Here is a 72,077-nt window from a genome sequence, read left to right as displayed (position 1 = left end):
AACACAAAAACCAACATTGTTGCTCACCGTAGAGACTATTTTTCTTAATATGCTTACCAGACAAACAGATGTGACATCATCACAATCCGCACAAAAAAGCTGCAGATTTTTGCTTTTTGGGGTAATGTGGATCAATTCCATCTGGTGCCATCAAAAATGTTAGTTGATGTAAGAATTGCAACTCATCGCAAACTAAATTTCTGGAAAAAAAAATTCCATGCCAATTTGTGGGGCGTCAATGTACACAATGATGCACACATACTGCGGAACTGTGTCGATCAAAAGAAATATTTTGTACAAAGCATTTTTTGATCTGTTCAATACTACTGACAATCAAGTTTTACCAACTGATTGAACTTTCTAAGCGTCAATTAACTTGTCCTTTGGTAATTTGTTGTCACGAATCATTTATCGAGTCGATCTTTTTGCTTTGTATCATTTGTTATCCTCTAAAAAAGCAAAAAAAACTGCAGCTTTTCACAAAAAGTCAATTGAATAACTAAATTTATCACAGATGTGTTAACAATGCTTTATAACGGTTTCAAATATAGATTACCGTAGTAAACAATGTTTGCCATGCAACCGAGACACAAATGGGCGACTTCAAATTAAAAGATATATACTGAGCTTTTGTTGTGGTAGTACAAATAGGATTTCCAGTTGTATTTCAACCAACCATACAAAGAATTTTTATTTTGCCAGCTAGACAGCCTGTAAACACAAAAACCAACATTGTTGCTCACCGTAGAGACTATTTTTCTTCATATGCTTACCAGACAAACAGATGTGACATCATCACAATCCGCACAAAAAAGCTGCAGATTTTTGCTTTTTGGGGTAATGTGGATCAATTCCATCTGGTGCCATCAAAAATGTTAGTTGATGTAAGAATTTCAACTCATCACAAACTAAATTTCTGAAAAAAAAACTCCATGCCAATTTGTGGGGCGTCAATGTACACAATGATGCACACATACTGCGGAACTGTGTCGATCAAAAGAAATATTTTGTACAAAGCATTTTTTGATCTGTTCAATACTACTGACAATCAAGTTTTACCAACTGATTGAACTTTCTAAGCGTCAATTAATTTGTCCTTTGTTAATTTGTCGTCATGAATCATTTATCGAGTCGATCTTTTTGCTTTGTATCATTTGTTATCCTCTAAAAAAGCAAAAAAACTGCAGCTTTTCACAAAAAGTCAATTGAATAGCTCAATTGATCACAGATGTGTTAACAATGCTTTATAACGGTTTCAATTATAGATTACCGTAGTAAACAATGTTTGCCGTGCACCCGAGACACAAATGGGCGACTTCAAATTAAAAGATATATACTGAGCTTTTCTCGTGGTAGTACAAATAGGATTTCCAGTTGTATTTCAACCAACCATACAAAGAATTTATATTTTGCTACCTAGACAGCCATATAACACAAAAACCAACATTTTTGATCAACGTAAAGACTATTTTTCCTAATATACTTACCTACAAATAGATATGACGTCATGACTTTCCGCACAAGAAAGCTGCAGATTTTTGCATTTGGGGGTAATGTGGATCAATTCCACCTGGTGTCATCAAAAATGTAAATTGGAGCAGGAACTTGTACTCATCGCAAACTAGGTATCTGACAAAAGTTTTTCATGCCATTTTGTGTGGCGTCAAGATGCAAAACGATACACATATACTGCGGAACTGTGTTGATCAAAAGAAAAATTATGTACAAAGCATCATTTGATCTGTTCAATACTACTGACAATCAAATTTTACCAACTGATTGAACTGTCTAACCGTCAATTAACTTGTCTTTTGGTAATGTGTTGTCATGAATCATTTATCGAGTCGATCTTTTTGCTTTGTATCATTTGTTATCCTCTAGAAAAGCACAAAAACTGCAGCTTTTCACAAAAAGTCAATTGAATAGCTAAATTCATCACAGATGTGTTAACAATGCTTTATAACGGTTTCAAATATAGATTACCGTAGTAAACAATGTTTGCCGTGCACCCGAGACACAAATGGGCGACTTCAAATTAAAAGATATATACTGAGCTTTTGTCGTGGTAGTACAAATAGGATTTCCAGTTGTATTTCAACCAACCATACAAAGAATTTATATTTTGCTACCTAGACAGCCATATAACACAAAAACCAACATTTTTGATCAACGTAAAGACTATTTTTCCTAATATACTTACCTACAAATAGATATGACGTCATGACTTTCCGCACAAGAAAGCTGCAGATTTTTGCTTTTGGGGGTAATGTGGATCAATTCCACCTGGTGTCATCAAAAATGTAAATTGGAGCAGGAACTTGTACTCATCGCAAACTAGGTATCTGACAAAAGTTTTTCATGCCATTTTGTGTGGCGTCAAGATGCAAAACGATACACATATACTGCGGAACTGTGTTGATCAAAAGAAAAATTATGTACAAAGCATCATTTGATCTGTTCAATACTACTGACAATCAAATTTTACCAACTGATTGAACTGTCTAACCGTCAATTAACTTGTCTTTTGGTAATGTGTTGTCATGAATCATTTATCGAGTCGATCTTTTTGCTTTGTATCATTTGTTATCCTCTAGAAAAGCACAAAAACTGCAGCTTTTCTCAAAAAGTCAATTGAATAGCAAAATTCATCAAAGATGTTTTATCAATGCTTTATGATGGTTTTTAAAATAGATTACAGTAAAAACAATGTTTACCGGGCACCCGGGACAAAAATGGGTGACTTCAAATCATAAGGTATATACCGACTTTTTGTTGTGGTAGTACAAATAGGATTTCCAGTTGTATTTCAACCAACCATACAAGGAATTTTTATTTTGCCAGCTAGACAGCCTGTAAACACAAAAACCAACATTGTTGCTCACCGTAGAGACTATTTTTCTTAATATGCTTACCAGACAAACTGATGTGACATCATCACAATCCGCACAAAAAAGCTGCAGATTTTTGCTTTTTGGGGTAATGTGGATCAATTCCATCTGGTGCCATCAAAAATGTTAGTTGATGTAAGAATTTCAACTCATCACAAACTAAATTTCTGAAAAAAAAATTCCATGCCAATTTGTGGGGCGTCAATGTACACAATGATGCACACATACTGCGGAACTGTGTCGATCAAAAAAAATATTTTGTACAAAGCATTTTTTGATCTGTTCAATACTACTGACAATCAAGTTTTACCAACTGATTGAATTTTCTAAGCGTCAATTAATTTGTCCTTTGTTAATTTGTCGTCATGAATCATTTATCGAGTCGATCTTTTTGCTTTGTATCATTTGTTATCCTCTAAAAAAGCAAAAAAACTGCAGCTTTTCACAAAAAAGTCAATTGAATAGCTAAATTCATCACAGATGTGTTAACAATATTTTATAACGGTTTCAAATATAGATTACCGTAGTAAACAATGTTTGCCGTGCACCCGAGACACAAATGGGCGACTTCAAATTAAAAGATATATACTGAGCTTTTGTCGTGGTAGTACAAATAGGATTTCCAGTTGTATTTCAACCAACCATACAAAGAATTTATATTTTGCTACCTAGACAGCCATATAACACAAAAACCAACATTTTTGATCAACGTAAAGACTATTTTTCCTAATATACTTACCTACAAATAGATATGACGTCATGACTTTCCGCACAAGAAAGCTGCAGATTTTTGCTTTTGGGGGTAATGTGGATCAATTCCACCTGGTGTCATCAAAAATGTAAATTGGAGCAGGAACTTGTACTCATCGCAAACTAGGTATCTGACAAAAGTTTTTCATGCCATTTTGTGTGGCGTCAAGATGCAAAACGATACACATATACTGCGGAACTGTGTTGATCAAAAGAAAAATTATGTACAAAGCATCATTTGATCTGTTCAATACTACTGACAATCAAGTTTTACCAACTGATTGAACTGTCTAACCGTCAATTAACTTGTCTTTTGGTAATGTGTTGTCATGAATCATTTATCGAGTCGATCTTTTTGCTTTGTATCATTTGTTATCCTCTAGAAAAGCACAAAAACTGCAGCTTTTCTCAAAAAGTCAATTGAATAGCAAAATTCATCAAAGATGTTTTATCAATGCTTTATGATGGTTTTTAAAATAGATTACAGTAAAAACAATGTTTACCGGGCACCCGGGACAAAAATGGGTGACTTCAAATCATAAGGTATATACCGACTTTTTGTTGTGGTAGTACAAATAGGATTTCCAGTTGTATTTCAACCAACCATACAAGGCATTTTTATTTTGCTATCTAGACAGCCTGTAAACACCAAAACCAACAATTTTGGTCACCGTGAAGACTATTTTTTTAATATACACACCAAATAAACAGATATGAATTCATGACTTTCCGCACAAGAAAGCTGCAGATTTTGTCTTTTGGGGGTAATGTGGATCAATTCCATCTGGTGCCATCAAAAATGTTAGTTGAAGTAAGAGTTTGTACCCGTCGCAAACTAGCTTTTTATCACAGTTTTCCATGCCAATTTGTCGGGCGCCAAGATACACAAATATACACACATAATGCGGAACTGTGTCTATCAAAAGAAATAGTTTGTACAAATTATTTTTTGATCTGTTCAATACTGCTGAGAATCAAGTTCTCCCAACTTATTGAACTTTATAACCATCAAAAATTTATTCTTGGGTAGTCTGTTGTCATGAATCAGTTATCGCGTCAATCTTTTAATTTTGTATCATTTGTTATCCTATAAAAAAGCAAAAAAACTGCAGCTTTTCACAAAAAGTCAATTGAATAGCTAAATTCATCACAGATGTGTTAACAAAGCTTTATAACGGTTTCAAATATAGATTACCGTAGTAAGCAATGGTTGCCGTGCACCCGAGACACAAATGGGCGACTTCAAATTAAAAGATATATACTGACCTTTTGTTGTGGTAGTACAAATAGGATTTCCAGTTGTACTTCAACCAACCATACAAAGAATTTATATTTTGCTACCTAGACAGCCATATAACACAAAAACCAAAATTTTTGATCAATTTAAAGACTTTTTTCTTAATATACTTACCTACAAACAAATATGACGTCATGACTTTCCGCACAAGAAAGCTGCTGATTTTTGCTTTTGGGGGTAATGTGGATCAATTCCACCTGGTGTCATCAAAAATGTTAGTTGATGTAAGAATTTCAACTCATCACAAACTAAATTTCTGAAAAAAAAATTCCATGCCAATTTGTGGGGCGTCAATGTACACAATGATGCACACATACTGCGGAACTGTGTCGATCAAAAAAAATATTTTGTACAAAGCATTTTTTGATCTGTTCAATACTACTGACAATCAAGTTTTACCAACTGATTGAATTTTCTAAGCGTCAATTAATTTGTCCTTTGTTAATTTGTCGTCATGAATCATTTATCGAGTCGATCTTTTTGCTTTGTATCATTTGTTATCCTCTAAAAAAGCAAAAAAACTGCAGCTTTTCACAAAAAAGTCAATTGAATAGCTAAATTCATCACAGATGTGTTAACAATATTTTATAACGGTTTCAAATATAGATTACCGTAGTAAACAATGTTTGCCGTGCACCCGAGACACAAATGGGCGACTTCAAATTAAAAGATATATACTGAGCTTTTGTCGTGGTAGTACAAATAGGATTTCCAGTTGTATTTCAACCAACCATACAAAGAATTTATATTTTGCTACCTAGACAGCCATATAACACAAAAACCAACATTTTTGATCAACGTAAAGACTATTTTTCCTAATATACTTACCTACAAATAGATATGACGTCATGACTTTCCGCACAAGAAAGCTGCAGATTTTTGCTTTTGGGGGTAATGTGGATCAATTCCACCTGGTGTCATCAAAAATGTAAATTGGAGCAGGAACTTGTACTCATCGCAAACTAGGTATCTGACAAAAGTTTTTCATGCCATTTTGTGTGGCGTCAAGATGCAAAACGATACACATATACTGCGGAACTGTGTTGATCAAAAGAAAAATTATGTACAAAGCATCATTTGATCTGTTCAATACTACTGACAATCAAGTTTTACCAACTGATTGAACTGTCTAACCGTCAATTAACTTGTCTTTTGGTAATGTGTTGTCATGAATCATTTATCGAGTCGATCTTTTTGCTTTGTATCATTTGTTATCCTCTAGAAAAGCACAAAAACTGCAGCTTTTCTCAAAAAGTCAATTGAATAGCAAAATTCATCAAAGATGTTTTATCAATGCTTTATGATGGTTTTTAAAATAGATTACAGTAAAAACAATGTTTACCGGGCACCCGGGACAAAAATGGGTGACTTCAAATCATAAGGTATATACCGACTTTTTGTTGTGGTAGTACAAATAGGATTTCCAGTTGTATTTCAACCAACCATACAAGGCATTTTTATTTTGCTATCTAGACAGCCTGTAAACACCAAAACCAACAATTTTGGTCACCGTGAAGACTATTTTTTTAATATACACACCAAATAAACAGATATGAATTCATGACTTTCCGCACAAGAAAGCTGCAGATTTTGTCTTTTGGGGGTAATGTGGATCAATTCCATCTGGTGCCATCAAAAATGTTAGTTGAAGTAAGAGTTTGTACCCGTCGCAAACTAGCTTTTTATCACAGTTTTCCATGCCAATTTGTCGGGCGCCAAGATACACAAATATACACACATAATGCGGAACTGTGTCTATCAAAAGAAATAGTTTGTACAAAGCATTTTTTGATCTGTTCAATACTGCTGAGAATCAAGTTCTCCCAACTTATTGAACTTTATAACCATCAAAAATTTATTCTTGGGTAGTCTGTTGTCATGAATCAGTTATCGCGTCAATCTTTTAATTTTGTATCATTTGTTATCCTATAAAAAAGCAAAAAAACTGCAGCTTTTCACAAAAAGTCAATTGAATAGCTAAATTCATCACAGATGTGTTAACAAAGCTTTATAACGGTTTCAAATATAGATTACCGTAGTAAGCAATGGTTGCCGTGCACCCGAGACACAAATGGGCGACTTCAAATTAAAAGATATATACTGACCTTTTGTTGTGGTAGTACAAATAGGATTTCCAGTTGTATTTCAACCAACCATACAAAGAATTTATATTTTGCTACCTAGACAGCCATATAACACAAAAACCAAAATTTTTGATCAATTTAAAGACTTTTTTCTTAATATACTTACCTACAAACAAATATGACGTCATGACTTTCCGCACAAGAAAGCTGCTGATTTTTGCTTTTGGGGGTAATGTGGATCAATTCCACCTGGTGTCATCAAAAATGTAAATTGGAGCAGGAACTTGCACTCATCGCAAACTAGGTATCTGACAAAGTTTTTCATGCCATTTTGTGTGGCGTCAAGATGCAAACCGATACACATATACTGCGGAACTGTGTTGATCAAGAGAAATATTATGTACAAAGCATAATTTGATCTGTTCAATACTACTGACAATCAAGTTTTACCAACTGATTGAACCTTCCAACCGTCAATTAACTTGTCCTTTGGTAATTTGTTGTCATGAATCATTTATCGCGTCGATCTTTTTGCTTTGTATCATTTGTTATCCTCTAGAAAAGCACAAAAACTGCAGCTTTTCTCAAAAAGTCAAATGAATAGCAAAATTCATCACAGATGTTTTATCAATGCTTTATGATGGTTTTTAAAATAGATTACAGTAAAAAACCTTGTTTACCGGGCAACCGAGACACAAATGGGTGACTTCAAAACAAAAGGTATATACCGACTTTTTGTTGTGGTAGTACAAATAGGATTTCCAGTTGTATTTCAACCAACCCTACAAAGAATTTTTATTTTGCCAGCTAGACAGCCTGTAAACACAAAAACCAACATTGTTGCTCACCGTAGAGACTTTTTTCTGAATATGTTTACCAAACAAACAGATATGACTTCATCACATTCCGCACAAAAAATTTGCAGATTTTTGCTTTTTGGGGTAATGCGGATCAATTCCATCTGGAGCCTTCAAAAATGTTATTTGAAGCAGGAACTTATACCCCTTAAAAACTCAGTTTCTGACAAAATTTTTCCATGCCAATTTGTGTGGCGTCAAGATACACAACGATACCTTCATACTGCGGAACTGTGTCTATCAAAAGAAGTATTATGTACTAAGCATTTTTTGATCTGTTCAATTCTACTGACAATCAAATTTTCCCAACTGATTGAACTTTCTAACCATCAGACAGCTTATTTTTTGGTAGTCTGTTGTCTTGAATCAGTTATCGGGTCAATCTTTCAGTTAGTTTACAGTAAATCAACAATTTTTCTTTTTTTTGAAATCATGAAATTTTGTTGATATTGATTTTTTGTCAAAGCACGCAAAGCACCCTGGCCTTTACGGCGAGGTGGGAAAAATTTTCCCACTTCGCGATAGAGGTCTTGGGTGTCCAGCAACTAGCCAGGAACTTCGAACTTGTCCAGAATGATTTCCGAGACGCACATTTTGGAAGAATTTGGGCCGTATTAATAGCCCAAAAATCAGGGTACACTTCATTTGTTTGACGATTTCTTTAAAACTACTGTACTAATTTCAACGGGAATGGTCTTGTTTTGTTGACACTGAACCCTTGTTGGTTGCAGTGTGTAGTTGATTTCTCAAATCGGCGTATTCAAAAAGTTATTAATGTTTAAATTCGAAAAATGTCGCTTTTTTGGTCATTTGGCAGGGTACCTATTTTTTGTTATAACTTTTTCTAGTTACAATTTCTCCCAAACTACTGTACCAAAATAGACGGGCAGTGTCGCAATTTTCCTCGTCTGAAACCCACCTTAATTGCCTTGTTGATTGGTTTCTCAAGTTGGCAATTGTTTCAAAAAGTTGGAGGAAAGATCTTGTTTTTTCACATTGAGAAACGAACTTAGTGTTTTGTACTTTTTCGAATTTCTCATTCATTTTTTGACCAAAACAAGTAGTTATTGGCTTGACCTGTTAATTTTAAGACGTTCTTCTCTGGAATGGCTAGTCACAGTCCTAAAAATATTCATTAGAACTGCTATTCAATGATGAATTGCGGAAAAATGCATCTGTTCTCAAACTTTGTGGTTGAGTGGTGTTTTGCGCAATTGAACAAGTTTTTCGGTGTGCGTTTTGTGTTTTCTAGACACTATTTAAGTAGTTGAAGCTAACTGTTTCGAATAATGGGGTTTATTCAACATTTTTTCTTTTTTCACGATTTCATCAAATTTCTGTGAATGTTGTTTTATGTCAAAACACACAAAACATCATAACCTTCATGGTGAGGTGGGAAATTTTTTCCCACCTCACCATGAAGGTTTGCCGTGACCTAGAACGTCAAAGTGGATCAGAATAACACCCACAAATACGCCGGAACGCTGTTTCACGTTGTATTACGTCGGTTCCTGAGATTTTGGGCTTCGCTGCTGGCCCGAAAAATGGGGTATAGAATAGTATTTTGTTAATAACTTCTAAAGTACTGAACCAAATTAAACGGGAGTGGTCGCATTTTGTTGACACTGAACCCCTCTTGCTTACAGTGTTTGGTTGGTTTCCCAAATCGGCCTAATCAAAAAGTTATTAATGATCAAAGTTGAAATAGGTCGAAATTTTGGGCTATTCGGGATGACCCAAATTTCGGTACAACAAAACAGCTGATTTGCCGAAAAAATGTTAGTGTTTTAGAATCCTCAGTTGGTGGGGAGTATCCCTATATATATTTTCCATAGCATTTTACGGAATTGAGATGGTCAAATTTGGCTCTGAAGTCAGGTCACCATGCTTTTTTGGTACCGTACCTTATAATTGCTATAACTCCTCAAAGAATGTACCGATCGGGCTCATTTTTAAATATGATGCGTATCTCAAGCAGTGCTACAAACTGTTCTAAGGGGGTTTATTTTTGTTCGGCCGTTTTAGAGAAATTGGCCAGTAAACTTGACCTCGATTTTAGCCCCAGAAGCGGTTGACACCATCCGACACCACCTTGACACCACCTTGAAGCTCTGCCACAAATCGATTTAAAGCTTGTTTATTGGTTCGTTAGCTTCCTTATATTATGACAAAGCTTTCTAGCTATTATTTGTAATTTGTTTGACACATTTTCATGTCAAATTTTAGCTCTGAAGTCAGGTCACCTCGCTTTTTGGTCATTTGGTACGGTACCTTATAATTGCTATAACTCCTCGAAGAACGGACCGATTGGGCTCATTTTTTAATATGATGCGTATCTCAAGCAGTGCTACCAACTGTACTAAGGGGGTTTATTTTTGTTCAGCCGTTTTAGAGAAATTGACCAGTAAACTTGACCTCAGTTTTAGCCCCAGAAGCGGTTGACACCAGCGGTTGACACCGTTGACACCTTGAAGCTTTGAACTGTATTGAAAAAAAATACTGTTTTGAATAGCCAGTTTAACGTAGATTCCGAGTATATATACTTTATATATCATTTTCTGTGGTTTAGGTGTTCAATTTTAGCTCTGAAGGTGGTGCATCTCTCCTCTAAGGTCATTTGGTACGGTACCTTCTTTTTGCTATAACTCCTCGAAGAGTGCACCGATTGGGCTCATTTTTTAATATGATGCGTATCTCAAGCAGTGCTACAAACGGTACCAAGGGTGTTTTTGTTTTTGTTCAGCCGTTTTTGAGAAATTGGCCGGGAAACTTGACCCAGTTTGACCCCCATGAGGAGAGAAGCACTATATTGATGACCATGTTTAACTTCTATATGACTGCATTCGCCCCGAGAATTGGTTGTGCAGACTGCACCGACAGCGTGTGGCTTGTGTGGTTATAAATCACTGGTTATAATGAGTGGTTATAATGTGGTTATAATGTGGTTTTAGTACAGAAACAGGACCGAAAATGGGTCAATTTGGTCATTTGGTACGGTACCTTGATGTTGGAATATCTCCTCGTAGAGTCAACCGATTTTCGATCTGTTTGTTGATTTGAACTCAGCTTGAGCCGTACTTGAATCCCTGTAAATGGCGTTTTGTTTTCTTCAGCCGTTTTCGAGAAATTGGCCAAGACACATGCGGTCATTTTGACCTTTTAGTGACTGGTACGTTTCACGTTTCTACATGCAAAATGTTGAAGTTAATGACTTTGACTGCACGAATAGGCTCGTTGAACTCCATTTGTAATGGGGAAGCTCCCCATATATAGTTTATATACCGTTTTCAGAGTTTCAGGGGGTCAATTTTGGGTCTGCAGATGACCCCCCCCCCAAACCCCCTGATTACATGCTCACAATTTCATAAAAAGTGACTTTAAATCTAGTCAAGGACTTGTTCAAATGATTTGAGGGTCTATGTAGGAGTGTCATAGTCCTATTAGGTTCTACTGGAGGGCTAATTGTTGATCTAGGTGGTCTGAGGAAAAAGTACTTAATACGTTGTCAAATTTCGAGCTCAAAATTTATTCTTGTGCGTTTTCATAAAAAGTGATTTTCAATATAGCCGAGGACTTGTTCAAATGATTTGAGGGTCTATGTAGGAGTGTCTTAGTCCTAGTAGGTTCTACTGGAGGGCTAATTGTTGGTCTAGGTGGTTTGAGAAAAAAGTACTTAATACGTTGTCAAATTTCGAGCTCAAAAGTTATTCTTGTGCGTTTTCATAAAAAGCGACTTTCAATCTAGTCAAGGACTTGTTCAAATGAATTGAGGGCCTACGTAGGAGTGTCATAGTCCTAGTGGGTTCTAAAAGCGAGCTTTTTTTGATCCAGCTGATTTACGAAAAAAGTACTTAATACGTTGTCAAATTTCGGGCTCAAAAAATTGATTTGTACAGTTTCATAAAAAGCAACTTTCAATCTAGTCAAGGAATTGTTCAAATGATTTGAGGGTCTATGTAGGAGTGTCATAGTCCTATTAGGTTCTACTGGAGGGCTAATTGTTGATCTAGGTGGTCTGAGGAAAAAGTACTTAATACGTTGTCAAATTTCGAGCTCAAAATTTATTCTTGTGCGTTTTCATAAAAAGTGATTTTCAATATAGCCGAGGACTTGTTCAAATGAGTTGAGGGTCTATGTAGGAGTGTCTTAGTCCTAGTAGGTTCTACTGGAGGGCTAATTGTTGGTCTAGGTGGTTTGAGAAAAAAGTACTTAATACGTTGTCAAATTTCGAGCTCAAAAGTTATTCTTGTGCGTTTTCATAAAAAGCGACTTTCAATCTAGTCAAGGACTTGTTCAAATGAATTGAGGGCCTGCGTAGGAGTGTCATAGTCCTAGTGGGTTCTAAAAGCGAGCTTTTTTTTGATCCAGCTGATTTACAAAAAAGTACTTAATACGTTGTCAAATTTCGGGCTCAAAAAATTGATTTGTACAGTTTCATAAAAAGCAACTTTCAATCTAGTCAAGGACTTGTTCAAATGAATTGAGGGCCTACGTAGGAGTGTCATAGTCCTAGTGGGTTCTAAAAGTGAGCTTATTTTTGATCCAGCTGATTTACGAAAAAAAGTACTTGATACGTTGTCAAATTTCGGGCTCAAAAAATTGATTTGTGCAGTTTCATAAAAAGCGACTTTCAATCTAGGCAAGGACTTGTTCAAATGAATTGAGGGCCTACGTAGGAGTGTCATAGTCCTAGTGGGTTCTACTGGAGGGCTAATTGTTGATCTAGGTGGTCTGAGGAAAAAGTATTTAATACGTTGTCAAATTTCGAGCTCAAAAGTTATTCTTGTGCGTTTTCATAAAAAGCGACTTTCAATCTAGTCAAGGACTTGTTCAAATGAATTGAGGGCCTACGTAGGAGTGTCATAGTCCTAGTGGGTTCTAAAAGTGAGCTTATTTTTGATCCAGCTGATTTACGAAAAAAGTACTTGATACGTTGTCAAATTTCGGGCTCAAAAAATTGATTTGTGCAGTTTCATAAAAAGCGACTTTCAATCTAGGCAAAGACTTGTTCAAATGAATTGAGGGCCTACGTAGGAATGTCATAGTCCTAGTGGGTTCTACTGGAGGGCTAATTGTTGGTCTAGGTGGTTTGAGAAAAAAGTACTAAATACGTTGTCAAATTTCGAGCTCAAAAGTTATTCTTGTGCGTTTTCATAAAAAGCGACTTTCAATCTAGTCAAGGACTTGTTCAAATGAATTGAGGGCCTGCGTAGGAGTGTCAGAGTCCTAGTGGGTTCTGAAAGCGAGCTTTTTTTTGATCCAGCTGAATTACGAAAAAAGTACTTAATACGTTGTCAAATTTCGGGCTCAAAAAATTGATTTGTACATTTTCATAAAAAGCAACTTTCAATCTAGTCAAGGACTTGTTCAAATGAATTGAGGGCCTACGTAGGAGTGTCATAGTCCTAGTGGGTTCTAAAAGTGAGCTTATTTTTGATCCAGCTGATTTACGAAAAAAAGTACTTGATACGTTGTCAAATTTCGGGCTCAAAAAATTGATTTGTACATTTTCATAAAAAGCAACTTTCAATCTAGTCAAGGACTTGTTCAAATGAATTGAGGGCCTACGTAGGAGTGTCATAGTCCTAGTGGGTTCTAAAAGTGAGCTTATTTTTGATCCAGCTGATTTAAGAAAAAAAGTACTTGATACGTTGTCAAATTTCGGGCTCAAAAAATTGATTTGTGCAGTTTCATAAAAAGCGACTTTCAATCTAGGCAAGGACTTGTTCAAATGAATTGAGGGCCTACGTAGGAGTGTCATAGTCCTAGTGGGTTCTAAAAGCGAGCTTTTTTTGATCCAGCTGATTTACGAAAAAAAAGTACTTGATACGTTGTCAAATTTCGGGCTCAAAAAATTGATTTGTGCAGTTTCATAAAAAGCGACTTTCAATCTAGTCAAGGACTTGTTCAAATGAATTGAGGGCCTGCGTAGGAGTGTCATAGTCCTAGTGGGTTCTAAAAGCGAGCTTTTTTTGATCCAGCTGATTTACGAAAAAAAGTACTTGATACGTTGTCAAATTTCGGGCTCAAAAAATTGATTTGTGCAGTTTCATAAAAAGCGACTTTCAATCTAGGCAAGGACTTGTTCAAATGAATTGAGGGCCTACGTAGGAGTGTCATAGTCCTAGTGGGTTCTAAAAGTGAGCTTATTTTTGATCCAGCTGATTTACGAAAAAAGTACTTAATACGTTGTCAAATTTCGGGCTCAAAAAATTGATTTGTGCAGTTTCATAAAAAGCGACTTTCAATCTAGGCAAGGACTTGTTCAAATGAATTGAGGGTCTACGTAGGAGTGTCATAGTCCTAGTGGGTTCTACTGGAGGACTAAATGTTGATCTAGGTGGTCTGAGGAAAAAGTACTTAATACGTTGTCAAATTTCGAGCTCAAAATTTACTCTTGTGCGTTTTCATAAAAAGTGATTTTCAATATAGCCGAGGACTTGTTCAAATGAGTTGAGGGTCTATGTAGGAGTGTCTTAGTCCTAGTAGGTTCTACTGGAGGGCTAATTGTTGGTCTAGGTGGTTTGAGAAAAAAGTACTTAATACGTTGTCAAATTTCGAGCTCAAAAGTTATTCTTGTGTGTTTTCATAAAAAGCGACTTTCAATCTAGTCAAGGACTTGTTCAAATGAATTGAGGGCCTACGTAGGAGTGTCATAGTCCTAGTGGGTTCTGAAAGCGAGCTTTTTTTTGATCCAGCTGATTTACGAAAAAAGTACTTAATACGTTGTCAAATTTCGGGCTCAAAAAATTGATTTGTACATTTTCATAAAAAGCAACTTTCAATCTAGTCAAGGACTTGTTCAAATGAATTGAGGGCCTACGTAGGAGTGTCATAGTCCTAGTGGGTTCTAAAAGTGAGCTTATTTTTGATCCAGCTGATTTACGAAAAAAAGTACTTGATACGTTGTCAAATTTCGGGCTCAAAAAATTGATTTGTGCAGTTTCATAAAAAGCGACTTTCAATCTAGGCAAGGACTTGTTCAAAAGAATTGAGGGCCTACGTAGGAGTGTCATAGTCCTAGTGGGTTCTAAAAGCGAGCTTTTTTTTGATCCAGCTGATTTACGAAAAAAAGTACTTGATACGTTGTCAAATTTCGGGCTCAAAAAATTGATTTGTGCAGTTTCATAAAAAGCGACTTTCAATCTAGTCAAGGACTTGTTCAAATGAATTGAGGGCCTGCGTAGGAGTGTCATAGTCCTAGTGGGTTCTAAAAGCGAGCTTTTTTTGATCCAGCTGATTTACGAAAAAAAGTACTTGATACGTTGTCAAATTTCGGGCTCAAAAAATTGATTTGTGCAGTTTCATAAAAAGCGACTTTCAATCTAGGCAAGGACTTGTTCAAATGAATTGAGGGCCTACGTAGCAGTGTCATAGTCCTAGTGGGTTCTAAAAGTGAGCTTATTTTTGATCCAGCTGATTTACGAAAAAAGTACTTGATACGTTGTCAAATTTCGGGCTCAAAAAATTGATTTGTACAGTTTCATAAAAAGCAACTTTCAATCTAGTCAAGGACTTGTTCAAATGAATTGAGGGCCTACGTAGGAGTGTCATAGTCCTAGTGAGTTCTAAAAGTGAGCTTATTTTTGATCCAGCTGATTTACGAAAAAAGTACTTAATACGTTGTCAAATTTCGGGCTCAAAAAATTGATTTGTACAGTTTCATAAAAAGCAACTTTCAATCTAGTCAAGGACTTGTTCAAATGATTTGAGGGTCTATGTAGGAGTGTCATAGTCCTATTAGGTTCTACTGGAGGGCTAATTGTTGATCTAGGTGGTCTGAGGAAAAAGTACTTAATACGTTGTCAAATTTCGAGCTCAAAATTTATTCTTGTGCGTTTTCATAAAAATTGATTTTCAATATAGCCGATGACTTGTTCAAATGAGTTGAGGGTCTATGTAGGAGTGTCTTAGTCCTAGTAGGTTCAAATGGAGGGCTAATTGTTGGTCTAGGTGGTTTGAGAAAAAAGTACTTAATACGTTGTCAAATTTCGAGCTCAAAAGTTATTCTTGTGCGTTTTCATAAAAAGCGACTTTCAATCTAGTCAAGGACTTGTTCAAATGAATTGAGGGCCTGCGTAGGAGTGTCATAGTCCTAGTGGGTTCTAAAAGCGAGCTTTTTTTGATCCAGCTGATTTACGAAAAAAGTACTTAATACGTTGTCAAATTTCGGGCTCAAAAAATTGATTTGTACATTTTCATAAAAAGCAACTTTCAATCTAGTCAAGGACTTGTTCAAATGAATTGAGGGCCTACGTAGGAGTGTCATAGTCCTAGTGGGTTCTAAAAGTGAGCTTATTTTTGATCCAGCTGATTTACGAAAAAAGTACTTGATACGTTGTCAAATTTCGGGCTCAAAAAATTGATTTGTGCAATTTCATAAAAAGCGACTTTCAATCTAGGCAAGGACTTGTTCAAATGAATCGAGGGCCTACGTAGGAGTGTCATAGTCCTAGTGGGTTCTAAAAGTGAGCTTTTTTTTGATCAAGCTGATTTACGAAAAAAGTACTTGATACGTTGTCAAATTTCGGGCTCAAAAAATTGATTTGTACAGTTTCCTAAAAAGCAACTTTCAATCTAGTCAAGGACTTGTTCAAATGAATTGAGGGCCTACGTAGGAGTGTCATAGTCCTAGTGGGTTCTAAAAGCGAGCTTATTTTTGATCCAGCTGATTTACGAAAAAAGTAATTAATACGTTGTCAAATTTCGGGCTCAAAAAATTGATTTGTACAGTTTCATAAAAAGCAACTTTCAATCTAGTCAAGGACTTGTTCAAATGATTTGAGGGTCTATGTAGGAGTGTCATAGTCCTATTAGGTTCTACTGGAGGGCTAATTGTTGATCTAGGTGGTCTGAGGAAAAAGTACTTAATACGTTGTCAAATTTCGGGCTCAAAAAATTGATTTGTGCAGTTTCATAAAAAGCAACTTTCAATCTAGTCAAGGACTTGTTCAAATGAATTGAGGGCCTACGTAGGAGTGTCATAGTCCTAGTGGGTTCTAAAAGTGAGCTTATTTTTGATCCAGCTGATTTACGAAAAAAGTACTTGATACGTTGTCAAATTTCGGGCTCAAAAAATTGATTTGTGCAGTTTCATAAAAAGCGACTTTCAATCTAGGCAAGGACTTGTTCAAATGAATTGAGGGCCTACGTAGGAGTGTCATAGTCCTAGTGGTTTCTGAAAGAGTGCTATTTTTTGATCTACTTTGTTTTGAAAGTCCGATCAATGATGTTTTTGATTTGGAAAGTTTGAGCTGGGTTAAATTCGGTCTGGAGCGTGTGATCAAAATACAATTGGTCTGGAAAATTGATAAGATTTTTTGATCTGAACCGAAACCTTGCTAGTAAAAGTGGCAGTATAAATAGCAGTATAACTCAGCGGCCTGAAATGCGGCTTTAATTTTGGTTCGACCATATTTAGAAAACCTGTCTGTATGCAAACTTTTTATTTTAAGATTTTTGATTTGACAAAAATGCCGCGAAATTACGTTCGCAAAACGTCCAAACCATTTCAAGGATACCGGTTTGATCTTGCTGTCAACGCAATAAAAAATGGCTGTACAATAAGGATGGCGGCGCGAAACTTTGGCGTTGCGTACACAATGTTGTGGAGGCATCAGCAAAGAAATGTGCCCAATTATGCTTCAGTGAAAGCTGGCCGCTCATCTCTCTTCACTGACTACCAGCAAAGAACGCTTTTCAAAGCCCTCTCCTTTCATACGTTCTCCTTTTCTCAACTGCGCAAGAAAGTGTTTGTTTTTGCCGTTAATATGAACGTAAAGTTGCCTCATAATTGGAAGAGAAATCAGATTTCTGGTATGGATTGGACTCGATCTTTCGTGAAAAAGTTCCCTAGTTTGAGCTTATTTGTGAAGAAGGGTAAAAATTATCGCCAAATGAATTTCACTTGTGTCAATTGTGTGCGGTTGCTTTGTCGAAGCTTAGTTAAGTTTGTATGCGAAAATTGTTGCTTATGTACGTGCAAGACTTGTTTCAATCTTAAAGGATATCGTTGTTGTGCAGATGATTAACAAAAGCTAGTATATTGTTGAAGTTCAATATTGCGTTTAACTTATCTTTGGAATTGTTTTTGTTGAGCTCTGAGGAGTTTGGGGCCTTTTTATTCAAATATATCATAATGCTCTATTGTTTCAACTTCTGTTTTTTATTTTCAGGTTTGATTTGATTTTAACTTGCGTTTTGAAAACTCGCAGAAGAAATTGCCTACTTTACATCAGTTTTCAACTGCTCTACATCAAGCTTCAACACCTTCATTCAATCAAGTGAGTTTTCTTTTACTATTCCGGTCCTTTGAGAACAATTGACTTATTTATTGATTTTGACTAGTTCTCTGAAGGACCAGTTCTGAACCTTATATTTGTGTTGCTCCTCGCGGTAGCGCGGTGGAGTACGTCTTTTGTATTTCTTTCAGTCCGTGGTAGCACGGGTTGGGTTTGTTGTTCTACTCGCGGTAGCGCGAGTAGGTTTTCGATGCGTCCTAGGTTTTGATAAATTAATAATCTGAAATATTTATACCTGTGTTTGTGCTTTAGCTCGCCAAAATGAGGTAAGAATTGCACTTGGGCTGTTATTGGTAGCAATAGCAAAAACCAGATAAGTAGGAGAGCTTCCTTCTATTTTTTTATACAAATGAACTGATTGAGAAAAAACTTAGATCGGAGAGCACACCTAATAGCAGCAGTGTCTTGGTAGCTTAATAGCCGCGAAGCGATAGCTGGGGCTTTTATTGGCCTTCTCTTGGTTTTTTACAATTCAAAGAATATTAATTTTAATGGGGTGTGGTCTTATTTTAATGATCTGTTCACACATTTTCATGATTTTCTTAAGTCAAATTGGAGTAGTGATTTTGGTCACGCCGAAACAGGAAATGGAGCGAAAAAGCGAGTGGTTTTGCGGCGTGAATTTTTCCGCTCTTATTTTAAAGTGATGTAAGGAAACGGTGTTTGAATAAAAGTTCGCTTTCTGGCTAGCGATTTTTTGTTTCATGCGGTAATTTCAATTTGATTTTTACTGTTTTAGTCGATTTTTTGGATTGGATTTTTGTGTGTTTTTTCCCAATCTACTCACAGTCCGTTATAAGTCTAGCTTTCTGTTGACGTCACAATCACTTCAATTCTTCTCTTTGTTCATTCGTTCATGCAGTTTCAACTGAATTGCGTGCGTGACGTCATTGTTCACTCTTATTGGAGCGAGTTTGCTGCTCATTCGCGTGATTAAATGTTCGGTCACGCATAAATTACCTCACTCTATAAATGGCTTTCCTTCTTGACTTTTATGTACTTTAAATCAAAGAGATAAGGTCAAGTGATTTGGTGTCCCTCTAATTAATGAAAAAACTGAATTTCTTTATAGTCGGTCTTTTTTACTTTCCTTTTGGAGACTGCGGATTTACGAAGATTTTGTGGCTATTTCTGGCAGTCTGCCAGCTATATTGCTTTTATTGGTTTCATCTTTTTTGGGCTTTTCAATAAAAAAGATTTTGATCTGAGTTTTTATATTGAACAGTTTTAAATCAATATAAGTCTTACAATTAACCTTATTTAGAATGAATACTCAATCGTCTCAAAACGTCCCCAAAAAAGCTCCCAGTGTGCGACCAAAGTCAGCTCGGCAGGCTTCGAAAATTGATCCAATCGATTTCCCCGCTAACCATGCTTTTCTGGTTTACTTCAATTGCGATGGAAATTTCTCTTTGGTAAAGCCAGATCACTCAAGCTGGCCCGCAAACCTTCGCAGCTCTGACAAACTATCTTTGCACTATACTGATGTTGATTTCAAGAGCGCTCTTAAACCCGGAACTACTGTCAAGGGCAAAGTCATAACCAATGGCCCAGCGAATGTAATAGAACGCGTTGGTGACTATATGAACCTCCAAATCAACCTTGGAGTTCAAACCGAGGACATGAATTTAACTATGGTTTTCCGAAAAGTTTACGAGGAAATTGAGAGAGAAAAAGAGAACGAACTACCGGCAGCTAAACAGAATGCAAAAGAATTTCGAAAGCAAGCGAAACCAGATGAAGCAATTGAATGTAATTTAGAAAGCCAAAGAAATCAGGAGGATGAGATTGACTTTTTTGATGAGGCATCCGAGATGTCGAACGAAAGTGATGATAGAGCGGATGAACCTGTTTTCCCGAAAGATAAGAAAGTTGGCAGTGACGAAAAAGCGTCCTACGTTACAACTGCTCAACTGGTTAATCATTTTTAAATTTTAAGAAATTTTAAATCTTGTCTAGAGAGTTCAAAACTTCAGTCAGAAAAGTTATTCAAGTTGTTTTGGATAGTGCTAATATATCTACTACTGGAAATGATGAAAACATCTTCATTTAATCTTTGTGATACGGAAACGGTTTAATTTGAGGGCTGTTCATTCTAGTCGGTAGCGACTGGTCTTCTTTCTGTAGCTTTCTAAGTCCGTTTGCAATAATTAGGATGCGTTGGTGAGTCGCTTCGAAAGGGTCATGGAGAGGATTGAGGCACGAATTGATAAGAGTGATAAACTTCTCGACGATATGACAAAGTATGCGAAGCGATCTCTTGACGAAATTTACCGATTCTCGGAAAGCGCAGTCCCTTTAAAGAGACGAGATCTTGTGGATGAAGAGGTTGAGAATGAAAATCAGCCTGAGTTGCTCTACGGTAACGTAAATCTGCTGGCACTAGGAGGAGCGACCGCAACTGATAAAGTGTATAACATTGCTAAAGCTCTTTGGACTGAGGAGGAGCGGACAAAAGTGTGTATAGACCCAAAACGAACGCTCTGCGCAAAGTTTAATAGGGAAGCAGCTGACGAGGCAAGGACAAAATTATACAGAGAGGCCGCTGAAATTGTTCTTGGTGATGAGTTTTCCGAAAAATTGTATAATAAAACTTTGAGATTGGTGAATCAAAGAATGCGGGAAAAAAGGTGTAAATCTTTGGTTTCCACCGAGTAAGCTTATACTGTTGCATCGGCAATTGCTGGTTTGTTTTGGATAGTTTTGTTCAGTGAACTTTTCAAATTCACTTTACAAATCTGATTCTTTGCAAATTCACACGTCTTGTTGTTGATTGTGTGTATTGATTGAGTGTCTTGAAATGTTTTTTATTTTCTTCCTGTACTTCAGGTTAATATGAATAATATTAACGAAAACTTGGAACGCGTAATTCTGGCTTTCGAGAGTTTCGAATCAAGTTTGCGAAAAAGCAACATCGTCGAAGTTGATGCTATAAATAGACTGCGCCAAAATTCTGAAGGTCTTAAACATTTGGTGAGTTAAGATTTCTTTGATATTTGTTTTTGTTCAATTTGTGAAAATTGTCTAATGTTTTTCTTTAAATGCTTCATTTAGAACGATAAACGGTCAAGAGCAGTGAAAGGTAACGGTAGCACATCTGTCATCTATAAAGGTGTAGACCTTCTAGATTATAAGGGCCCAAACAACTACGCATCTGTTGGTCGCTTCCTCTCTCGAAAGATGCTTTCAAAAGAAGAAAGAATAAAGACCTGCTGGTTTGGACAACGTTCAAACGCCATGTACGCAGGTCGCGTAATGGCGAGCGCTGAAGATGAATATTATTTTAAAGGTTGATTTTTTAGTTTTTTATTATTAGGACTGTTTGAGAGTTTTGTTAAAGAAAAGTAATTTGGTTGTTTTAGAGGCTGTCCGACGTTTATGTGGCGATAGCTTGTATGCTTTGCGAAAAGCGAAAGATGCGGCAAACTCTCTAGGAAGACATGAGCGCAGTCGTATGACTGCTGAACATTAGGTCTTTGATTGCGTCTTGGAGAATTATATTTTTCCGATAGCCATTTTTTTTCCTAATTTTTGTGACGTTTCTTAAAGGAATTATCAATCAAATTTTTCTACTTCAAAAGTGTTTTCAGAAACAATATGTCAATTCTTGACCCTAAAAAATTCAAAATTTATCTTCCTGTTGCAAAACAATTAGATCAGCTTTCCCTGAACTGGCGCGAAGTGGCTTTTCTTGACAAACGGCTCACAAAAAAGTGGCTAAATTCATATGATGTTGTGGCTCATTGTGTTTGCCTCGATGACGTAGCAGAACAGAGTAGTAGTAAAGACCTTGAAAACTTCTTGGGAGCAGAATATGGGAAAAGTCTACGGTGGGTTAATTTTAGTAAAGTTGGTTACCTTGGAAGTTTAAATTACACACCGTTGGGTGTGTTTGCTAAATCTGATATAAATCATCGCGATGAGATTCCTGGTCTTATTGGATACCTGGCCGAGATAGAACAAGAGGAAATAATTGAGGGTTTTAACGACTTTTCCATCATTTCGAGCGCAAGAGTTGGTGTAAATTGGATGATGCTAGGCCCAATCTCCTTTATAAATGCGTCCTGCAAACCTAACGTAGCTTATGTTAATGTAAGAAAACTTATGGTGTGTGTGCCTCTAAGGGATATTAAAGTGGGGGAGGAACTAACAGTTTTTTACGGCAAACATTATTTTGGGATGAATAATAAAGAATGTTTATGCCCTTATGCAGATAAGCACGGCGATCCTTTTCCGGAAATACCTCCAAAAGGAAAAAAGTTAAACAAAGCGTCATATGAGCCTGTTAAGGAGCCAGAAAGACTAAGTAGACGTGATTTTCCTTGCAGAGCTAGAATGGTTTTTCCTGAATTTGAGGAACCCAAATTGAATGAAAAACTTTTAACTTATGAGCAAATTTTTGGGTCCTTAGAGGTTCCCGATTTGATTGATCCTGAAAAAGCGGTGCCTAGGCTTAATTCAAGTGCCGATGCGCATGCTGTAGAGCCTGCGCAATCGGATAATAATAACGATAACGACTTGACGTTGAATTTAGGTATGGAAAATCCAGGAAATGTAGATTTCACTGAATGTAAATGTTCATCTCCTATTCCCGATAAGAAAAGTAAATTTAGTGACTCGCTTTTGGGCTTAGATAGAACGCCTTCAAATGATATTTTTAATTTAGATTTGTACGAAGGATCGGATATTGCTTACGACTTTATTGCAACTTTATGAAAAAATTTGAAGCCATGTGTAACCAACATAAATTCTCTCAAGCTGCGCGAAACGATGTTTTGAAGATGTTTGCAACAACTTTGCCTCGTCCTAATAAGGTTTTCGCAGAGTTGCCTGTAAGCAATATGCCCCTTGTAACAGTCAAAGTTTCGGGTGAAAATAAATTTGTGATTGTTGACCTGCTAGCTCAATTTGAACGTATTGTATCTAGAAACGCAGATTATATTCAAAAATCTTGGTCTGCTGGCTGCTCGTGGGAATTCTCAACTGACATTTTTCTGAAAGCTGAAATCCAGCTTGTCTTAAGTACCGATGGAGCTCCTATTTTTAAGTCTTCGAAATTTTCGATATGGCCAGTTTGGGTTCAAATTTTTAATTTGCCTCCTGTTTTGCGGTCAAGTTTTTGTAATCTTTGTTTACTAGGTTCATGGTACGGTGAAACAAAACCTAATTTTACTGAAATGCTGTCGTGTATATTTTTGGAACTAAATAACGTTTGTAATACTCAAGTTGAAATTAGAGGTCTTGGTTTTGTAAAATTTAAAGTAAGGTCAATTGTCTGTGATATGCCTGCTACTGCATATGTTTTGTGTATGAAACCACATATGGGCTACAACAGCTGCCCACACTGCTTTATTAAAGGTTATTATAAAAATAGAAGAATGCTTTTCAAAATTAATAAAGCTTTCATCCTTCGAGAACGAGACACGTTCGAAAAGTGCGGAAAATTAGCTGACGAATTAAAAGAGAATGTTCTAGGAATTAAATCTTCGACTCCACTTAATAAAATTCTTTCTTTGCCATGGGATTGCCCTATAGACCCAATGCATCAGGTTTTCTTAGGTACTGGTAAAAAATTGTCAAAAACTTTGTTGAATCTTTTGAAAGGAAACTTAAAGTTAGAAGTCGAAAAACAAATTCTGAGCTGCAAGGTCCCTTTGATTTTTTACATCGTCCAAAAAAAATTGACGAATTAAATTTTTGGAAGGCTCATGACTTCAAATTGTTTTTTTTTCACATAGGTATTCTGGTTTTTCTGCGCTGCGATTCTTTCAGTTCGTACTACACTAGTTTTTGTCGGTTGAGTATTGCTGTCCGATTACTTTCAGATGCATTTTACACTGAAGAAAGTTTAGAAAAATCAGAGGCTCTCATTAAACTCTTTTTTTCGAATTTTGTAGAACTTTACGGAGAAGACGCGCAATCATTCAATTTCCACACAATGAGGCATTTAGTTGAACAAGTTAAAAGAAATGGTCCTCTGTGGCTCTTCTCTGCCTTCTGCTTCGAATCAGTTAATCATAGTCTACTTTCTGCCGTCTCAGGAACCATTAAAACTCCTGAAAAAATTGTCGAAAGGTTTTTAAAAAATCAGGTTTCATATGACGAGTTCTTAAGCTCTGAAAGACAACAAAAAATGGCATGTTTAACAAGCTTCACTCGAGTATCCGAAGAAATTTATAATTTTTGTAAGGAACAAAACGTTGAACTTTTGTTTAGCAGATACCAAGGTGATAGAAAATTTTGCTCGCTCTCCTACACACGGCTAAATGACAATCTAGGTGAATGTATTGTGATGTTGAAAGATGGTAATTTTGTATTGATTGAATGTTTTGCAAAAAAATCAGGAGAATATTTTGCAATATGTAGAGCTTTTAGAAACGTTGTTGAGATCGACCTCGATATTTTAGGAAATCTGCTATCCGGGTCCTATATTTTTAAACTGAGAGATGCTGGTTCTCTGGACATGATAAGCGTTGAGAAATTGCTGTTCAAAACAATTGTGATAACTGAAAATAAAACGCATCTGGTGAGTGTTATGAGAGAAGGATTTGAGCACAATTAATAAATCTATCCAAAAATGTTTCGTTTTTTGAACCTCCGATCAGCTCAGATTTTAACGTTCGGTGTAGTAACCCGTCATTTGCAAAATTTTTTATTCTGAAAATGTGACTAGTTGCAATTTTTCTCCGCTAGCCAAGAGCTTGTAGGAACTAAAGATACTGCTCCAGTTTTGTTATTAGGTGTAATCAAGATGTGCACAAGCGTGGCCAATAATCTTTGATTATCTTCAAAAATCAGGTAAAATGTTTTTAATTGGTGTGTTAGTTTTGCGACTTTGGACAAAATTTGACATTTGAATTGTTGCTCCTACTTAACTTTTTGTCTGGTTTTTGCGCTGCTACCACTTTTGCGTTTTGACTGTGCTTAGAAAAATGACTGTTGACCTAATTTTTAGCTCAATTCTTATAATTGGAGATTCAAACGTTAGGAGAATTCGAGATGAAATCGTTAACGACCAGCTGTTGGGAGAATTTGACATAACATTTCGTTTGGAGGATTGCGTTCCAATGAGTTGGGTCCAATGTTCAGTCTAGCGGCTGCGCAATACGATTACGTTATAGTTGCGTGTGGTAACAACGATTTGGCTCCGTTTCGTAACAGACCTGCCGCAAGTCCTCTTGATGTCTGCGCAAATTTAGCTTCATTTGCCAATGTCTTGAAATCAAAGGGAGTCGAGTGTGCTGTTTTTGGAATGGCCAGAAGAGGCGATAGTGAAATAGGAATTGTCCAAGAAACTAATTTTTTACTTCATTCGGCTCTTGGGAACCGCTATGTTCCTTGTAAACTCCAAGATAAAACACATGGAAGAAACTGATGATGTTCATTTTAATTTTAACGGCCGACGTGATTTTCTTGCTCTCCTTTTGAGAGTCATTAAAAACCGCTTTGGCCTTTAATTTCTTGAATGTTGAAAGTCGTTACTTGCCATTTCTTGAAGTTTGTAAGTCCATTACTTCTTAAGTTGTATTCATTTTTAACTTGTTATGCCCTGCTTTTTTGAATTTGAGTATCAACTTTTTGGGCTGTCTAATTTTGTGAGCGACCTTATCTATCTCAATATTTTGAAATCCTTTTATATAGTATTCTTCTGAAAACGGGTTCTTAATTTTATATGATTCAATGCCTCTTGCATGCTTTATCCCGTTTAATTTTTTAATGTTAAGTTATTTTGTTTGTCAAAAGTTTCCTTTTGAGATACCTGTAGAGGTATTTCAACATCCTTCCTTGCTAAAGTTGTTGTGATATTGTTGAAATGGGTCGTTGTTTTTGTCTCGTTTGCTTTTCATTGTCAGTTTTTACATGTTTATGACGTGCTGTGATGAATCATGATGTACTTGAAACAATGTTTTTTGTTTGGTAATTGGCTGTTGTTTTGTTTCTACGGCCTCAGATTTCTACTTTTCCTTTGCTATATCTTAATTGTCACTGTTTCAATGTTTTTGTTGGCTGGTAATTTTGATTAATTAATTGTTTGGTAGTTCTTTGAAATTCACTTTGTTTTTAAAAAGACGCGCTGTGATGAATAATTTTTATAATTTAATTTTGTCTATTAAAATCATTGTGCTTTTTAATTTGAAAGGGCCATATGATGTTTGCTCCTCTCTTGGTTGTGATTAAAAACCGCTCTGTCGTTTGATTTCTTTGATGTTGAAAGTCATCACTTGTCAGCTCTTGATGTTTAAAAGTCCATGATTTTTTAAATTAGTTCTACTTATAGCTTTTTATGCTCTGGTTTTTGAAGATGAGTTTTAACTTTTTGAGCTGTCTTAAATTTAGTGCGAACTTATATAACTCAATTTTTCTGAAACACTTTAAAAAATGAATCTGTTCCTTTTGCTTGATTTATCCCGTTTTGACTTCGAAGCTTAATTTGTTAAGTTGTGCTGTTCACTAGCTTGCTTTTGAGCTACCTGTAGAGGTAGTTCAACTCCTTCTGCTGATTTTTTTTGTATTATTGAGATGGGTTGATTGTTGTCTTTGATTTATTTGTCTGAATTTTTCATGTTAATGACGCGCTGTGATGAATCACTTTGGTCTTGCTAAAACACTGGTTCAAAATTGTTTTGGTTTCGGTATTTATTTTGTTTCCTTTCACCTCGGGTTTCTACCTTTACTTTGATATGTTGCAATGTTTTTGTTTTTGCGGGATTTTCTTTCTTTTTAAATGATTGTAGTTCTTTTTAAATCATTTTTCCATGTTTTGGTTGCCGTGACGCGCTGTGATGAATAAAGATGTTTCTTTGGTTTCTTGTCGTTCGTTGGTTTCTTGTCGTTGGTTGGTTTCTTGTCGTTCGTTGGTTTTTTATCGTTCGTTGGTTTCTTGTCGTGTTCTTCATCTGAATTTTTCATGTTAATGACGCGCTGTGATGAATCACTATGGTCTTGCTAAAACCCTTGACCCTCTGAATTTATGAAATGCGAGATTTTTTGAATATCAATTGAAATTTTTACTTGGTTCTTGTCTTTCACTTGGTTTCTTGTCACTTGGTTTCTTGTCACTTGGTTTTTTTGTCACTTGGTTTCTTGTCTTTCGCTGGTTTCCTTGGTTTCTTGTCGTTCGCTGGTTTCCTGTCGTTCGTTGATTTCTTGTCGTGCGTTGGTTTTTGTCGTTCGTTGGTTTTTTGTGTTTCGTTGGTTCCTTTTTCGTTGTTTTGTAATCTCTTTAGCCTTTGTTGTTAGGGTTGTTTGGAACTGAATGTTTGATTTGATCTCTCAAATTTGTTTTCTGCGGGTGCTAATGATGCCTTTTGTATAGTTTTCTCATCTGATGTTGGGATTTTTTTTATTTTTTTGATTTGTCCTTCAAAATTGTTGTCTTGTTCCTTTAGTTTTTGATGTTCCCTTTGTTTGTGCTGAAGTGTGATTTCTCTTTGATCTGTTTTAGTGCTGATAGTATTTTAATTTAATTCTGAGCGCGTCATTAACTTTTTTATTGTTTCGACTAGCATCACTTGAGTTCTCAACTTGTCTTGATTGTTGGCTCGTTCTAGTTTTGTTGTGCTACGCTGGAGTTGTCAAATCATTAATGCTTTTTGTTTTCTATCTCGTTCGTAATTTGCTTTTGAGTCTTTGTTTTTGCGTTTTCTTGTCTGAATTTGTTCATTGCAATCAAATATCTGTTCTGAGCGCGTCACAATTTTCTGTTACTTTTCTTGGATATTTGCTTACATTGTGTCATTTTGATTCTTTTGATGATTATTTAATTTTTTTTTCTTCATTTTTTAACCTTAACGACAGAGAAGTGCGGTGATGAATTTAAATTTCTGAGCACTGTCTTTCAAATGGCTTCTTTCTCATTTTTTTCCTTTGAAAATAGGTCTATTTCGTCAGGTCGAGGAGTTGTCCAAATTGATCCAAACTGGGTATGGAGTATCCCCTGTGTACCTAGAGTCAAAAGCAAACAGAATTTTTGTATACCATTCTAATTAGCTACGATTCGAATTAGTTGCGATTAAAGAATTTTAAAAACAGGCCTTTTTCATCGGGTCAAGTTGTTCAAATCAAAAGAAACTCGGTATGGAGTATACCATGGGTAACTAGAGTGTAAAAAGAAAAGAGTTTTTGCTATAGCTTGCCTAGGAAAAAAGTTAGGTTTTCATACGTAAATTTCCGATTAATTCGAATAAGTTGCGATTAAAGAATTTTAAAAATAGGCTTTTTTCATCGGGTCAAGGAGTTGTTCAAATCAAACCAAACTCGGTATAGAGTATACCATGGGTACCTAGAGTTTAAAACGAAAAGAATTTTTGCTATAGCTTGCCTAGGAAAAAAGTTAGGTTTTCATACGTAAATTTCCGATTAGTTCGAGTAAGTTGCGATTAAAGAATTTTAAAAATAGGCCTTTTTCATCGGGTCAAGGAGTTGTCCAAATCAAACCAAACTCGGTATGGAGTGTGCCACGGGTACCTGGAGCGTAAAACAAAAAGAATTTTTGGTATAGCTTGCCTAGGAAAGAAGTTAGTTTTCCATACGGAAATTTGCAAATTTCGCAAATAACGAATTTCAAAAATAGGTCTTTTTGATCGGGTCAAGGAGTTGCCCAAATCAAACCAAAATCGGTATGGAGTATCCCCAGTGTACCTGGAGTCTAAAACAAAAAGAATTTTTGCTATAGCTTGCCTAGGAAAAAAGTTAGTTCTTCGTACGTTAATTTCCGATTAATTCGAATAATTAATTTTGAATAATTTTCAAAAATAGGCCTTTTTCATCGGGTCAAGGAGTTGTCCAAATCAAACCAAACTCAGTATGGAGTGTGCCACGGGTACCTGGAGCGTAAAACAAAAAGAATTTTTGGTATAGCTTGCCTAGGAAAGAAGTTAGTTTTCCATACGGAAATTTGCAAATTTCGCAAATAACGAATTTCAAAAATAGGTCTTTTTGATCGGGTCAAGGAGTTGTCCAAATCAAACCAAACTCGGTATGGAGTATCCCCAGTGTACCTAGAGTCTAAAAGAAAAAGAATTTTTGGTATAGCTTGCCTAGGAAAGAAGTTAGTTTTCCATACGGAAATTTGCGAATTTCGCAAATAACGAATTTCAAAAATAGGTCTTTTTGACCGGGTCAAGGAGTTGTCCAAATCAAACCAAACTCGGTATGGAGTATCCCCAGTGTACCTAGAATCTAAGACAGAAATAATTTTTGGTATAGCTTGCCCAGGAAAGAAGTTAGTTTTCCATACGGAAATTTGCGAATTTCGCAAATAACGAATTTCAAAAATAGGTCTTTTTGATAGGGTCAAGGAGTTGTCCAAATCAAACCAAACTCGTTATGGAGTATCCCCAGTGTACCTAGAGTCTAAAACAAAAAGAATTATTGCTATAGCTTGCCTAGGAAAAAAGTTAGTTTTTCGTACGTTAATTTCCGATTAATTCGAATAATTAATTTTGAATATTTTTCAATAGGCCTTTTTCATCGGGTCAAGGAGTTGTTTCAAAGCGACCTTACGGTTATACTAGACTACTAATACCCATTAGGTTGTCAGACGTTGGTATTTTTTAGCCTCTTTGGTCTTGAAAAAAAGTTGTAAGACTTTTGGGTTTTTTTCTCGAAATCGCCAAACCTGTTTTAAAATATAGTTGTCTTCAATTTGGCCAAGGAGTTGTTTTGAAGCGACCATACGGTTATACTAGACTACTAGTAACCATTAGGTTGTCAGACGTTGATATTTTTTAGCCTCGTTGGTCTCGAAAAAAAGTTGTAAGACTTCTGGGTTTTTTTCTCGAAATCGCCAAAACTGTTTTAAAATATAGTTGTTTTCATTTCGGTCAAGGAGTTGTTTTGAAGCAACCATACGGTTTTACTAGACTACTAGTACCCATTAGGTTGTCAGACGTTGGTATTTTTTAGCCTCGTTGGTCTTGAAAAAAAGTTGTAAGACTTCTGGGTTTTTTTCTCGAAATCGCCAAAACTGTTTTAAAATATAGTTGTTTTCAGTTCGGTCAAGGAGTTGTTTTGAAGCGACCATACGGTTATACTAGACTACTAGTACCCATTAGGTTGTCAGACGTTGGTATTTTTTAGCCTCGTTGGTCTTGAAAAAAAGTTGTAAGACTTCTGGGTTTTTTTCTCGAAATCGCCAAAACTGTTTTAAAATATAGTTGTTTTCAGTTCGGTCAAGGAGTTGTTTTGAAGCAACCATACGGTTATACTAGACTACTAGTACCCATTAGGTTGTCAGACGTTGGTATTTTTTAGCCTCGTTGGTCTTGAAAAAAAGTTGTAAGACTTCTGGGTTTTTTTCTCGAAATCGCCAAAACTGTTTTAAAATATAGTTGTTTTCAGTTCGGTCAACGAGTTGTTTTGAAGCGACCATACGGTTATACTAGACTACTAGTACCCATTAGGTTGTCAGACGTTGATATTTTTTAGCCTCGTTGGTCTTGAAAAAAAGTTGTAAGACTTTTGGGTTTTTTTTCTCGAAATCGCCAAAAGTTCTAAAAAATATTGCTTAGTTTCGCCCCCTTCCTTTCTAGCGACTCATTTAATCAAAGTGCTTTAGTTTATTATTGTTTTAGCTTCTTTATGATGTATATTGATGTGTAGTTTTGTCTCAGATATTTGTTAGAAAAAAGCCAAAAAAAACTGGTACCTTTTTAGAAATCCTATAAAAAATCTCGAAATCGATTTATAGGTTTCTAATTGGTACACATAGTTACTGAGCTAACGAACCTTGCTTGCTGAGACAATGTTTTATGTGTTATATGTTGTTTAAGCCCCTTATGGGCGTTTTGAAGTATGTTTGGCGGTCATTTTTTACGTTTTAGAAAGCTTTTTATAGCTATGTTGGTCTTGCAAGAGCGTTGGTTTTCTGTCTGGAACCTTTCTGGAGCGACGGATGCCTGGCAAGAGTCTTACAAAGTCAACGGTTATCTGGTAAGAATCTTATAAGAACAACGGTTATCTGCTAAGATCTTGCAAGATTAACGGTTATCTTGTAAGAGTCTTGTAAGAGCCCTTACAAGATGATGCATAATCATACCAGAGTCTTACAAGAGTCTTGCAAGATCTTAGCAGATAACCATCCCAATTTGACTAGGGAATGACGTCATTCCAGTTTACCATATATCACTATGAAGATTTCAAGTTAAAAATGACACAAATTTTACATTAAATGCCACAATAAATGCGTAGATATAACACCAATAACCAGAAAAGAAAAATTTTCCAGTCATCAGCAAAAGAAAATTAATTCCATTTGCTTTCACCAAGTGTTTCTCCGACAATTTTGGATTACTGTGGAGGTCTCTTAGTTCTCCAATATTTAAGAATCTTATCTCGAGAAAAAACAGGTCTTAACTAACTGAATGAAATTTCTGACACCAAATAGAGACAAAACACTGATATACGCTCTTCCAAAACAATTACTTTAAAATACATGAAGGAAATTGCGAACGAACAAAGGGTATATATTTGATATGAAAGCAGTGATCTTGATTGTCTATCGAACACGTAAAACGTGTATATCCTTGTATATCATCAGTTCAGCTTCCAAGCGTTGTTCGTAGTCCAGTTACTTGTTGCTTCTATAAAAATTTTAGAAACTGAATCGAAATGTTGTACAAACTTTATTATGAATTATGACACTTAGTGTTTTTAAGTCATAAACAAACAGACTACGAATAGAACTGACCCGATTTTGCCCTGTGCCTTTTTAAGAGAATGAAACACTGATCTCGGAGACCTGAAGTCCCCGTCATTGACCAGTTCTTGACCATGCATCAACATTCTAGCTCCGTCGTTCCTTTCGACTGTAACACTTTCACTGATATTGTAATCTGGTTTCGCTTTAGACTTCTTATCATATCGGAACTGTTCCAAATGGAAATGTTCTTGCTTGCTTTTACGTTTCTAAAACATACCTAAAGCTAAAGACGCATTTTAGAATAAATACTTTTGCTAATTGTTTCAGCGTGATCCAAACACAAAGCACCTTTCGGGTATTTTTGTTATGGAAAAATTGCACAGACAATGCCAAGAACGCTGTAGGCCTCTTAAGCGTTCGCGAAATCTCATCTGAGAGTAGAAAACCCCCCTTTTCACTGCTATTCAATTTGCGCCCTTTTATTTACAGAGCTGAGCATATTCAAACGCTGTAGTTGATAAAAGGTGCGATCATTGAATTGGTCGACAAGGGGTTTAGCCGACATCTAAGAAATGAGAATTTAAGAAAAGGTGCCCGCACACCATTTGTAATGGCTGAACGAATTTAGACTGCTCGCTTAACTTCTAGTCTTTCGTTTTCGGTTAAATACACTATCGCCAGTATTCCTAGCACTGGATAAAAGACAAAAAGTCAAACATGGTCAGCAGGTGAATTTGAAACATCACTCCCGTTTTGGATGTCGACGACCATGTTAATTTTTTCTCTCACAACTTCCCTTTCAGATCTAGTTTCCATCGTATTTTGATTAACCATGCCCATTTTCCGATAAGCTTGATTGCCAGATCTTGACGAATTGCGAGATTGATTCATTTGCTCACGTCTGAGAAGCTAAAATTCAATTTGGGCGGTCAACAGAAGTAGAATAGCGTTTTTTCATAGCGCCTATTTAATCTTATTGTAATACCGGATGGAAAAATTTAATACAAAGAAGCTTTCTTAAATCTTTAAAGATCAGCTTGGTACTAATTGCTCTGAAACTACACGAGAACCGATTGCAATAAAACTACGCTAAGACTGTTTTGTAAAGAATATTGTGTAAAATTAATTAGTTAAAATTTTTTCAAATTTGTAATTTAAAATTTGTATACAATTTTAGTGTTTTCACTGTCTTTAGATCAAAATTTGAACCAAATTTAGTTTTGAAAAGCATATTATGTCGCAGTTTTAATGATTGGTTGAATCGCTAATGTCAGAGTTTTGTCACATCATGATTGTTCTCCATCAGAGCGAAGCAATGGGCCGTGTCAATAAAAACTGTACCATGGCACATGACTGTTAATTCGTATAATCCATGCAGTAGAAAATTTATTCGATATTTTACATATACCTTATGGCTATCAACTAACGGTTTTTCTTTGCTGTTAAAGAAAGACAACTGGAGTACTTTCTTAAGCGAGGAAGATAAGCAAAGAACACTAATACCAGGGAAAAGGCAAAGGTGATACGGAAAAATTAGTGATTTAAGTTACTCAATATTTGTGTTAAAACTACTAATAATTTATTTCCGTGAACGACAAAATGATATGATCAACGTGATCCCGACGCCAGAGGGGTTCAAACCCGCAACCTCCAGATTAACAGCGTTACCATTTCAACTATTAAGCTATTTGGTCCTTGCAACTTTAACGCTAAAAATCCGCTTTATTTTCACAACGAACTTTCTTCGGAATGAAAGCAATCGAGATCACGCAAGAATTCAGAAGTTAAGCGCAAAAAAGTCACTTCAGACAGCAGAATGTTCTAGAATAAGAGCGCAAAAGCTGTCAAGCAAAAGGCACACACGTTTACAATGATTACCTCAAACTTCGTTCAGAGCAATTACCCGACTAACCTCGACCGAATTGCTCTCCGACAGAGAGAGGGCAGCTCAGCGATTTAATGCAATCCGAGAACGCAAAGATAAGGCGTCACACAAAAAAATTTTTTTTCAAAGACCAGAAGACTAATATAGCCGCTACAAAATTCATTCGAGAGTAATTAACAATTAAATGAGCGAACACCTGAATTGAACTTCAGTGAGCCTACCCATAGGAGCTCTTTTTAATTCCATTCTTTTTAATTCCCTTATGATTGTGTTCTCCGTCAATTTCTCCATCAAGTGTTCTCCATTGGCTATTTCGCCTTGCTAGGCCAAATTATTAACGCCGTAACAGCAACACCAAATTAATTCAACAATTAAACGAACTGAACAAAAATGACTTTTATTGAAACCATATAAGGCGCTCTTTTCGTCCTAACTTATCAAGCGTCTGCGATGAACGGTAGGGCTTACAATTCTAGCAATCTAGATCCCGTTTATAGAAAAAGCAACTGGTAAATGCCAAAACGTTGGCTAAGTGCACACAAAAGTCTGGTGATTTGGTAGCTTAACGAGGCTACTTCGCTGGGATACGGGGACAAACGTGGTGGGGGAGTAAGTAGTATAAAATTCTGACTAGAACCTCAACGGGGGGGGGGGACGGACAATTACTGCAGCGTGGCAATCTACAACGGGGTGGGACATTTTGAAATTTTTTAAAATGTAGTAAAATGTCCCCCCTATTTTTGAGGTTTTAGTCAGATTTTTTGAAGATTTTATGGTGTTATATTATTATTTCATTCGTCTTAATTTCTTTCGGCTATTTGAAACCAGTTCTTATTCTTTGCAAAATTTGCTACTTTGTTTATTTAATTTCCCGCCAAATTTTGCAACGCTAGACAGTGGAGCGTCAGGATGAATTGATTTTACACTGCATTTTGGTGATTTTATTGCTTTGTAGATTAGTATAGCAAAACTTGGCGTTCATATATCCGATTTTAACCTAACCTAATCAGATTTTTAGCCAAAAATGTTTCGAATTTTCGGTTTTTTGTCCCCCCACTAGATTTTGCGGCGAGATCTTAGAAAAATTACCGACAGACCAAAAAATCAAAATTAGGGGAATAGAATAAAGGGTTTCAGGGGTACCAGGGGGAGCGGGCTTAAACATTTTTGACTAAAAAAACAAATAAATCAGATGTAAAAAACCTTGTCTCGTGTTATTTTCTGACAGGAAGAAAATTATATTATCATCGAACTCTATTCATTCTTCGCGTTTATCAGTTAACAATTAGTTGCTAGTTACCTTGAATTTGTTTTTTAATCGTCATCGTTGTGAAGAGCAAGGGCAACCGTGACAACTTCTGAATTAAAACTTACAAAAAAATTGGCGGGTCTCAACTCAAAAGTGTAGTTTGGAAAAAGGAATGAATATCTATATTTGAGTCCCTCCCATCCCATCACCAAGGGTCAGAGAACCTATAGCTCCCCATCAAGGTTTTAAAAAAATAATGGAGTGTAATACGAATTTGTCGGGGGGGGGATATAGAGGTATAAAATAGAGGGATACAAATAAACGGTTCAAAGTTATCATCCTAGTTGGGGGATGAGTACAAAATTAGGAGTGAATGGAGGGAAAGATTGCTAACAATTACACTGCTTGAACATAAATACTCGTAAAAAATTCATTTTATAGTTTTTGAATAAATTTGAAAATAACTCGCCAATTTTTGATTCGTGTAAGTTGAAAACAATTGAACTACCAGTAAAACAAACTCCTCTGGCAGAACGGAAGCAACGGAAAAAACATTTGCCAACGACACTATAAAGGAAAGAACTGATGGTAGAAACGGGCAATGAAACTAGTAAGAGATATAATTAATCAAGTTTTCAACTAAAATTTTTATGATCTTTTCCGTTTGCGAATTTTTTTTAGCAAAATCACCAGGGATTTGACAATAAGGTAATGGGGGTTTTAAACAACATTTCGAAAATATTCTAGGTGAAAACGAAAATGGCAAAAGCGTCGAGAACGATAAGTTGTAAATAAGATTGCGTGTTAGATCTCCTACTAGTCGTTCGAGAGCATTTTTTTCTGCGTTTTGTCAGTTATTTTTGTGAAAAGTATTGTTTCAGCTGGACGTTAATTGAAGAAACATAACAGAAGTAATGCCAAAAACTGAGAACAAAAAAAGTAAGCAATAAGATTATCCATTCCAATGATGTGTTTTGCAAAAATTTGCTTTGAATTATAACATACGACCTGTAGACATAGAAAGAAGAACTACTGTTATACAAATCATAGAAAAAGGCAACTTGTCTAAAAAGACTGTGTAACTTGAAAAAAGTTTTCATAACCTATTTAGAATTTGTGCTCCGACCAATCAAACAGTGTTTGAACAAAGGTTTTATTGATCTTAACCTATGTCACTGTGGGAAGTGTGAAGTTCCCGAAAAGTTCCAGGTAGAGGGCAGGGTTGTCGTTCAATTCAATAACGGAGAGCTTCTCATCTACCTTCGCAACAACTAAGTAAGAATTTTTTTTACAGGACCTGATTACGGGAAGGAACTATCTGCTCTATCCGGTTGTTTTTCTGCTTTTTAACTTATCATATCAATGAACCGGATAAAGGGTAGGAGCTTTTGAAAAAAATTCGGGTCCTGCGAAATTTTAAACCAACTTTTGAATAGAAATTACAACGGAATCAGTCAGTTTATTTGACTCAAACATTGTTGAAAGGATCAGTAAATCACATACACAACTTTTTCTGGTTTCTCAAAAAAGCTTAACGACAAAAATTACAAAGTATATAAACAATTAAGCCAAGCCCGCGAACTTTTTTTTTGGTTTATACGTTTCATTAAACAATGTACAAATCTTTTATTTTCGATGTGTCTTGTTTGTACTGAATTGTAAACTTTCTATTTAATTGAAATTAATCTCTATGTAAACTTTTGAAATGAGCTGAGAAAAGGCCAAAGTACCTATTGGGTAATCTGTTGGCAGTTTGTTTCAAGTCAAAATCAAAAATCCAAAATTCTAATGAAAGACTGTGAACTCTGAAGGTTGAGCTCGCCGTAGAAGTTCTGGTCGCGAACTTTTGAGATCGGCTTTGCAATATATTGAGGTGGAGATCAAGCAGCTTCTAGCAATCGAGCTAGTGGTTCGCGGCGCACGTTGAGGGAGTTTTGTTTTGGGGTGGAGGATTTTTGATTGAGACTTGAAATAACTGCTGCTGGATTCTTGAGAGGAACTTTTTACTGCGAGAGTTGTTACTAGCTACAGGTTTGAATTACAATTTGTGGAATACAAGAGGGACCGGACGTTCAGCACTTCAACAAAAACTCTAAAAATTTGATATCAATTGGTGCTTACTTTTGTAAAGTTCTGTTCGCGGGCTTTTTGGTAAAAAACTTAGTTAGTCTGTGAACATGCATACACAAATCACTGAGTTTAATCTTCATCAGTTGATGAATAGTCTATAATGCGAGCTCTTGGTTTTTTCGCCGCTCCTTTTTTGCGTTCTGCTTTCTCTTTTTGCTTTTCGGTGCTGGCAAAGTGACTTGATTCTCACTTGAATCACATGCGTTATCCGATTCAATTGCTTGGTCCAAAAATAAAACCATCGCAAGCTGGGTCTGTAGAGGACCCACTGTCCGATAACTCTGACATTTTGTCAAAATCTACCAAGTTTTCTTCTAATTCATCTTCACTATAATCACGTTGATAAAAACCTGGGTCTGGGGAGTTGAAACTTGAGTTGTGAATGGTGCTTGTTTGTGGAATGGTTGTTGTTGGTTGTTGCTTTGGCTGCTTATTTTTCTGCTGCTGGTTCTGTTTGCGCCTTTGCTGTGCATGCTGCGTGCTACCCTGCGCCTGCTGCGAGCTATCCCGCGCCTGCTGCGTGCTATCCTGCACCTGCTGCGAGCTATCCTGCGCCTGCTGCGAGCTATCCCGCGCCTGCTGCGAGCTATCCTGCGCCTGCTGCGAGCTATCCCGCGCCTGCTGCGAGCTATCCTGCGCCTGCTGCGAGCTATCCCGCGCCTGCTGCGAGCTATCCCGCGCCTGCTGCGTGCTTTCCTGCTCGTTTTGGCTTGCATCAAGTGAACCCCAGTCCGGCTCATCTAGTATTGTTTTGTAAAACATGTCCTCTCTCAATGAGTTGTGTCCATAGGGCAACGTTGATACTTGGTCACTTAATATGAATCTTTTATCATCATAGCCCGACAATGATTTCTTGTTGACAACTATTGTGTGAAGCCTGTGGTTGCTAGAGGCTATTCGGGTGTTGAGAAGACGCACAACCTCGCCGCCCAAAAGAGTTTGCTTGTATAATTCATGGGTCATGCTGCGCCGTGCATCTTTTGTGAACCCTTTGGCTGACTGTTTGGTGCAACCTGAGAAAAAAAACTTGGTTTATTTCAAATTTATCCAGTTTTTTCCATACCCCAAAAAAAAACTTTGCTAGAAAGTTTCACAAATGCCTGTTGTTTTGATTACTTGTGTTTGTAGAGTGAAAGGGGGGTGGGGGGCTAGTGAAAAAGACTTGCCTTCAGCGAGCTTGATTGAATACAACTTTGGCTTGAGTCCACAAAACTCAGCAATTGGCCGGCTTCCCATCTCGTCTTTGAATTTAAGAGTGACTCGTGCATTGTCCCTGCTGTATAGCGGGTGCTCAGGAGGGAAGTTTGAAAAATCAAATTGATCTGCAACCTGTTTTTTCTTCTGTATTTCTGCAAAGAAATCTCTTGAGCGTACTTCATACACGAAGGAGTCTGTGTCTGAATAAAGCAAATTGCAATCAAAGTTCTTCTTCATAACTTTGTAGTGAAACTCAAACATGAATTTCTTAGCCAAATCCAGCATACAAGCACCGACGATGGTTGGTTTGTCCCACAGTATTTCTGATTGTTGAAGGCATACAGTGACCAGATCTTCACTGATAATTTTTGATGACTGGTACTCGGGCTTGTCTGTCCATTTGAGTGTTTCTTCTTCAGTGCGCGTCAATTTCACTTTCATTCTGTTTCGTTTTCCCTCGCAAGTTTTCCCGAATGACGAGTTTACCATTAATTTGTAGAAATCTTCCTCAAACTTATTCTTTGCCTGCTTTCTTTTTTCGGTATTTAGTTTCACGTATGGCGCCAGCCACTTTTCTTGTTTGAATGATAACACTCGATGAAGCTTGGTTACTACCAATCCTAGTTCAACATAGAGTTTCAAGGTTTAGTAGTGCAGTGTATAATTTTGTTTATCGAAAAGCGTCTGGATGAGTTTTTTTACCTGCGGGGGTTTTTTAATTTGCATATCGGCCAACAAGTCGCTTTGGTATTCACTGAGCCAACATTCATCAATAGCTTCTTTTGTGGGTGCCAAGGGAAAGTCAGAGTGTAGATCATGTAGGCTGTCGGGATAGCTTAGGTCTACTTCAACTATGTATCCTATTGGGTCATCATCTGGTGTATTTAAAATTCGGTGAAGAATTTCCTGAGCATTATCATCGGTCCACTCACTCTTGTCGAACAGTTCAAATTGACATAGTGGCAGTGGGAATTTTTCCATGATTCCTCCGTATAGATTATTAGCGTCTATCATAATGATGAACGAAGAAATGTTTTTTGGTTTGTAATCAGGAAGAAATTTGTTATTTGCGCGACAAAGACGCTTACTGTACACCGAGCTCACGCCTCCTCTTATAAGGTTCTCAACCATATCAAGGTGTTCCCTCTCAGTTAGAAGATGTAAATGGGGATTGCAAATTTTGAGCATTGCGTCGCCCGACAAATTTGATGCAGTGTAATACTGACAGCAATCCAGTCCGTAGGTGTCATAGCAAACTTGTCGAAAGCAAAGAACAACTGCGGCGAGTAGGAACACATCAGTTTTCAAGTACAAGTTGTAGTATTCACCAATATTTTGACATGAAAATAAATTGAATACCTGGAGCGCTTGCTTGTACTCATTTTCACTCACTGTGACTTCATATTGCTGTAAACTGTTGGTCCATTTGTCACGAGGGGGAAGCTGTGTCTCTTGAAGTTTTTCAAAACTGTCAACGTAGCAATAAGGGAACGAGCCTTTTTGTTTCAACAGGTTTACCGACGATGTGGGCCACTCTTGAAAATGTTGTTCAAGCAAGCTGAACTGATCCGGGGGCAGGTTCTGTACCAGTTTGTCAAGAGAAGCATTCATGAACTTGAAGGAGTCCAGTAGTCCTATGTATTCATACTGGTTTGTCCAAACGCCCTTTTTGTTCTTTGTTGCTTTTATATGCACTCCAATTTGCAACGAGATGAATTTCTCACTTGTGCTTGGTACCACAGAAATTGTATTTTTCTCATTCAGGCTCTGTAGTGCAAGTACTACGTGATGAAGGTCATAGTTTGTCAAATTGTGGGCAAACAGTGGAGTAAAATTTAGGTTTCTACGTTTTAAATTACACTGCGAGTGTGCCCATCCCAAAAATTTTCCTGTGAAGTGACAGTGATCTAGTACTGTGGGATCTTGTGGACTTGTATTCAATTCGTTTTCGCAAATCCAACACAAAGTAGCTTCTCTTTTTGGTATTGATGGTTCACCGGAAAAATTTTTGTATTGTTGTTTAACATCATAAATGCTCTTGGCAATTTGCTCCAGCGACTTGACAAATTCAATCATGACATTCGGCCCACACTTCAGATCGAAAAAGAATGGTTTCGTTTCATTCAAGGCCACAAAAAGCAAAGCATAGCTGCATGGCTTGTGTTCTTCTAGCGCTCGAGCTTTGTTTGTTGCTGCTGCTGCTGTCAATAACGGGTTCAATTATAGACTCCAGATCAAAAAATCCGACTATAGGTGCAAACCAACGTGCTTGATTATTTTTAAATTCAAATTTTTGCTGTCCTGCTTTTGGCATTTTAGTAATTGCTCGTGTGTTTTGGTGGCATATTTCTTCATGTCTCTCATGTCGTTCGATTGAAGTGCTAATATGAAAACAGTTTCGACACAAATGGTTGTCCAAACGCTGTTTTTTCTGAATGTACTGTTGAATTAGTCCTTTGATATTTGTGATCAGCACATAATGATGCATTGAACCATCACTTAGCAAGAGTAAGTCCAGGTTGAATTCGAAATTTTGGTTGTTTGATATGCGGAAAGGAATCAATTTTTTGTTTGAGTGCCGAAATACATTAACGCGTACCTGGTTTAGCTGTTCAAATTTTTTCAATTGGTGAAAGGCCATTGGCATCATGAATTCACCAATTGGTTGCTTTGCTCCGGGATTTTCTGGACCATACATTATTGGATTTGTTTTTTGTCTCCAGGAGGCGTTGTCCGGTATCAATTTGGGTCCAATTTTGTTGTGATATTGTGCAGTATAGCAGTATAGGAAACATTTTTCATCATGTCTGTTGCGAATGTTGAGCAAGTATTGACTTCTAGCCAACTCAGTTGGGAGAGCTAGATAGGAAGAGGCACTAATTGGTTTTGACTTGACAAATCGTAGCTCGACATTCTCAATTCTATCTACCGTCCAACCGCTCCCATGAGATGCGAAGTTGTTCAGTGAGAGGAGCATTTGCTCAATCATTCCAGCAAAGCATGATTTACTCAATCCGGTGAAGTCAACGCGCTGCATTTTTGAATTGATATATATCTGAATTCGATCGGGTTGGCTATCAACGGTTTCATCACCTGTTGGTTTTGTTAATTGCATCAATGCACTGAATTGAAGTTTTTGTGCGCTATTTTGCGTGTTCAGTTGAACAACATTTTCGATCTCGTCCTGTTTGCTCCGCATAAAACTTAGCAGATCTATTTCCTGTTCCCCCACTGGTATGTCGTAGGTTTTCAAAACACCACCGAAAGCTTGCTCGGACGGAAGAATTCCAGAACTTGGGTTGTTTTCCAGATCAGCGTTCCATACTGGAAGTCCATGGTTTTTGTTCATATGCTCCATGTACTTGAGGTTGTCTACATAGAACTTGTTGCAGTAGAGACAGTAGCGGGGATGTTTTGGGTTGTGTTGCTGTATCATATGCGTTTCGAGTTCTATGACTTTTTCATGAGCAAACGCACATTCATCGCACACGAATCGGTTGGTTTGGACGTATTGTTTATGAACCGTTTGCATATGTCGTCTGAGGCTGCGCTTATCTGCGAGTTTTTTTTGACAAATTGTACACGTTTCAGCGTTCATTATGAACAGTGGAAAGAGAGAAGGAATAGGAACGCAAAAAAGGAAAATAAAATTACGAAAAGGAAATGAAAATAGTTGAAGTTTTTCAATCAAGTGAATTTCAGGTTAAGGCAAAAAGCAAATGTAAGATTTTTATTGTCGGGCAAGCTGTAATTTAAACTTGTTTCATCCAATCATAGTGCGCGTCTTTTTTGTTTACTTTTGCAACAGAAAGCTACTGCTCCGCAAACAGCAGTAGAGGGGGGACACACCGCGCAGACTGTTGTGTAAACAACACATAGATTTATATGCTGAACGGTTTTTCTACTTTTTGTTTGTTTAAAACAGGTGATATTGAGTTCGCAGTTTTACTTCTTATTTGTTTACCCTAATTTTGGTACGGTATACGACTATCTGATAAAAAAGTGTTTATTGATTGTTTACTGTGATTTCACTACAATCCAAGCTTTAGCTGGGTTTATTTCAACCCAGTCCACTTTCGCTTATTTGTTTAAAACATTGTTTCGCACACTTGTTTGTCCAATGTCTGAAATTTTCAGCATCGCTTAATTCTGTCTCACAATATTTGTCTAGTGCTAAGATGAATATTTAGTTAAAGTTTAATTAAGAACTGGTTTCGAGATGTTAACAAAATTATCATGCTTTAACATTGTGAAAAGCAACAAATACAATATGTACAATGAGTTTAAAGTGTTTCGTTGTATTTTAGAGTCGAGATAACTTGATGACTTTCTTGACGGGGGCATAACATTGGCTCAATGGAGGTGTTTCATCAATGCTGACATCATCAGAAAAATTGTTGGCATGCAACGGGAGGCTTTCCGGGGTTTTTCTTTCTTCACTTGGCGACTGATCAAAATTCCAAAAACCAGATATTTGCTCAACTTCTAGCTGCCCCAATTGATTCTCCCAAATTTCAATGCAGTCATGATCGTAGTCTGCAAAAAGTTTTCTTGTTCGCTTTGCCAATTTTTTCACATCCTGCTTTTTTGTTTGAATGGGAGTAATACATCCATAATATCGATGAGCATATGGAGACTCTTCTTGTCTTGGTGATTTTTCTGGCGTTTTTGTAAGATGAAATAAATCGTTTTGTTTTGTGTATTCAAGTATTGGTTCAATGTAATTAACTGGAACAATAAAGCTGTTTTTTGTGTGCCATAATTCTGTCTTATCATCAAAGCTTTCCTTTACAAGGACAATATTTTTGAAGTTGTGACACATTCGCACAAGGGTTCGAGTGCCTCGCTCACTTGTCTTTGCAATTTCTAAATATTCAGCAGCCATATTGCAGGTGATGGATAAACAATTGAGATGTTTTGTTCTGATTTTACGGATTTAAACGGTAACAAAGCACACAGTTTTCTTTGTAAGGAAAATTTTATAAAGACCTAGAACAGCACCGAGTCTAGAACCAATTCTAGTAACAAGAAAAATGAAAACTTGCTTTTATATGTTATGGAATGGAAAGGAAAAGCAGGATGAAAGCAAATTCAAGAAGAAAGTTAAGCAACAAAAGACTTGCAGTAATGTAATAATGTGTCAAAGAACTAAAGAATTTTCACAAAACTTATATTGAACAACAAGAAAGAACAATGGCGGAAAGATTGAAAAAATTGTTGCAGACTGATTTGTTTATTTGACTTAATCATTTCATCATTATGCCGTCATGTCTATAAACAGAATTATGTCATAATGACCTAAGTTGAATTGGGTTGCTCTCTAGAAATATAAATAGACTCGAGGAGGCGAGCTAATTTATCCATTGCTAATGAAAACTTGTCAGTTTTTAGATTTAAAGGTCGGGACTTGTAAAACTGTTTTCTGCTGTGGTCTTTATAATGCTTGGCCCGGCGATGTTGCATTAGTGAATGGAAATTTTTAAATTGCCTTGGACAATTGTGACATTGAATGGGTCTTGATTCAGCAGGGTAGATTTTTTCCGATCTTTTGAATTTCATGTTTCGTATAAACATCATAGCTGATATAGAGGAGTATAAATTTGTTTACACGCTAGGGTGGGAGGGTTTGTTTGCTCAGCTGTTATCTTGTCTAGACATGTAGGCGTGGGTTTTTAAATTGTTTAAATTCCAACAAACAGTAATGCATTAGTCATTCATCGTTTCAGATTACTTTGATACAGTTTGTCTCAATATATGCAACATTATGGGTAATGTTTTGTCTAAGGATGCTGAGTACAGCGACTTTCATTTGGATCTGTTAAGACTTATCATACCACTGGCACCTATTTATCCTTGAAATTGTTCAAACGTGATAGTGAACAGGTCGACTGGGATTTCATTCAAAAAATTACTTTCGGCGCGAGAGTTTCGTTTGCTATGTCAGAACATAGAAAAACTAGAACAAATGCTTGATCAACCAGTTGGGTTGATCGACTCACTTCTAAAACCGGATTCAACCGATGACTCGAAGCGTCCAGCAAAACGGGCCGGCAAAACACCAACTCAGCGCCAGAAGAAGATACCAAAAACATCTGTAACAGTCAATGAGGAATCGGAATAATTTCTATTATACCTTTTGCTTCCTGTCATTGTTTATGCTTTCATATTTAGTTTATTAGCTTTTTCTTTTTTGTTCGTTATGGTTGAGGCGATGTATGAGAACAGTCCTGAATATTTCAAGAAATTTCAAAAACGTTTCAAGTACAATATTTGTGAGACGGAACCAAAATTTGAAAACACAATTGAAAATTATGCATATGGTTATCATTCATCTGCAACAGTTATCGAAGGTTGTACATTTGGCTCCAATCATTATCATGTTATGTATGAATTTGGTTCGCAAGATGATAACATATTCGATTCTCTTTATGTACCTGCAGTGATACCGTGTCTGGTTAACTGTTTCAAATTACTTATTCAGCCTACGCAAAAAGACTTTGTTAAACGTGGTGCAATAATTTCACGACTACATGTTGCTGTTGAATACCTTTCAAAATCAACTTCTTCTGCAGTTACCAAGAACCAGAAACAACTTCCAGCACCCTTGAGTGAGGCAACAGTGAAATCTATTAGTACTTTGACGGCCAACAAACGTTCTTCTACAGTCCCTGATGTAACTATGAAACGATTTTGCCAGCTTATGCTAGGTGAACACTCGTCAACTATTTATCAGATAATGGATATTCTGCTTAGTGGCCACGGAAGTTTTGTGAGAGAAACCTCAAACTCTTTCATAACCTTTCAATTTTGTAAAAATTGATATTCAAAAAATGGTGTTGTTGTTTCAAAATTAAATTAACTTTTACTTCATATGTTTTACAAAAGCTAGCAACTCAAATTCATTTACATCAGGTATAAATGAAAATTTCTCACTATAAAAATAATGAACAATATATATGCAAAATAAACCACAAAGCTGGGAGTCTGAGGATTGCAGTGGAGACTGAATGTCTCTTCTATGTTCCATGATATCCATCATTATCTCCAAGTCTCTACACTGTTGTAAACGGTTGAAAATATCCTTGTAGGTAGTCAAGGGTAGAGCCAGTGGATCCGCAAAATATATTATTGGGTATGCATATCGTTTAGCTAGCACTACCCAGTGGGTTCCAATAGAGTTGGATCGTGATGCATTAACAATAATAAATGTGTTGGTTTGCAAGTTCAGAGGATAATTATCAGCGGCATAAACCCCTCTGAATTTGAATTTGAGGTGTTTACACTTTTTCACTTGAAGATGAATTTGATCTTCGTCCATTAGTATGTGATCATGGGAAGAGCGTTTTTAGATGCGTTTCTTGCAGAGTCAATGTAGATCGTAGATGCTTTTTCCCCAAGAAAAAATATTTCAACGTTATGAGCTAACGCTGCATCGAACTTGAGTTCGACAGACAATGATGAAATTGTGAGCTCTGGATGAATAAAGTCATGAGTTGCCTCTTGAGTGCTGGTCAGATCAAATACCATTATATAATGGTTTGCGAACTCACTCAGACGTATTCCATGGCCATTTTCTACATAAGCTAATGCACTCATTGAATTGTAGTACAACCTCTTGTTGTCAGTTGTTGACATTGGAGTTCCAGCCGTTGCAAAACCATTTCGATAAATGGTTATCTCTCTTAAACCAAATTTTTGATAATGGAATGGATTAGCGGTGTTGGTACCGATGAATGCTGTACCAACGCATAATGCAACAATGACTCTTCTGATTGGCTCTTTAGTGAAAATATCCTCATGTTTCCAGCTTTGTTGGCCTGTTGTAGCCAAGAATGTTTTGGTAATTACTTCATTGTATCGGTAAATTGCCGGAGTTTTCAATAATGTCTTCTCAATTGCACCTACAACATTATCTGACACCGTCATCTTCCTGACAAATAAATTAGCCTCATCTATTTTAACCTTGTAGTGTTTCGCTGCGTCTTCGCTGATGACGGCAAAGTCATCTTGGGATCTTCTCATTGAAATGCGTAACGTAACTCCACTAACCAAATGTTTCTCACATGAAAAGAAATCAACCGCCAACTTTCCATATAATGTTATGCGTGCGGATTGTCGCACTGTTCTTTTTCTTATATCTGATATTGCTGCTGGAATAGTGCCGGGGTTTTCTTCATACTCGTAACCCTGACATTTCAGCCAGGTTTTCTTTGCGTCTGTCCCATGAGAGAATTCAGTTTCTATGAAACTTTTGTGTGCATAGTGTCCATTAGCTGTTGAAATTTTGATACCATTTGCAGAAACAGTACAGTCGGCGAAAAGTGAATGAAGGATATTATTAGCAAAATATGGAAGATCACTGGCATTAGCGTCACCAGCTGTGAAGCGCAAATCCGTTCCATCTGTTTGCAGTATTCGACACTTGATCTCCAGGTAAATTTTTTGTAAGTCAATAAAATTGTTGCGATCACCAACAACTTCAAATTCCAATGATGATCCTGACGGCGAATAAAGCGGTCCTGTTTTTTGCTCGAATGATTGATCAAATGTTACCAGCAAAGGTGGTTTTTCAAATAAGTCTAGAGAACTGTGAGTAGCTTCAGATGGTATCACAATATTAGTTCGCATTTTTCACTCGCGAGAAAAAATCCAGACGACTCCTTTTTGGACGGGGTTTTCGAGAAATGATTCTTCTGGTTGAGATTTTTCGTTTTTTGTTTGAACGAGGTCTCGTGTATTGTCGTCTTTTTCGTCTAATTATTTTACGACCTGATGCAATACGTGATTGAAGAGATCCACCTATTTGTTTGCGAGCTGTTTTGGCTACTGTACTTTTCAGTGCTTGTTTTGCTGACTTTCTTTTGGTTGCAACTTCTACTAACTCCGGTGCTCCTTGAACCAATAAATCACGACCAATCTTTTTTGCTGCGGGCCAGAGAAATTTGCGTGCTAATGGCAGAGCAACTCTTCCAATACCTGCAGCAAGCGCTCCAAAACCGCTGCCTCTTTGTCTGTAGTGTCCGGAAAAATACGGCATTGATTGAGATGCTTGATTGCTGTAGTATGCCTCCATATTAAATAATTTTTTGAAACTTTAAACTGACTATAACTTTTCCGGTTCCAGTAAAAGGAATTAGTTTTCCAGTTTGGTTTCTCAACTCTACCTGTATGTTCTGAATGTTGTTTGATAATATTGGCCTGTAATCCAAATTTGTATAGGACTTGTTGTGTATGGGTGTCACTGTGTTTATGCTACCGTTTCGCAAACGTCTTTCAGACTCAATGATTTTTATTACTGGAGCTCTCACATCACCAACGTTCTGATGTTCAATTATATCAATGTATACAAATATTAACTGTGATCCGCAAGTGATATCAACTGGAAATTCTCCAACATGTCTGTTCAAAGAGTTGCCTGTTTTTTCTGACTTGTAACCAATGTGAATAAAACCATGATTCGAAATATCTCTTATTCCTTTAAAACCAAGAATACTGGGTACTTCTTCATCTTCAAATGACAAACCTTCGGTAGGTCCAAATTTCAAAACTAACTTTTGCGTTACAGTGTCAAAATCATAGTCAAAGTTTTTCAATTGAGCGATTCGAAAAATTTCTTTCAGAAGCTCTGCTGAACTGTTGTATATACCTTTGCGAATTCTTCGAAGTTGTCCGGTTCGGTTATGTGAAGCATCAAGTTCCGCGCCAGAACTGACATACGCAACTATTTCGGCTGAGTTTACATTATTGATGTTTGAGGGAAATGATATTGAAGCAAGGGCAACTTGCCAATCTCCATCTAACTGTAATGGTTGAGCGAGTTGATTTCGAAACTTGGCCATAGTATTACTGGTAAAAATTCCCATTGATGCATTCGATATCAAATCAATAGTAAATTCTCTATGAATACTCATGTTTAATCTTTGACAGGAAGAACGTTCACTTGGACTAATTCTGGTTCATAAAATTTACCTTCAATTATAACGTTGTTTGCGTCTATAAGGTTGTATGTTGGTGGACTAAGGGTAGCAACCTTGAATACTGTGAAGACTTCGTCTGTGTAATTTTGTTTATAACCTTTCCTAAATATTTCGTCTGGCTTTGCAATCCGAACCAGGTCTCCTTCTTCGTATTTTGGCTTGTACTTTTTTCTGCTAATTGCTAGGGATATTAAAAACGGTTCATGTTTTTTGAAAGTTTTATTTGGTGCAAGTTGGGTAACACGATTAACACGAGTGTTTATAGTATTTACAAACTGGGGCAATTGCTTAATATAAGTCCAAGTCCAATTTTCCTCCAGGTATTTGTGAATAATGCTTTTGAGCGATCGAATATTCCTCTCAGCAAATGCCGACTTGGTTTCGTTTTCGGTTGTATATAAATGAATCTCCTTCTTTTCACAAAATTTTTTGAATTCACCTTTAAACTCGGATCCCTTGTCTGTCCAAACCCTTTCTGGTTTTTTCTGTTCGATCATTTTTTTGAACGCTTCAACAACGTCTTTTGCATATAAAGCCTTCATTGGTTGCACTCTAAGGTATCGCGATAAGTAAATGTTGCCACCAGTAAATATTTGACTCCATTGTTGTGTTGGGCAATTTTATCCATATACGCCACATCGACAGACCAGATTTCGTTTATTCTGTATGCAACAGCTTTTAGTCTCGGAAAAGTTTTTCTGAATTGTCTGTATTTTGTGTATGGAGCTTTCGACTGAAGGTATTGAACCACTTTGGATCTTGGTAAACCACTGGCTTTCTTCAAGTTAGCAATGCTACCAAAAGCTGCACTACCTTTTGTGTATAATTTGTTCAATTGTTTAACGTGAGAGGAAGTAATTTGTCCACGAGCTAGACGGTTGGATTTCGTCTTTTGTATCTTCAAAGCTTCCTTCATCGTCGCCAGAAGCTTTTGATTCTTCTGTTCTCGAGACTCCTGATTCTTCGTTTTCTGGTTCATCCTCAAACAACTGTATCTTTTCGTTTAGTGATAAGGCAAGAAATTTTTTTGCGTATGTATTACAAGTTAATTGTGAACTGATATCTAGAAAGGTCAGGACTTTGTAATGTTCAAGTGAAAGTTTAGAGGTTGTTTGTTGTAGATCGTAAAGAAAATCTGCGACAAGAATTCCAGTGCTTGACCTATTAACCACTAGTCTTGATGTCTGATCCAGCGATAGAGATTCTGACTCTAATATTTTTTCCAATATTATGCTCGCTTTTTCAAACTTTTTTCTGTCAAGGTGTTTAATATCTCTCAAAACACGCTCCCTGGAAAATTTTGTATCAGTTTTGTCATCTCTAGTCTCATTCAACTCATCTTTGACATTCTCCAAAATATTATCGGTCTGCTGTTGCGTGTCTTGTTGCGTGGTAGAAGGTGCTGGTGGAGACTTGCTTCTTTGCAACAGTGATATTTGTTTTGCTTTCTCTCGGACATTTTTATTGTTGAGAAGTTGAGCAATTTGAGGTTGTTCATTCGCATACATTTGACGAGGAATTAGCACAAACTCTTCAGTGTGCATTTTTCTCCAGAAAAGCAATACAAGGTAACGCAATCAGTTTAATTAGACGGATTCCAGAATCTGATCGAAAAATTTTGATTCTCTCACTTTTTTCAACTCTCCTGTCTGCAAGTTTACGTAGTGGTTTCTCGAATTTTTTTAATTCATATTTATTGATCGGTACAACTCCAGAGAGTACGTTCATCACACAGTCACTCAAGAACCAAATGAAATCGCCCTGATGTAATATTCCTATTTGAGCTGTGTTCTCATTCCTCTTATTTACCCATTGCTTGAGCATAAGCAAATGTTTCTTTTTCATTTGTAATTGTTGTAATGACTGCTTCAGGGGACGAAATGTAAAAAATAGAAGGATCCGGTCCAATTAGTTGTGATGAAAAACGTAAACCCTGGCTAGTTTTTGGGTCGAGATCAATCATCAAATGTCCAAAGGGCTCCGCAGTTGCTAGTTTGTATGCTTCTTTTATCAGTTGGAGACAATTCAACTGTTTTCCAAGATATTCAATTTGTTGAATGTCACGAAGCGACTTGAATAATATTATGTGTGTTGTATTCAGATCAATGGTTCTGGACCATTTGCTTTGATGGAACAAATTAAGCTTGACGTATATAACATGTAATTTGCGATGACGTCCTGAGGTAGCTATTTTTACAAATTCTTTATCGTTGAAGATTTCTTCACATGAATCGTCATAGATAAGCAGATAATGCGATAGTTTTTTTTGTTATATCAAAGCCTGAGTATTTTAGAAACTCAATCCCTGGTATAACTCGTTGCATATCTTTGAAAAGTGGTTGGAACTCTTTGTAAAAATAATAAATTTTTTCAAAACGTGGATAAAAGGTCGAACCTTTTAGCATTCGAAACAAGAGTTCTGTTTTACCACAACCACTTGGTCCTACAATTGACATGAATACCCTGTCATGTGTAAGAATAACTTTGTTCATAGTTTAGGATTAGGTAAAACGTAACCAACTAAACTCGATAAGAGAGCAATCCAAATTGATTTCTCTTCACAGCTTTCTGATAATAGAAAGAGCATAGAGAAGCAAAGAATGATCATTAAGACAATGATACTCACTTGAACAAAAAATATTACTTCGGACCTTGGCACTGTTGAATATTAACAACAACGCCATGGGGGCCTCTCCTTGTTGTTTACATCGAAGACTAAATTACTGATACCGGCGTCAGCCTCGTCTCTTTGATTCATTGGAGAAAAATAATTAAGTGAAAAGTGAATTGAAACAAGGATGATATAAAATGTTAATTCTTTGAATTATTCACTGGGCAACTGTTTCATGTACCAGAACTCAAACAAATTGAAACCTTTAATATGACTTTTTATCTCTAGTTTATAACAAACGGTTGATGAGTCATTTTCCTCGAACGATGGTTGATTGAAGACTTTTTCAACTTCGGGGTGCTCCAAGACATATAACCGCAACTCATTCGGCATCTCATTAAGTGATAGCTCACGTTCTGGTGGTGTTTTTTTCAATCTAAATTGAGGAACTTTTTTGTCCGCCCATTGCTTCCAACGTGGGATTCGCTGCTCTTTCGGGGACTGTATAAGCTTCTCGTTTGTTTTGTTCATAGCCATAATTGAACTGATTCCGATGTTCTCGAGCTCTCTGTTTATTTTTTATGTACAGTTGGAAGTGATAGAAATTATCTATCACGGGCAGGAAAGCCCTAAAGCTGTCTAGCTCGTCGGGAGAAAGAGTAATGGTTGCAAAATAACGTTTTGCTGCTGCGCTATAAAGCGGGTTGTAACGCGGTTGTTGTGCTGTGTTTGGCTTATTGTTGAGATAGTTCGCTCGGTTCTGTTGATCACTTGAAAAATTATTCTGTGTTGATGGAGAGGGATCCTGAACTCTATTGAATATTACAATCGGCTGATCGTCAAGTGGAGTCAAGCAAGTGAATATCTTCAAGTTGTCTGACAGATAAGTTGTTAAAGTTGCCGTGTCTTCTCTGTGCATCACTTTGTGTCCACTGTGAGAATATTCTTGCTTTACGTTCCGCGCAGTGATTTGATAATTGATCGTTTGTTGAAGGAAAGTTTGAATGAAGATAACAGGAGGGAACTTGTTCTTCTGATATTATCTCTGAGATTCGGGGACAATTTAGATCCTCCAGATTATAAACAGTTTTTTGTAAAAGCTTACTGAGGAGCTGACACTTTTCAATGCCTTTGGCAAAAAAATTTTTCCTTGTGAATCGGAAACTGAAACTCAGACAGATTGTTTTCAAATCACAGTAAGGTATATCACCTTCGTCCCAATCAAGACCGTGTAGGTTATTGGTCAACCAAATAACAGTTTGTCTATCGTGTGCGGGTAAATCAGTGAATTTAAGGGGCGGTTTGAAAAATATTGTATCGTTGTAACTGGAACACAAACTGAGTTCTTTTATAATGAATCCAAGTGACTTGAGTTTGAAACCTTCGAGATCGAGGACAATAATATTTGTGGTTTTGCTGCCAAAATTTTCTAGCATTCCAATTCACGAAACAATTGTGAATGAAAAATTTTCACTGATAGAATGAATAAAATTCCTGTCAAGTGTCCAAAAAGACAATTGTTTACTGGTGAGTAACGGAAAGCGTAAACATATCCAGGGCCTTTGTTTCTGCAATCTTTTATAAATCCAGCGGCGTCATGCAATGCAGCATGAAGCCGTAGCACTTTGCTCCGTTTCAATAAAGGATCTAGTCTTGAATTATCAATTTCAATGAAACCACCATAGGGTCTAAATTTTAGTGCTATTTCTCCGTCAACTTCTGGATCTAACAAAGAACAAGCAGCTACGAAATATAATTGTCGATAAGATATGTGTGTATAATTTATGTTACCTCTCAGTGATAAAACTTTTTCATGAATGAGCTTGATGTCTTTTGTTCCTATTGTGTTCATTATTTACTGTTTACTGAACGTGAGCGTTTAGAGTTTTTGTTTATGAATCTTTCAATTCTGATTGGTTGCCGACCTGAATAATAAATCAAGCACTGCGATTGGTCAATTTATTTGGAAAGTTTTGTGACCCTGAACATGTTTGGGCATGATCTGATGACTCTGCAATTAATATATCATTAATGATTTTATACATCTACTAACAGGTTAGTTGTTTTACTGCTGTTTTCACCAATTTATGTATGCATTTATGGACATAAGTGATTATGACCATAGTTGTGTACATACTTAGGTGAAAACTTGTTTTTCTTATACAACTCTTGGTTTTTTATCATTGTGTATGTATGTATGTATGTATGTATGTATGTATGTAATGTATGTATGTATGTATGTATGTATGTATGTATGTATGTAGGTATGTATGTATGTATGTATGTATGTATGTAAGTATGTATGTATGTATGTATGTATGTATGTATGTATGTATGTATGTATCTATGTATGTATGTATGTATGTATCTGTGTATGTATGTATCTATGTATGTATGTATGTATGTATGTATGTGTGTATGTATGTATGTATGTATGTGTGTATAAATATATGTATGTTTGTATGTATGTATGTATGTATGTATGTATGCATGTGTGTATGTATAAATACATCCATACATACAAATATAGATACTCACATGCACATACATGCATACATATACATACATAAATACATTCATACATGCATACTACAATACACACAAACATACATACATACATACATACACACAAACATACATACATACATACATACATACATACATACATACATATATACATACATACATTCATATACATATATACATATACACAAAAATACATACATACATCCATACATACCTACATATATACATACATATATACATAAAAACATGCATACATATACATATATACATATACACAATACATATATACATGCATATACATAAATACATATACATAATACATACATACATACATACATATACATGTATACATATATATGCATGTATGTATGTATTGTGTATATGTATGTATATATGTAAAATAAGGGGGACATTTTACTACATTTTAAAAAATTTCAAAATGTCCCACCCCGTTGTAGATGGCCACCTCAAAATGTCCCACCCCGTTGCAGATTGCCACGCTGCAGTAATTGTCCGCCCCCCCCCCCCCCCGTTGAGGTTCTAGTCAGAATTTTATACTACTGGAGTACCCAACCAAGTCAAAAGTGCAAATTCCATCTTAAATTCACGCTTAAGCAGCCGAGTTCAAGAGGAAGGGGTACAATTTTGGTGAGCCGCAAACTTAAAGCCCAGTCGGGCAATAAGAAAACAGGACCGTGATTTATGCCCTCAGACTATCAATTATCCCTCATCAAGTCGAAAAATTCGAGAGTCAGATGAAAAATTGGATGAAAAACACCAACGAGATTAACCAACACCTTTTCGTATGAGAGCCAATACTAGTACAGGTGGAGAATTGTTAAAAACGACAAGACCAATCAAATCTCTACTTTTAACTATTTTCGTTAATTATTAACGAAATTTCAATGTGCTCTTTCGAAAATAAAATCAATATCGATTAACGCCAGTTTAGTATAACTTACTATCCAAAATTACACATACATTAAACTCCTTTCTCAGCTTTTCTTTCTCACACTCGACATCCTGAATTTTCTTAAGGTATCCCTTCTCTTTAACTGACCAACTCTTCTCGGCTTTCTTCATTTTTCCCTCATAAGTCTCCTTGAGGTTCTTGATTGTCAAGCGATGTCCTTCAATCAGATCAGATTGAGTTTGTTCGACAGATGCTATGTAGTCATTCAACATTTTATCCGCCTTCTCCTGCAACAATATGACACTGTGGCCATGCGACGATCATAATTACAACCACTCAATGATCATGCAATAATTATGGTTTCGCCATATCTTACCCAATGCCAAAATACTGAATACTATAGGACACAATTAATACCCGTTGATCTTTTCGTTAAAATTGCAGTTCGTATAAGATGTGCGTATAATCAACACTACTAGGGTTCATTTGATCTGATGATCTACTGTCATAGTATCATATCGCGTCTCACGGATAGTGGTTGAATGTTGGGAAGTTAAAATATTGGATATTTAAGTAAGCAAGTATACGTCAGACATAAATTGAGCATTTCGGTTTCTTCTAGACTTTGAATTATTAGAGGCGTAGAAACAAAATTTTGGGATCACAAATGCAGACTACAAATCAAGCCCGGGTCTCCACTTCATACAGGGATCAAATGATGTCATACATTATACGCTATTTCTTAGTACAATCTTTATACAATTGCTACTGACTAGTTGGATAGGCAAGTGCAATGCAAGGTACAATGCTAGGGTACAAGATACAATGCAAAGTATTTCTTACTTGGGTAGCAAACATGAGCAGGTAATCCGAACCCAATTTAGTCAGTGATTGGACCTTGACTGATTCTTTATTTTTACACATGACACAACCATATTTCATGAGCTTGCCAGAGCAGGGTTTGCAGTAGATATGAAGGCAGTTGGTCAGATACACTTCCGAGGCATTTTGGAAGTTACATGTCATGCATCCTAGACAAATTGCGGCCGAGAAGTCAAGTTCTCTTTCCATACTGCGTTGATTGTTTCTTGAAAATAGAACCTTAAAAGCGGTGAGATGAGGCCAGGTTATTATGGTGCATCAGATAAAGTATATAAGAGTTTACTAGATACCACTTCAAACGCAAAAATCTTCGGTCCGCAATAATCAGAATAATAACGATGAAAGTTTAAAAAATGCAAGAATTCCGGTTAAGAAGTGGAAAACCGCTTGTCAAAAACTCATCCCTGGATTTCATTAACAATTAGTGCGAAAAGTTCATCTTTGCGAATTACAGACGGATAAATATTTATACGAGATGAAATCAAATATCAGCCGGCTACCTTAGTAGCAACAACTTCACATAAATTAGATCAATCATCCAGATAAATAATAGCATTGGATATTAACTTTGATTAAAACTTCAAAATTGTTACTTTTCATAAGGAATTGATCTTCACGGTCTACTTTTGTTTCGATCAACTTTAAATTGTAATTACAAGCTCATGTTAAAACAGCATCCAAAGCTAAAGATTCAAAACAGTTGTATTTGCATATTTGCAAGATACACGACAACCTCATCTCGAGTAAGTATCTTTTTCTTTCTCGACCTCTTGTCATTGCACTTATGGCAGTCACGAAAAATTTGCCAGGCTCACCTGTTTGTTTTTTAAAACCGTTCAAATTATTGCCCCATGACAGCAAAGCATTCATATTTTGAAGCCTATCATTTTGGAGAGGTCCATAAAACTATCAAATCTATTCACTGTTTTGTTTATTTTCGATAATTAAATTCGTTCAGAACAAAAAATCAATTAGTTGAAAGAAAAAAGGCAGACAGAGCTTGAAAACTGAAACATGATCTCCGTATAAGATTACCGCACCAGATATTCATATAACGCAATTCTTAACATTTTTCAAGACATTGTTAGTCTATTATGATAGCGTAATGCAAGAAGCCGTAACTTACTGTACGTATAAGAGAAAACGAAGGAGCAGCGACTCGCAGTCTTAGTTTCACTGTGAAATTGACTTTTAAGCAGTGTTATGTCGAAGCATGTAGAACACATTATTTGCATTTTCTTACTAGTTTCCGGAGTCTTGCTTACAAATATCTCCTTTAGAAAACTCGTTTCCGCAACTTTTTGGTATGTCTGTTATTTCGATTTCTTCTCCTGGCTGCTCAGAAGTTTTCGAATCCCCTATAGTAAACTGCAGCACTTTTGTCTATTAGCTACACTCATTTTGTTTATATTTACCCAATTTCAGACTGCATGCATAAACTATTTTAATGACTCATTTATTTCTAATCATTCGTGTCAGATAATCTCTAAGAAATAGGAATCAAAACTCCTTGGATTATCAGGCAGACCATTCATAAAAGCAAGGAATAAGAATAGCCAAGAGCAAATCTTAGCGGCGCTCTGCTGGCTAAGTTTACAATTTCTTAGCTCATTTATCTACGCGGAAAAATTGCTTTTTGTTATCTGAACAGTCATACAAAACTTCAGGGAGACAAATTGCAACTCAACTAATTTGCAAACTCGGCAATATTGCTAATTTTCTTCAACTAATTTTGATATCGGGCAAGGTCTAATGGTTTGAAGAACTCAATAGATTGCTTATATTCATCTGGGAAAATTTGTTAAGTTCTTGGTACATCTTCTGTAAAAATAAATGTTTGTTCAAAGTTATTTTATTTCCACGAAACCGTGTTGGTAATCTCTTTAGAAGTCAGTAAAAATGTCATTACTCAGAAATAGTTTTGATGAAGCTCAACAGAAATACAGGTCGGTGGTTTTCAATGTGCCCCCTATTTGTTCATTGAAAATATTCGATTAGACTCTAGTATATCTTGCTGATATACTCTAGTTGCTTTGGAGATATTTTGCACGGCCTCATTTGGAGACAAACAAAAGAACAAAGGGCAAAGTAAATAAACACATTTTTTTCGAAGACAATTAATATCAAAGACAGCGACTGATTACAATCCGAATGATTACAGGACTGTAAAAAAATTGATTAGACCAAAACTAGCCTTGCTATTACTGTCCGTTCACTAGGAACACGTAATTGTTCCGAATATTATGTATATTGATAATTTGACAAAAAAAGTCAATATATCAAAAAGAAATTATGCATTTTAAATAATTATCGGGTTGAATAGGCAAAACATTGCCAAAATTTGAATTCAAGAGCACTCTCAAAGCAAGCGCAAGTATCCCTAGCCACCTTAGGAGTTAACGATGATTGTGTCAGCAATGTTTAGGAGTGTCAATTCGTTAAATTTATAGTGGACTAAAGAAGCTTATTTCGTGCCATTTTTGATTAAAAAGGCTGAATTTTGAAAAAATTAGGAAATAATTTAGTAAAAAAAATTGGATCAAACAGTTCGACGACACTCATCAATATTTAGAGGTAAAACCAACAACACTATCGTCAACTATTTTAAACAATTTTCAGCAAAATTTGCAAAAAAAATTGCGTAGAATTACGGTAAATGAGAACAAAAGTCAGTCAAATGTTCACAAAACTTTAAACCCCATAACTCAATGAAGTAACGAAATTCAAAAAGCTTTTTTACATAAATTCTACGCTGGATGGCTTTCTAATGATACCACTCACAACCCTCTACAATAAGTCGATCGGCCAAAATTAACTGAACAGAAAAAACCATTTGAGTATATAGTTCCTCCCCCACACGTGTGGGTCGGAACCATTACTTAGCGTACGAAAAACGGGATAATTCCGTTAGAAGCTATGCGTGGTTTCAAATTAATTATAAGCAATGCGTACGAACCAAAATTAATAAATAGCAAAACAAAAGGAAGAAAGAAATTAAATTCACAAGTTCACGAGCGCTGCGATAATTGCGAGACAGCTATATAGCTACATACAGCCCGCGGATTGTCGGTCTCACAATCGGTAAATTTATACAAAGATTTTACAGCTTTAAAGTCAACAAAGCTGTCAATATTCTCAAACGGGACAATTTTCCCTTCCACGCTTTGTCGAACGTTTTTCATCTTCGAACCATCTGCGTCATTAAACGTTACAGCTAAGACTCGCTGACTCTGGTCAGAAATTGAGATCGTTTTCAAAGCTTCAGAGATCTGATTGTCTGGGTGCAAGTTGAATATGAACTCTGTATTAACGTTTTTTGTTTTCATCCCATGATTGATCTCTTTCAACAATGCACTTTCGACAGCGCAGAAAATTTGCTCTCTGCAAGTAATAAAAGATGGCTTGATGAGAGCGCAGTCCAATGAACCGGTGAAAAGCAGTTCACGTAATTTCTTTGCATTGGTAACTTCTTCAAATAGGCAGATTCTATATTTCTTTGGGCAACAAAGCGCTGATAATTGCACTTCAAGTTCAACCATTTTATCTTAAATTGGTAAAATACACAATTCATCCATGGTGGTTATAACTGTCAAACATTTCAACTGAAAACTAGAAAAGCCTATAACATTCATTTATAAGTATGAGAGTTTAGTAGTAGTAGTAGTAAAAGACTTAATTCCTTTTAAGATAAGGTTTAAAAAAAACACATGTATGACTTATGCACGACAAAATGTAGTGAAATTTAGAGAAAAGACGAACTAGTAACTGTATGGAAAACAATTGTAAAAGTACTTGTTGTTGTTGTTGTTCTGTAATATCCGTGCACTGTTTACGGTTACGGTTTGGGTTGGATGTTATTCTTAAGCACTTTAAACCTCGGAGTTACTGAGGAAAATTTTCCAAGTTTCAGACTTGAATTTAATTGAACAGATGTATATGCACAAGCAGTTTAATACAAAGTTAGAATTATTGCTTGTAAATATTAGAAGTTTTGTGAAGATGAGAAATGTAAAGCAATTAAAGAGAGGCAGCTCGATTGTGTAAGGTTTTGTTTTGTATATATTCTTTGGTTTCAGTCCTATCAATGGTTAATTAATCTTAGGTTATTTTTACCCATTTTCGTTAATCTCTATGGGATTTTCTCATAGTTATTTTCTACCGCACGGGTCCCTGTTAGTTAAACTAACAGATAACAGGTTTACCTGCTTGACGAATCCCGTCATGAACAAACATTCCTTGGCGTGTCCCGTCAAGATGAAATTCCATGATGATTCCCATCATTATTTATGATGCTTTCTCTGTATTGTTAAAATCCGGTTTACTATTAGTAACCATCTCTTTTTGTTCTCCTATTTGTTTGTGAATTTTTCGAATTACGCGTTTAATATGTAATTTTTGAGCATGTCATACATTATGGTTCACTATACTGCCTCCCTCTTAGAAAAATGTGAGTGTTCCACTCACTCACACAGCAAGAGTTTCAGATGTCCATTTTCGAGTTCATATATTCTTGTGCTTTTTCAATGCCGTACTTGTCATAGATATTACGGGCCTCCTCGTCTTCCATAATTTTCTTTGCTTGAAGAATGATTTTGAACATGTGCTCACGACCACCCTTGTCCGGATGACAAAGCATTGCCAACGTTTTGAAATGTTTCTGGATAGTACTGGTTGTGGCCCCCTGTGGCAGGAATAGATGTTCATAAAAGTTTGGAGGTCGACTGAACGGGCTCTGCGCGTTGATCGCCTCCAGCCTCCTCTGTATGACCTTCTTTGACGTTTGCTCTGTTTTTACTTTACCCCTTAGCTTTCTATTGTCAATCTCGGCATTCTCCAACTCCCGAGCTAAGCACTCCTGCTCGTCCACCAGATCGATACAATCCCTTGTTTTTGTTTCGGCTACATTTGTAACCTCCTCCAACTCTTTCTTCAATGTTTCCACCTGCCTCCTGCAGGACTCCCGCTGATTCCCAGCGTATTCAAGTTGCCGTTTGGTCAGCAGCAATTGATCACCTAATCTTTGACTTTCAACTTTTAACTGCCGGAGCTCCTCTTCAAGCCGAGCCCCGGCTGTTCCCAGCATTTCGCTGTTGTCAATCTTTTTTTGTTGTTCCTTGATTCTGTGTTGCATCTCACTTAACTCCCCAACGCTAATTGCGGCTCTATCCACTATATTGGGTGGTTGCAGCTGCGTCAGTGGCACCACGTACCTTTTGGTTGAGGTTACTCCGACAATCCGATACACTTGGTGCCTGACTATCGACCTGACCTCGAACAACTCGGGTAGATAGTAGCAATAATCACCAACTTTTGGTTCTGCCATTCCTACATATCATACATGTAAATTAGTCTAATGTATCAATCTCAGTTTCTGCTATATCTGGTACAGATTTTGCCTTTTTTGCTTTGATAACAACGATGTTTTTTTCACCATCACACCGTTCAACTGTCCTTTTTTTTGTCAATTTTTGTTCCTTTGTACGTTGTGTTAGGTGATAAAAATAACCTAGTTCCCCCATTGGGTTAATGGGTTGCGGTGCAATTACAGGATCGGTGCCACTGCGTAGCATATCGATTGAAAGAAACACGCGTACCAAACAAAATATGATTTTAGATCCAATAAAAATAGTCATCAAACTGATGGTTATTTCCCTGGCCACATGCCAGATTTGTTTCACTTCATTACCCAAATGATCAAAAATCAGCAATTCATGCCACCGATTATTGTAAATTAAATCCGTGTTGAAATACTCTAGAGTCTCATGCTCATATAAATCTCCTTGTCCCAGGAAAACTTCTCTTCCTGTTATCGTCTTTCTCGAATGCCTTAACTTTTGGGCCCTTTTGCTAAGTTCTAGGTCCTTGTCATTGAAAATTCCTTCCATTGGCGCCAAAGTTGACCAATTGACGTTAACTCTATAATTAGGCATATCATTGGGTTTTTCAATTAATTGTATCCTTCGCCCATATGTTATCCATGACCCGTTCTGCAATTCGAGAGCGTTCGGGTACATGGGGTTGCAATTAATCAGTGTGAAATTTCTATAGAATACTCTAGAAATGGGGTCCATGTATCTAATTACTTCTGAAGTATTGTCAGAAAACACCCTAACTGGTACTTCCTCCGTAAAAAACAGATTTTCGACAACATGTACGATTACTTTAGCGCACCTATGGACATAAAGTATTCCTCCCGCTCTTTCTGCGTGTAAACCGAGAGCGTTTTGTTGACTTAAGAAAATTTGGTGTGAATTTCCGTTAATTGATCTCGTTAGAATCATAGCTCTGTGCAGTTTTTCTATGTGACAATTTAATAACTCTATTTGTTTCAGGTTTTCAAACATGCCTCTAAAATCCCACACAAAAAGTTGGTCGAGTTTTATGTCCCTGAGATCTGTCTCAGATATATCTGTTGTTGAAAAATTTTGTTCCGTGGCCGTCAACTTTTCCGTTGTGTAAAACAGATTTCTGTGGTTTGTTTCAAAAAGCAGAAAATAGTCTATATGTTTAAGTGTAATATCCGTGCACTGTTTACGGTTACGGGTTGGGTTACGGGTTGTAAAACAAATTTCTGTGGTTTGTTTCAAAAAGCAGAATATTGTCTATATGTTTAAGTGTAATATCCGTGCACTGTTTACGGTTACGGGTTGGGTTACGGGTTGTAAAACAAATTTCTGTGGTTTGTTTCAAAAAGCAGAATATTGTCTATATGTTTAAGTGTAATATCCGTGCACTGTTTACGGTTACGGGTTGGGTTGGATGTTACTCTTAAGCACTTTAAACCTCGGAGTTACTGAGGAAAGTTTTTCAAGTTTCAGACTTGAATTTAATTGAACAGATGTATATGCACAATCAGCTTAATACAAAGTTAGAACTATTGCTTGTAAATATTAGAAGTTTTGTGAAGATGAGAAATCTAAAGCAATTAAAGAGAGGCAGCTCGATTGTGTAAGGTTTTGTTTTGTTTTTCAACTGGACAACTAAATTTCTTTTTCTGTCTAATTTGCTCGTCAAGTACTTTTTGTTTCCAGCGCGGACTAGTTTTGCTGTTATCAAGTCTGAAAAATTAACGATCGTTAAGATGTTTGGTTTTTTGCCTTGGTCAAACAGGTATTGTACTGAATCTATTTCAAATGTGTCTCCTTGATATAACAAGGTCTGTTCCTGCTTCAAAGGGTCTTTAAAATATAAACATTTTCCTTCATTTGCTTCCCTAGTTTCAATGAACAAAGTCTCCATGAAAATTTCAGCATTTATCATGATGTTACCTTTCTGTGTTTCACCTTATGGATTGATCCAATCCACGGGGTAGACATAATTCACTCCTTTCTCATCTCCGCCTTTCATGAAAGTTTTTGATATCTTCTGAACAAATTCAGCGTCGGTTCGGTCAACATTCATCTCGTTGAGGACTTCTTTAAGAACATTGAATTCAAAATCACCAAGACCCGGTAACCGCGCCTTGTGTCCCTGCCATAAATTTTGACAGATTGACTCTTTTATTGGGTAAAACGTTGGAATTATTTGTGATTTTTTGTTTAAGTAAGTTGCGTCGTCATTCCAACCACTTTTTTTTGAGCACAGTTACCGTATATGCAGCCCTCTACATGCAGTATTTTAGTTTACTTATGCTGCTTTTGGAGTAGATCAGTCCTCCTTTGTTTACCTGCTCCTCATTTATATGTGACGTTTCACATTTTGTCGGTTCCGTCATTGCAAATTTCTGTGTCTGTAGAATGTTCTCAAAATCATACGCCACAATCTCCAAGGATTGTGAAAAACCTAAAATGCTAACCAACTGAAGAAGTTTCCAGTTCAGCTGCACAATCCAATGTGGGTTCCACGCCCCCTGCATTTTGTCGTATCACCTTTTAATAAAAATACATCATTATCAAATTTTTCATCTGCATCGTTATCCTTGAATAAAAAATAGTCTTTCAGTTTCCGTGGTCTTGTTATTCCCGACGCACTTCTTGTTTGATATCGTTGTTCGGCGACATTTTGCAAAGTAGAAGCCGTGCTCCTATTTGCCGGACAACCAAACCTTGAAACCCATACGTTTACAAATTCCTTAGCTACCGTTGAAGCTTCTTGGTTGCTCATGGGAATTGCTTCATACCATTTTGTAAACTGATCTCCAATCAACAGAATGTATTTGTTTCCTCTGGGCTCGGGTAAAGGTCCCATAATGTCTAAGGCAACTCGCCAGAACGGACGACTTGGTTTCCACGTTGTCAGGCTGTGTATGTGTTTCTGGTGTGGCGATTTCTTTTGACAGCATTCTTCGCAAGAAATTACCCACTCGTGGACATCTTTTTTCATCCCGGGCCAGTAGAATCGTTCTCGAACCCGATGTCTTGGACATACCATAGTGTCCGCAATGTTCATGAAGGAAAGGTAGAATTTCTTTTGAAAATGATCTCTGAATGACTATTTGTATTAAGTTATTAAATTCGTCAATATGTTTCTGTCTCTTGATTAGATCATTTTCAATCCCTAAGTTTCTGAAATCAGTCCAAAGTTTCCACAGTGCACTAGAGGCTCCTGCCATGTGTTTTCTTTGAGGGCGTTTCCTTTTCTCAATCCAGTTTCTCAGTATAATGAGGTCGGCTGCATTTTTCTGATGTTCAACTAGTTGTTCAACAGATTTCCCTAGTCCAATGGACCAGATATTTTTTGCTTCCGTATTTATTTGGTTCACTTGATCGCAGTCTTTGACTTGTTCTTCAGTCTGTGGAACTCTCGACAGACAATCCGCGTGAGGGATCCTTTCTCCCGCTTCGTGTTTGATTTCTAAGTCAAACTGTCCGAGCTTTTCTATCCATCGGGCCAATAATCCGTCTAGTTCCTTAAAACTATATAACCACGTGAGGGCCCTATGGTCAGTAACAATTAAAAAAAATTTGTCCCAGAAGATAATTTCTGAAGTGTTGAGTGAAATAAACTATTGCAAAAAGTTCTCGTTTTGTCGCAGAATAGTTTCGTTGACTTTTGCTGAGCGTTTTGCTTGCGTAAGCAATAACTCTTTCACCCCATTGTTGTCTTTGGGAAATAATTGCGCCAATGCCAAACAAAGAGGCGTCGGTGGTTAACGTATAGGGATCCGTGTCATTCGGATAACCCAAAATTGGTGCTTTCTGTAAAGCTTGTTTTAGTTGTTCAACTGCTGATTCACATTCCTTGCTCCCAGTAAAGCGTTCTTTTTTGTTTAATAGCTTATTCTTCCTCTGCTATTTTTCCGAAATCTTGTATGAATCTTCTGTAAAATCCTACTAGTCCTAATATAGCTCTCAATTCTTTTATTGTTTGTGGACTTTTCATTTTACTGACTGCCGCTACTTTCTCCGGATCCACTTCTACGCCTTTATTTGATACAATGTGTCCCAGGAAATGAATTTTTTCCTGAAAAAACCTGCATTTTGAGCCTTTTATTTTCAATCCAGCGTCTTTAAGTCGCCCAAGTACGAGATCTAGGCGGTTGAGATGCTCCTCAAAGGATCTACAGAAAATGATTATGTCATCCAGGTATATTAAAGCCTTTTCATAGGAGAGTCCTGACATGATCAATTCCATTAAATTTTGGAAAACTCCTGGCGCTGACGCCAAACCCATGTGTAGTCTCTTCCATTTGTAGAGTCCCATTGGAGTTACAAACGCTGTCACGTTCTGTGACTCTTCATCGAGTGCCATTTGAAAATATCCCGATGTCAAATCGATATTGGAAAATTAACAATTTCCGTCTAGAGAATCAATAACGTCATTTATTCTGGGCAGCGGCCAACTGGTTTTCTCGATTTGTTTATTCAAACCTCTGTACTCTACAACTAGTCTGTAACTGCCATCTTTCTTCTTCACCAATATTGATGGTGCTGCCCAATACGAATGGGTTGGTTCAATTAATTTCGCATCCTCTAGATCTTCGACAATTTTTTTCATTGTTTTTTTTATCAAAGCTCATACTGCAATATTTTCTTCTGAACGGCTGTGCATCTTTGTTGAGTTTAATCTGGTGTTTAATTTTGTCACAATATCCTAAGTCATTTGAGTTTCGTGAGAAGACTTGTTGATGTCCCGTGAACAATTCCTGTACTTTCTCTTTTTGCTGGTCATTTAGTTTAGAACCTTCCAAATTTGCGTGTGTTCCTATATGAAAAGTTTCCAATGTTAATGGCTTATTTTGATTTGCGAAAATTCCATTCACAACTAAGTTCTGTTTGTTTTCAAAGTAAGTTCCCACTTTAGTGCTTTTATACACGGTTACTGGTGCGTCCGTTAGATTTAACACTTTTATCAAACTCCAACCATCTTCCATTGATATCATACAGGCGGCTAAAAGTAAACCAGTCTTTAATTGAAAATCTTCAATTGCTTCCACTAATCCTTCCACTTCCGGAATTTCTTCTCCGTTTTCATCAGCTAATCTAATTTTCATTAGACTTTCGTTTTCACTCTGTATATACGTGTTTTGTCCCGCAATTGCAAAAACTTGAACAGCTTGCGTTTTCTCTGTGGTGAGCGGTATTTTAAAGTGACTGCTATGTAGTTTCTCTTCGTGTAAGTTCAATACACATTTATTGGTTTTCAAGAAATCAATTCCCAGCAGACATTCTATACCTTCGTCTGCCGTTATCACAAACTCTTGTTCAACCTCCGGTAGTCTTGGTTGCAACTGTACCAAAAGCGTTACTGTGCCTATTATTTTGACAGCTGAGTTATTGGCTGTTAACACTCGTTTTGTGTATGTTTGTACAATTCCCGGTTTTCCCAGTTTTGCGTATGTGGACCAGCTCAAAAGCGATATACTACTTCCACTGTCTATTAATCCAACGCATCTGTTCCCATGAAGTATGATTTCTGCGTTAAGACATTTAATTGTGTTTGTCGAACAAACTCTAATGACATTGCAGTTCTCGGTGGTTTTCTTTTTAAAAGGGCAGTTTCTTTTTAAGTGTTGGGAACTTCCACATAGGAAACAATTTCGACAATTCCTCGAAAGGTGTCCTTCTTGTCCACAGGCTCTGCACTTGAAACTCTGCCTGCCGTTCCTCCTAGACGGTTCCTCTCTTCCAAAATATCTGTCTCGGTGACTAGGTCCTGGCGTTGCAAATCGCCGCCGATCGTTAAACCCACGATCTTGTTGCTGTCCTCTGTCACGTCTGTCGTCACCCCACCGTCCCAGGGAACCGCTTTGCTCCCTAGATTGATTTCGACGGTTTTCTCGCTGTTTGTCATCTACTGACAATTGGTTCACAAGCTTGGTGACGGCCTCCACTAAATCTTTTGTTTCATCTCGTCTAATTACTGCAACTTTTGGTGTTTGCTCTTTCTCCTCTATTCTTGTTACAGCTTCCAGATGCAATGCTCTTTCCAAAACTGTTTCAATTTTCATATCCTTGTCGCCGATTTGCTTTCTGAGATCTAACCTCACCTGACTATGGTTATTTCTTTCTAGAAATCCTCTCAGAACGAGATGGTCTCTAATGTTTTGCGACTCCGTTGGGTAAGCTTTCAAAGCCAACTGCTTTAAATCTCCCAGAAAATCTGTCAGTTTTTCTCCTGGTTGCTGTACGCGGCGAGCTAGCCGTCCCCGGAAAACGACCGGTTTTTCGCTGTAGTGTTCTCAAAAAGCTTTAACGCATTCATTATAATTTTCTCGTGTAGCTTGCGGTAGAGTTCGATAGAACTCTATGGCAGATTTTTGTAGCCTAAGTGCAAAGTAATGCGGCCGTTCATCAACTTCGCAAGCCGGATCTCCTTCAGTTCTTCTCCACTTTTGTAGTTCCGCTAATAGCTCAAAATGCGTCATGTAACTTTCCGAGTCGTTTGAACCGGTAAATGCTTCCGGTAATAGCATTCTAGAGGTTGAGCCCGTTGTCATTTTATTGTTCCCCACTTGTATCGTGCCCTTTTAAAATTTGTTAAGTTGTTGAAATTAATAGTTTCTATAAAATAATTATCAAGTAGATCGTCACTGGAAGGTGTTTTCTATTTTTAACTTCGAATTTCTATAGGACTCTCTGTATTTTACTATTTGAAAACTTTTGTTTTTAAAAATCTAACGCTTATTTCAATACGGTATTTCTTTTTTTTTAACTTATTTATTTATTTTTCTTTATTTTTAAGAAAGTTTTAATTTACAGTCTTATAGACGACTGTCCCACCTAATTTCTCTCTTTTTTTTATTTTAATATGATTCTGTCTGAACTTCGATTTTCCTTTTTTTTATTGATGTTTTTAATATATTTTCTTTTCTATTTACGGCAAGGATGATATTAGGTGCTTTAGTTTTCGTTTACCTATTCTGCTTTTTGTTACCTGATCAACTTTTTTCGCTTTATTTTCTCTTTTTTTAATGGTAGTTTTGAAAAGTCAATATATAACTTTCAGCAACTGTTTCAATTGATTTAACAACGCGACTATCCCGCACTGTTTTTTTTCGATGGTTGTTTTCTAGAAGTCAATTTAGCAACAAAAATCTAAAGAAAAAAAAATATTTCCTAGACTAATAGGAATTACGCAGTGGCGATCAGTTTCAATTACGAACGACAAAAAAAAGAAACAACTCTTTATTTCTACTGACTTGGTATGATGCGGTCTTTCCTTAAAGAGAAGTTTCTGTCTCCACCAACGAGTAAAAGATAGCACCACGCGAGTAAATTCTCACTTGTTTTCCTGCGACTGATGTCCTGAGACTGATGTCCCTCGCTGTGGCTTCTGCAATTGATTCCCACAAAAATTTGTGGAAATTGGTGGTAATTGAAGATTTGATATCCCAAATATTTGTGTTTGTTTCGAGAATAATTCGATTCTCGGAGTTTTTGGGGTTAAAGTGCTTTTTATTTGCGTCTCCCTACCGACAAATTTGTTAAAGATTTTAAAATGTTAACTTTCCTTTAAATCTCTGTCGCCAGTGTAGTATCCGTGCACTGTTTACAGTTACGGTTTGGGTTGGATGTTATTCTTAAGCAGTTTAAACCTCGGAGTTACTGAGGAAAATTTTCCAAGTTTCAGACTTGAATTTAATTGAACAGATGTATGTGCACAATCAGTTTAATACAAAGTTAGAATTATTGCTTGTAAACATTAGAAGTTTTGTGAAGATGAGAAATGTAAAGCAATTAAAGAGAGGCAGCTCGATTGTGTAAGGTTGTGTTTTGCATATGTTCTTTGGTTTCAGTCCTATCAATGGTGAATTAATCTTAGGTTATTTTTATCCATTTTCGTTAATCTCTATGGGATTTTCTCATAGTTATTTTCTACCGCACGGGTCCCTGTTAGTTAAACTAACAGATAACAGGTTTAACTGCTTGACGAATCCCGTCATGAACAAACATTCCTTGGCGTGTCCCGTCAAGATGAAATTCCATGATGATTCCCATCAATATTTATGATGCTTTCTCTGTATTGTTAAAATCCGGTTTACTATTAGTAGCCATCTCTTTTTGTTCTCCTATTTGTTTGTGAATTTTTCGAATTACGCGTTTTATATGTAATTTATGAGCATGTCATACATTATGGTTCACTATAGTTCTTGGGGATTCGCAGCGGGTTTGCTGCAGGGCTGATTTATGCCCAGTCGTCAGTTGTTAAAATAGAGTCAATTTATTTCTGCATACATGGTAGTCGCAAAAAGTTTGCCAGGTGCAGACGCTCTTATGGCAAAATCGTTTATTGACAAACTCCCACATTGGGTTTATCAGCCTCTTCTTGAGTCCATAAGGTCTACTGAATTCAACATATTTCTCTAATCGGTTTGCGAGTCTGCAGTTTCGGAAGTTAAATTCGCTACTAGCTTTTTCCGTTCTTGTTTTTTGTAGCCGAAAGACTTCCTTTGTGCGTCCATTGGCGCTGGTGAGGTCAGGTAGTTCGATGCAGTTCGAGCTTTCATGCATGATTTTTGCAAGAAGAAGTAGGTCGTTCACTTGGAGAAACATAGGCAAGTGGAGAATATTGAGCAGCCAAAGTTGACTGATGTAATTCACTCCTTTGTTTCCCGTTATCCATTTCACTGCTTTCTTCTGAAAGCCTTCGAGGTTTTGTAGCTCGCTTCGTGATGGGTTTATGCAGGTGAAGCCGTACTGCAAAACGGGTAGGATTAGTGATTTGTAAAGCCCAACTTTGATGAGTTGTTTAACTTGTAATGCGACGTTTCGTCTGAGGAGGTACAGTACTTTGTTAGCTTTCCTGAGTTGCTCTTCTATATGTTTACTCCAGCTCAGGTCATCTTCAAGGTGAATTCCCAAGTCTTTTACTGTATCAGCATTTGCCAAATGTTCACCCACAATATCGAAATTTCGCACTTTCTCCCGAAATGTTATCTGAGCACATTTGTCCAGTGCCCGCTCCATCTTGTTTGATTTGACCCACGTTGCAATTTTGTCTAGGTCTTCCTGGATGGTCCAATGATCTTTTCCAATCGCCAGGATTTTCAGGTCGTCTGCAAACATGAATGGGTCTGAGAACTTCAGCGCCTCGGGTAAGTCGTTGATGAAGATGCAAAACAGGAGCGGGCATAGTAGTGAGCCCTGAGGCACTCCACTATTAACGTCTCGAACACCGGAACATGTTTTATTGACTCTGACAAATTGTTTCCGGTTGCTTAGGTAGTCCATGAGAACTTGTAGAAGACATCCTCCCACCCCAATATTTGCAACCCTTTTTAATAGCTCGAAATGAGGTACTTTATCGAAGGCTTTCGAGAAGTCCGTGTAGAACGCAATAACTTCTGAGTTTGGATCGTTATCGAGTGCGTCGTGGATCTTTTTCAGTGAAGTAATCATGTTTGTGAAAAAAGATTGATTTTTAACAAATCCATGCTGGTGCTTTGTCCAGAAAGTGGCAAAGTGGTCGTAAAGAGGTATGTTGACACCAGACTATCCCCCTTCTGCTGCGTGGCTACTTTGGGCGCAGGTATCTTTGTGCTTCTGCTCTTATTGTTGGTGTTAGTATTCATTGATTCTCTTGTACTCCCACCCATAGGTGTTTAAAACGATTCGTCTTTGACTGTCTGATTGTGAGTTTCAGTATTAGGATTAATTTGACTATTTCTTTCAGGTTGAACTTCTGCTCTTTCTGGGTCATTCAATTTTGGGGTCACCACTTCAATTTCCACAAAATCATTGTCCTCCGTAAGGTCGTTTTGTGTTATTCCCGGTTCAATCTTTCCCTCCTTAGGTTCTTTTTTATCAGTGGTAGCACTTCTATTGTTAAAACGTTTGAGTCGATCGTAGTGGACCTTTTGTTGTTTTTTCTTTTCACATCCTCAATAACAAAGTTCAGATCGTTTATTATTTCACGAATTACCTACGATCCGCTGTAAAATGATTTCAATTTCTATGTCTGGCCATTTTTTATTGTGGGGTTGAACACCATTACTAAATCACCTACTTCATATTGTGGTCCAAATGTGCTACGGTCATAGTAGGTTTTTTGTCTTTCTTGCTCCACATCCATGTTTTCCCGTACCAGCTCATGGCACGTTTGTAGTTCGTCTTTCAAGCAACCAACGTAATCACTAAAAGTTGGGTAGATTTTGGTTTGTATTCTTTGATACATGCAATCAATCGGCAGCGCGCATGATCGTCCAAAAAGGAGGTAAAAGGGGCTGTACTTCGTAACAGAGTGAATTGATGATCTGTACGCCATCATTACTAGCGGCAAGTAGTCGCTCCAGGTGTTGTGATGCTCACCCACATATTTTGCAAGACTCTCTTCGATTGTGAGATTGGTGCGCTCTATCATTGCGTTTCCTTGAGGGTGATAAGCTGTTGTTGAAGTCCTGTTAATTCCCAGCTCTTTACACATGTTCTTGAAAAGATTGGACATAAAATTGTCCTTGTCGCTATGAAGATTTGCCGGACAACCAAACCTTGAAACCCATACGTTTACAAATTCCTTAGCTACCGTTGAAGCTTCTTGGTTGCTCATGTGAATTGCTTCATACCATTTTGTAAACTGATCTCCAATCAACAGATTGTATTTGTTTCCGCTGGGCTCGGGTAAAGGTCCCATAATGTCTAAGGCAACTCGCCAGAACGGACGACTTGGTTTCCACGTTGTCAGGCTGTGTATGTGTTTCTGGTGTGGCGATTTCTTTTGACAGCATTCTTCGCAAGAACTTACCCACTCGTGGACATCTTTTTTCATCCCGGGCCAGTAGAATCGTTCTCGAACCCGATCAAATGTCTTGGACATACCAAAGTGTCCGCAATGTTCATGAAGGAAAGGTAGAATTTCTTTTAAAAGTGATCTCTGAATGACTATTTGTATTAAGTTATTAAATTCGTCAATATGTTTCTCTCTCTTGATTAGATCATTTTCAATCCGTAAGTTTCTGAAACCAGTCCAAAGTTTCCACAGTGCCCTAGAGGCTCCTGCCATGTGTTTTCTTTGAGGGCGTTTCCTTTTCTCAATCCAGTTTCTCAGTATAATGAGGTCGGCTGCATTTTTCTGATGTTCAACTAGTTGTTCAACAGATTTCCCTAGTCCAATGGACCAGATATTTTTTGCTTCCGTATTTATTTGGTTCACTTGATCGCAGTCTTTGACTTGTTCTTCAGTCTGTGGAACTCTCGACAGACAATCCGCGTGAGGGATCTTTTCTCCCGCTTTGTGTTTGATTTAAAAGTCAAACTGTCCGAGCTTTTCTATCCATCGGGCCAATAATCCGTCTGGATCCTTAAAACTATATAACCACGTGAGGGCCCTATGGTCAGTAACAATTGAAAAATTTTGTCCCAGAAGATAATTTCTGAAGTGTTGAGTGAAACAAACTATTGCAAAAAGTTCTCGTTTTGTCGCAGAAAAGTTTCGTTGACTTTTGCTGAGCGTTTTGCTTGCGTAAGCAATAACTCTTTCACCCATTGTTGTCTTTGGGAAATAATTGCGC

General features: G+C 36.9%; 1 protein-coding gene and 1 long non-coding RNA gene across 4 annotated transcripts; one reads left to right on the top strand and one right to left on the bottom strand.

Annotated features, from left to right (window-relative positions):
- Nucleotides 1-31,529: 31,529 nt before the first annotated feature.
- LOC142345661 (uncharacterized) lies at nt 31,530-55,799 on the bottom strand. 3 transcript variants are annotated; one of them, XM_075397859.1, is made up of 5 exons: nt 55,151-55,799; nt 54,376-54,594; nt 32,537-32,728; nt 31,868-32,085; nt 31,530-31,760 (listed from the first exon to the last, which is right to left on the bottom strand). In XM_075397859.1, exons 1-5 carry the CDS (start codon nt 55,376-55,378, stop codon nt 31,748-31,750), a joined length of 870 nt encoding a protein of 289 aa, XP_075253974.1. In that variant the 5' UTR covers nt 55,379-55,799; the 3' UTR covers nt 31,530-31,747. The 3 variants fall into 3 exon arrangements, with proteins under 3 accessions (XP_075253974.1, XP_075253973.1, XP_075253975.1); XM_075397858.1 differs by having other exon boundaries at nt 31,530-32,085; XM_075397860.1 differs by lacking the exon at nt 32,537-32,728 and having other exon boundaries at nt 31,530-32,085.
- On the top strand, nt 35,470-36,223 carry LOC142345553 (uncharacterized). Its single transcript, XR_012759342.1, has 3 exons — nt 35,470-35,563; nt 35,835-35,892; nt 36,065-36,223. It is a non-coding gene; the product is annotated as an uncharacterized LOC142345553 (long non-coding RNA).
- Nucleotides 55,800-72,077: the final 16,278 nt, after the last annotated feature.

This window comes from Convolutriloba macropyga, chromosome 9, assembly GCF_964194025.1.
Source record: "Convolutriloba macropyga chromosome 9, txConMacr16.3, whole genome shotgun sequence".
In the NCBI taxonomy this organism is placed as follows: domain Eukaryota; kingdom Metazoa; phylum Xenacoelomorpha; order Acoela; family Convolutidae; genus Convolutriloba; species Convolutriloba macropyga.
The sequence above is the reverse complement of the archived record's forward strand: the minus strand, read 5'-3'. Positions and strand labels throughout refer to the sequence as shown.

Excerpts from the sequence above, each read along its gene's own strand:
- LOC142345661 (XM_075397858.1), bottom strand. The coding sequence starts at position 55,378 with ATGGAAAGAGAACTTGACTTCTCGGCCGCAATTTGTCTAGGATGCATG. Across the intron at positions 32,729-54,375 it reads AGCTGAGAAAGGAGTTTAAT|CTTCTCAGACGTGAGCAAAT; the intron begins GTATGTGTAATT and ends ATTGAATTTTAG. Across the intron at positions 32,086-32,536 it reads CAAATTCACCTGCTGACCAT|AAACGTAAAAGCAAGCAAGA; the intron begins GTTTGACTTTTT and ends GGTATGTTTTAG.